Source organism: Bidens hawaiensis, unplaced genomic scaffold (assembly GCF_021521415.1).
Source record: "Bidens hawaiensis isolate Kalapana, Puna unplaced genomic scaffold, B.hawaiensis_p1.1 tig00022701_1, whole genome shotgun sequence".
Lineage (NCBI taxonomy): Eukaryota > Viridiplantae > Streptophyta > Magnoliopsida > Asterales > Asteraceae > Bidens > Bidens hawaiensis.
Window position 1 is genome coordinate 4905 of NW_027493551.1, and position 72089 is coordinate 76993.

At 37.6% G+C, this 72089-nt stretch overlaps 1 protein-coding gene, 1 long non-coding RNA gene and 1 pseudogene across 2 annotated transcripts; all 3 read left to right on the forward strand.

Moving 5' to 3' along the window:
- The first annotated feature begins 8071 nt into the window (after positions 1-8071).
- LOC143566149 (GDSL esterase/lipase At5g33370 pseudogene) lies at positions 8072-8935 on the forward strand (annotated as a pseudogene).
- A 135-nt stretch (positions 8936-9070) lies between these two features.
- On the forward strand, positions 9071-17989 carry LOC143566150 (GDSL esterase/lipase At5g33370-like). The gene is made up of 4 exons (XM_077052920.1): positions 9071-9151; positions 17126-17368; positions 17451-17703; positions 17766-17989. Exons 1-4 carry the CDS (start codon positions 9071-9073, stop codon positions 17987-17989), a joined length of 801 nt encoding a protein of 266 aa, XP_076909035.1.
- A 13000-nt stretch (positions 17990-30989) lies between these two features.
- Positions 30990-31168, forward strand: LOC143566148 (uncharacterized). The gene is made up of 2 exons (XR_013141184.1): positions 30990-31081; positions 31112-31168. It is a non-coding gene; the product is annotated as an uncharacterized LOC143566148 (long non-coding RNA).
- The last annotated feature ends 40921 nt before the right edge of the window (positions 31169-72089 follow it).

The window sequence follows — 72089 nt, forward strand, 5'->3', positions numbered from 1 at the left end:
ATCAATACGAAACTCGACTTGTCGCGGCGGCGGTAACCCGGGCAAATCTTCAGGAAAAACTTCTGGAAATTCGCGCACTACTGGTAAGTCTTCAATTCTTCGCTCATCTCCTTTCTCTACTACATGCGCCAGGAAGGCGTAGCACCCTTTCCTTAGGCACTTACGCGCCTTTAGGCACGAAATCAGTTTCGTCGCAACTCCCCTTCTTTCCCCTTGAATCATCAAAGTTTCTCCGTTCAACAGTGGAATCCGAACCTGCTTCTCATGACAAACAATCTCCGCGAGATTTTCGACCAACCAATCCATACCTACCACAATATCGAAACTTCCCAAATCTATTGGCAACAAGTTAATATTGAACTCATGACCTCCCATGACTAATACACATTGTTCAGTCCTTTCATTCGCGCATAACTGCCTACCATTGGCTAGTTCTATAGTATAAGGTTTGTCTAGCCTACTGGTTGCTAAGCCCAGGGAGTTTTTAAACTCATGGGATATAAAACTTAGGTCAGCGCCAGTATCAAATAAGACAGATGCATAATGACCGTTAAGCAAAAACGTACCGGTTACCACATTTGGCTCTTCCTTTGCTTCACCCGCGCCAATCACAAAAGCTCTCCCGCGAGCTTGGTTTCCTTTCTGTGGGCAATCCCGACTGAAGTGTCCAGGCTTCCCGCATGCGTAGCAGCTGTCGCTCGATCCAGCTTCTCTGATGCGACAATTCATCGCCTTGTGTCCTGGTCTGCCACATTTGGCGCATTCGATTTTTGTGCACTCACCATCGTGGTGGTACTTGCATTTGCTGCACCATGGGCGAGGCCCGCTGTATCCTTTCCTTGATGGTTCCGCGGCTTGAATCGCGTAAACCCTTGTGCTTTCCTGCTTCTTGGGCGGTGGTTGCTTGAAGTCTGATCCTCGGTGGGAGTTCCATTTCCTCTTGGAGTCAGAGGTTCGCTGCTCGTTCAAGCGAGCAGTCAACATACCCGCACGAACCGTATCCCTTGTAAGGGTGATGGCTCGCGCAACCGCCTCGTCAAAGGTCGGAGGTGCGGCGGCGTTGAGCGGGACTCTAACGACAGGAGGTAACCCAAAGATGTACCTCTCGATTTTCTTTTCTTCTGTGTTTGCCATGTCTGGCACCAGCTGGCAAAGCTCGTTGAAACGATTGGTGTAGGCATCGATATCCGTTCCTACCATGGTGTGGTTCCAGAATTCTTGTTGCAAGCTCTGAATTTCTGCGCGAGAGCAGAACTTTCTCATCATCATTTCTTTCAATTCTTCCCAGGTCTTGTGGAGAGCAACTTCTCTCCCCAATGTTTTCACTTGAAGCTTCCACCAAGATGAAGCTGCTTCTTGGAACATACAGGTCGCGTAAAGGACCTTCTGGTTTTCACTACATCCGCTGATGGAGAGAACTGTCTCCATCTTGTCAATCCAATTGTAGAGCCCAATGGCTCCTTCGGTGCCTTTGAACGGCCAAGGCCTACAGGCCATGAATGTTTTATAGGAGCATCCTTTGTCCAAGGCTCCTGATTCGGGTTCTGGGGTCTCGTTCTCTTGGCGACCCTGACTAGATTCGGCCTTGCTGGCCTCATGCGTTGCAATCGCCTGCGCGATTATTTCTGCGAGCTCCTCGGGTGTCATGGTAATTCCCTTGGCTCTGGTTGGAGGCATTCTTTTCATAAAAAGAAAATATAACAAACTTAGCGCATGTACTCAGAGCACATAATGTTCTTATCTCTAGACACTGTGACCCGTGTTCCTAAGTGCGTGTGTGATTTTTCTTTTGAAAATATTCTTTGAAAAATTTTTCATGCGATTCCCCAAAGGTTATAGTCTAGGTTAAAAACTTCTTTTCCTAGTTCGCTATAACCAGTGCTCTGATACCAATCTGTCACACCCGGCCCTGAGCGGCGGAAACAGCCGGGCGCGCGCGAGTGGGGATTGATAATTAAGCACGGGCCATTGCAAACATTCAAAGATTTTCATTGCGTAAGAAATGTTTAATACATTACATTGTTTAAAAGTTACATAAAAACATCCAAGTATAAAACTGAAGATTTCCTCGCCATATCCCCTTGCGCGGCGGGTAACCGTGCGCATCGAGGGGATAAAACCAAAATCTTCCAAAAAGCTTGTTTTAGATGTTCAGCGTGTGGTGCTCTAAGTGTGACTCCATGCGCTACCTAGTTATCTCCTGAAAGACACGTAAAAACATTTGAATCAGTATAAACTGAGTGAGTTCACAAGTTTTAGTAACTTGATAAATCGTATTGCATCATAATCATTCTGAAACATAATTCTGTTAGCCTCATTAAAACACATGCTTGGTAAAACATAGCTCTATCAATATATTCTGGTAAAATCGTTCCGCGGGTTACGCGCGAACATTTCTGGGAACTGTGCTCGTCTATGCAAAGTGGCGCTGCCACTACGAGCTAAACATAAGTAATACCGTCCCGCGGGTTACGCGCGAACGTTTCAGGAAAATGTGCTCGTCCATGCAAAGTGGCGCTGCCACTACGAGCTAAAACAATGTAATATCGTCCCGCGGGTTACGCGCGGACACTTCTGAAAAACCGTGCTCGTCTATGCAAAGTGGCGCTGCCACTACGAGCTAAAATAACATATTACCGTCCCGCGGGTTACGCGCGGACGTTGTGCCGGAAAACAAGGCGCTCGTCCATGCAAAGAGGCGCGACCCCTACGAGCGGGCTCAAACCCATAGTACTGCCCCATGACCATACTAGGCACTCGTCCATGCAAAGAGGTGCGACCCCTACGAGTGGGTGGATCAAACCAGCAGTCCCTACCCTTAGAGTTCCAATGGTAAAGTGATCACTTACTCGAGTTCTAGCGCACATACATCGAAAACCTTAGATAACCATTCGCATTGCTCATCATGAAACATAACTTAAACACAAAATCGCTTGCATAGCTTGTAAGTATACCATGATAAATCATTATTTAAGTACGTGTCCCTCGCCCCGAAAACAGTTTAAAAACAGTGAAAACAGTGAAAATAGGGGCTGTGAGACTCACCTGTGGTTCTTGTTATGGAATTAATCGAGATTCGGGTTTTCTTGGTGTTGGCCTCGGAATCGAAGGTCTAGAATACGATTAAATAACAAATATGTATATTAAGATCAAGATATATGGGTCGGAAAGTAGATCTCAAGGTTATAATCTCGGCTTACCTTGTAACAGGAACGGAATTGAAAATCAAAATAGATGCTTGGGAGATGATTCAGGGCAGATTTGCAGTTTTAAGAGAGAAGTTTGAAGTGTGTTGAGTGATAATTTTAGGTTACATATTTATAGGCAAATTCAATGGAACACAATCCCTTGATTTAGGGGATTGTAATCTTTTCATATCTAGGTGTGATGATGATAAAGTATGGAAAGTATTATTATTTATTCAAAAGTGGAGGAGTGGGTGAAAGATTCTGATTTTTGCAGGACATGCAGGTCTGTGGTTGGTGAAAGTAGGGTGGCTGATAGTTGACTGTTCATGCTACAGTGTGCTTTTGCCAGTGCACAGTAAAAAGTAGAAATTTTCTGAAACACGTTACTGTTTTCTTTTGGGCGGGAACAATTTCCGTAAATCTGAACATTTTGACTAAGTGTTCTGCGCGTATAACTTGGTGCGCATAGCTTTCTGCGTGTAGAACATTTCTTTGCTGCGGGTAGGTGCGTAACCTTCTCGCAGTTAGGGACATTTGAGTTTCATTTGTAGATTCTCCAGGTGGTCTTGGTATTTCAACATAGTGATCAGTCATGTTGAAGTCAATTCCATCCTGGAGCTTCAGACAAACTAGCTCTCAATGTTCCCGCCATGCGGGGAGGTTAGTTCCCTTCCGCACGCGCATAAACGATTTAGGGTGCACCCGCCTTAGCATCATGCGTGACGGTCAACCCATTAGACAACGTTAAGTTACATGAAAACATAAAGCCAAAACATTCACGCATGGCGCATATAACATATGCCCACGCTGGTTCTTAACATGGTGCGCTCGCGCATGGCGCATATAACATGCACGCGCTGACTAACATGGCGCGCTCGCGCAGGGCAAACAAATGCCCGCGCTGATTCTAACATATGCTCGCGCCGGGCGCACATAATGTGCCCGCGCTGATTCTTAACATAGCGCGCTCGCGCAGGGCGCACATAACAAATGCACGCGCTGACTAACATGGCGCGCATAATATTTACAATCACCTAATTATTAGGTTGATTACTTAGTTTAAGGGATTGGGGAATTTACCGGGTGTCACACATTTACTTTAAATGGCACACACCCCACTAAAATAAAAATAAAAAGTGACCTGCTTCACCAAAAAACAAAATAAATGTTACATTCTTGCACACAATCCAAGAGAGAAAAACTTCACCCTTAATTTTTTTATTCCTTTGATGCAATAACAACCATCATCACAAAGGATAAACTTTTGTTCTTTTGGTATTCGAACGATCTGATGCTGGCGTTTCTCAAGGGTTTCGACCAAACCCTAACCTACCAAAATTTGGTCTTTAAAAAAAGAGAACGAGATAAACACTTCTGCGAATTGTCTAAGTGCAAACCATATGTAACAACGAGCCAAAGCTCTGATACCATTTGTTAGAAACAGAGCGGCGATGCAGAAGCGAAACAACACACAAACTAGCACAAACGATATAAACACGTGGTACAGAAAATAATAAACGACATAAGAATTTTAACGTGGTTCGGCCCCAGTGAGGGGCCTACATCCACGGGCTACGACTAGAGTTTCTCATTATTAGCTCAGAACCAAGGATTACAATTACATGACATGATTATATATAAAGATGGACCTAGGATTTTTATCTTGGTGATTAAGAAAACTAAATGAACCCTTAATTAACTTAATAACCCGACTAGAGGTGCACAAATCGGGTATTATGAAAAACCGGGTTCGGGTATGGAACCGGGTTCAGGTATGATCGGGTATTGAAAAATCGGGTATTAACAATAATCGGGTCGGGTTCGGGTCGGGTATTGGCTTGAAAAACCATACCCTGTGTACCGGGTTCGGGTATGGTATTGAACTGGGTCTTTAATACCCGGGTATTTGAAGACCCTATTTTCGGATATTGAAAAAAACCCGTTTTATGGGTTTTGAATACCCTATTTTCCGGGTATTAAAAAAACTCATTTTCTACAGTTTTCTTCTATTAACGGGTCTGCTTCAATTTTTTATCCTAACTCCATTTTTTTGCATACAAACTTCAAAGTTCATTCAAACATACATAAACAACTAAACAATGATACAAAAAACATATATTTTATGTGTTTTCAGTTATTGTTTGATATATCAAAAGGTGTTGCTCTAAACAAGTATTTATATCATATACGTGCTTCAAAAAAGATCCGTTGGAGAACGACAATAGATCTATGGACAGCCGCACAAAAACACGTGCACAAACACTAATATCCTAGCATGCAAAAAATCCGGTTCAGGTATGCAAAAAACCCGAGTTTTGGGTATAGTTTAAACCGGGTTTCGGGTATACCTAGAACCGGGATTCGGGTATTATCAGGTTTAGATCGGGTTCGGGTTTCGACATTGAAAGTCATACCCTATCCGTACCCTACGTGTAGGGTCGGGTTCGGGTTCGGGTATTAAAAACCCGGGTTTTAGAAAAACCGGTTCCGGGTTTTTTTTTCAGGTCCGGTTCCAGGTTCGGGTTTTTTGTGCACCTCTAAACCCGACCATCATTAGTCTTCTAACCAAAAGCCCAATAGCCTAAGACTACAAACCCAACATAGATATGGCACCAAGAGTAATATTAGTTCTATCACTCCATAATTTATTCATTTACTCAAGCATGAAAAACTCTACTAGAGTAAGGATAAATTTTAACTTAAGTGCTTTTAGCATTTGAAAGAATAAAGATTTATAATGAAGCTCATGACCTTCTCCATTTATTAAAGTACTCTTAACAATGAAAACCGTTCAATATTACTATAATATACGTAAACAGATTGAATTAGATTTGATAATTCATTTTTTTTCTTCTTATAATTTGGGAATTTAATTTCACAAAATAATCTAATTAAATATAGAGACAGGTAAGCAAACAACAAACAATTATAGTTGTTTACATTGTTTTCAATAGTTAAATTTTCAGAAGATATATAAGTGACACTAGATTAGATCTCTTGTACTACAAGGGGGTAATAAACAAAAACAACTAAATACATAGTTACATAATATTTAAATAATAACAAAGATTTTCGATTAAATATCAACTATCATAAAATTAGAGACAAATACATTATACATAAATACATAGTTACCTATAACATATTTATTTCTTTTGCCATACTTCAATTTAAGCTGTAAAATTACGACAAAAATTCCACGTTTAGCGTTATCACGTTTCTTGTAAGACGAAGACCTAGTGTTTGTTCTTTTAGACATATCCTGTTATCAGTATTAAGTAATACATGACAAACAAAAATAATACAAGTTAATGATCAATTATATGAATGCTTAAAATATGTTATGTTATTTGAGTAATGAATGATATGTATTTTAGAAAGTGAAATTCATTTTATAAATTTATATGTACTCAATAAACATCAAACAAAGATCATTTGGTATTCATGGTTTAAATCGTATAAAACAATAAACTTTGAAATCAATTAACATCCCAAATAAATATATCCCAATTAAGACAAAGATGAACATTTTGAGAAATTTTACTACTATTAGGATCGCATGCATGTAGATGCATATGATGAAAAAAATAAACCAAAATCATGTTAGTTATACCGGTAAAATAATAGCTGACAAAAAGAAAAAAAACACCAAACTAATAGCAACTATAAGAATGTTTGAATTATCAAAAATCGATATGCAATATATACACAATTAAAAGACGTATACTTACTGAAATGTCGAACACTCGAATGTGGGGCTAGTCGTATGATTGATGATGCAAACTAGGAATATTGCAAGTAGTTTTTTTTTACTTGCAATAAAAGTAGAAGTAGGTGAGGTTGAGAACTAACAGTCTAATATGAAGTATAGTGGCGTATGAGTAGTTGGAAACAATATATAGGGTATATATCGTTGAGTAAATAATTCAATTAAATTTATATTAGTAAGAGAAATAAAAAGAAAAAAAATGTGTGTCCATTTATGTTCATGTTTAATATTCTATTAACAACGATGATTACTTTTATTACTGTCTTTTTAATAATGATAATTACTTTTGTTATCTCTTATATTGTTATATCGAGATTTTAAAAGAATACGCGTAAATTTGCCACATAGGATTAATGATAATTACTATGATAATGATAATTACTTTTAAATGACAGATGATAATGTAAGGGATTATAAATTTGCCACATAGGATTAAGAGGAGCAAGAAAAAACTATGTGACATTAGGAGTTTTCTTTATTATATAAGTAAGATAATATAAGATTCGTACTTTTGTATTAAACTAATTAACCATAAATACATTTGTATTTAAGTTTTGTTTAAAAGTCAAGGTAATTTTTTTATTAATTTATTTAAATTCACTTAAAATAAAAATTAATCATTTTTACCATTTAAAAAATTTCAATGCCGAAGGAATATGACATAATCATCTTACTAGTTACCACTCTATCGCTAATGTGTCGGTTATTATTCTGTCTCTATTTAATCGGCTAGTGAAATAGTCACGGCAATAGGCCAATAGTTGCTTTCCACTGGCCGTATTTCATCATTGAATAGTTAATATTTCGGTAATTCCTTGCTAATATTGCTGACACTTTGTCAAAAATCACGTTACCTGACCTGTTATTTGATGAATTACCGTTGGTTATTGTCACATATAGCGACGGTTTATCTGTCAATGAAAGTCAATCATTTCGTAGTATATGTCGCAAATAGTCACGTGATGTAAACTATTCATTCAATGTCTTCTTTTATATGTTAAAATTGATATAAATTTACTTTTGATTTGTATTGTGACAAAAACATATCAAATCTCTGGTTTTGTGCCATACTCGTAGTTTTCCATTTCACAACTAGCTCGTTGGTGTTTCACAGGTGAACATAATTCGAATGCCATACCAGATACAACTCTTTGAAACATACCAAAAACGTGTCGCTGCTATAATCGGAACTAGGAAAACAGAAAAGCTCGTTAACGAGGCACTCGTTTTGATCACATGTGGAGGCAACGATTTTGTGAACAACTATTTTTTGGTGCGAAACTCTTTACGGTCGTTTCAATATAAGCTCCCCGCCTATGTCCAGTTACTCACCACCGAGTATGAAAAGATTTTAATGGTAATAACTCCTTACACCATAGTTCTAAATTTTTATCTTACAAAATTATAGATTTCAAAGATTAAATATCATATATATGCAGAGACTTTATAATTTGGGAGCACGGAAAGTACTTGTGACTGCCACCGGACCATTAGGCTGTGCACCATCGGTAATAGCATTGCGTACTCGAAAAGGAGAATGTGTAACGGAGTTGCAATATGCCTCATACCTATTCAATCCACATGTGTCAGCGATGATCGGCTTGTTGAACAAGAAATTGGGTAGTCATGTTTTTACTTTCGTCGACGCGCATCATATATTCGAAGATTTCATCTCCAAGCCAAAAGCCTTTGGTAATTTCTATTTCTTTTGATTTTATAAAAATATATACAATTCATCAAGAGGATGTGTGCAGGTTTTGAGGTGACTAACACAGCATGTTGCGGACAAGGGCCATATAATGGGCTCGGCCTTTGCAAGGCGTGGTCAAGCTTGTGTTCTGATAGAAACAAGTATGTGTATTGGGATGGCTACCACCCGACTGAGAAGGCGAATCGGCTTGTGGTGCAAGAAATATTCAACGGCACCAAGTATATGAAACCCATGAACCTAAGTACCATTTTGTCAGTGAAAGCGTAGTTGTTACATTTCTTGCCATCTTATAGTACTTTCACAAATGCATGTGTAGGGTTGGTTACATGTGTTGTTTGATAAAGCAAATAAATATGTCAAAAATATTCTGAAGGTTTTTGATGCTTTTCATGTCGTATAAATATGGGTTATGATACGAGCCAGGCATCACTCGGACCAGCCCAAACCCTAGAAGACGAGGGAAAAGGCCACAAATCCACTCGGGTTAATTAAAAAGCTAGAGTACAAAATGACTTTTTAATTAAGTTGAATACTTATTTACTTTCTAACAAAGTAATTATCATTTAGTTAGTTTTCTTATTAATTTTGTTTTTCTATTTTAATGCAATTATTTTTCCTATAACCATAGTTTGAGAGATAAAATTAAAAAAGTGTCATCTACTCAACGGGATCCTATCAATTTAGTGCTTTCAACAGTCAGTTTATACTGACCATACCAGCCCTATACTTACAGTATTTAAAAAACTTGATCAATTACTCTCCCAAAATACCTCTGCCGCCACACAACACATCATTGCGCAACAGACAGTTGCCGACTAAACTAACACCAACTTTAAGCCGTCAACGCCACATGCAACAACAACTCGAACTCTCCACCCAACTATTTAATCGCCTAAGCCTTGGCCTAGAGCAAGACAATAACAAACATCAACAACCCCTCCCCCTGTCGCACCCCAACCTAACGGCGGAACATTCCAGGGCGCGACATAATTTGTATCATTGCTCAAGGAAATTAAAATAAATATAAAGTGCCGATATCAAATTTATTTCTTCAAATAAGTGTACATGATAGTTTCACAACAAAATAACTTAGAACAATTACATCATACTAAACAAATAATAGTTCTTTATTTTTATAAAACCTATACTCTAGCTATGTCTTGTATCTTCAATCATCCCAAATATCTACATGCGATATGCGTAAATGTAGATATATTTTTGGTCAACACAATGTTAAGAAAGTAATCACAATTTGAGATATATATATATATATATATATATATATATATATATATATATAGGGGATGGTTCATGCGAGAAGTAAGATTATAGTGAGAAGTGCGAGAAGTAAATCTCAACCATTGATTACACAAATCAATGGTTTAAGATACAAGATGACATTTTTGTAAATAGTTTGAATACTTGGAAACATCTTTTATGCTTAAAAGGGCAAAAATGTCAATTATGTGTAGGCTTACAATAAGTAACGTCTGCTATCCCTCGTTTCACTCCCAAACTCCAAACTGCTCAACATAACGCATAGCGCGAAATCAGACTTTGCTAATGAAATTGATACACAAATCGATGATTTTAAACCACGATGATTTTGTTTGTTTGAATATAATAAGCAATCATGCCTCACTGCTTTGTTATGGGAGTGTTTTGAAGAAGAATTGGGGGGTTTCAATCTACTACGATGACCGAACCTTACACAATAGAGCCAAGGTATGTATAAAAAATTGTGGTACTTTTCAAAGTGCCGTACACATAATAATTTTTTCAACAAATGGTGGTGTTGGTTTGAATCTAAGTGCTCTACACTTCGAATATAATTGGTTGTAACTCGTCTTAAAATTGGGGGTTTTGGAACACCACTGCGTAGGATTACAATAGTTTTTGTATTTTGTTGTTTTCGTTAAACATATATTTATAATTTTAAGCAAATAAAGTGAATGTTCTGACATTAGGTTAATGTGTTGCTCAACAAAGATTGAATATATGTAATTGTGTTGTGTAGTTAGTAATATGTTATAGATGATAACTATTTGCGAAAAGGCAGTAACTATGCAGTTGTGTAGGGATTATTATTTGTTGTGTAGGATAGTAACTGTGCAACTGTGTAGGGGATCATTATTTGTTGTGTAAGATAGTGTAGGGTTCATTGTTTGTTGTGTAAGGTAGGGGGGTGTTGATGCGTGACCTAGGAGTGTATGGTGTTCCACATCAAAATCCCCCCTCCCCTAAACGGTTGCCATTTGTCCATTTAATTAAATAATAATTTTCTTTTTACCCAACCGGCGACAAATCTATGTCCCCCCCACCCCATATCGCCGAGGGTAAAGTCGCCCAAAAAAAACTCTCACATGTCGACCCATTACGCATAGATTGTTAGGAACAAAGCGGCGATGCGGAAGCGAAACAACACAAACGATATAAACACGGGGTACAGAAAATAATAAACGACACAAATATTTTAACGTGGTTCGGCCCTAGTGAGGGGCCTGCATCCACGGGCTACAACTAGGGTTTCTCTTTATTAGCTCAGAACCAAATATTACAATTACATGACATGATTATATATAGAGATGGACCTAGGGTTTCTACCTTGGTGACCAAGAAAACTAGATGGACCCTTCATTAACTTAATAACCGGCCCACAATTATCTTCTAACCAAAAGCAAATAACCTAGGACTTCAAACCCAACAATCTCTCGATTGAAGGTCTTGCGATAAACTCCAGCCCACCATTCAAGTAAATTGTCAACCTAGTTATCCAGTAACTCGAGTAATCTTCAATAACAGAAATATGCCAAGCCTCCAGTTCCAATAACAAGCTAAAACTTCAACAACAGAAAGTCTCCAAGCATTCAGTTCCCTAGGATCAAGCTAAGATTTCAACCAATCCACATAGTTTCCGCGAACCTTGCATCAGTTTCCCGAAAGGCCCATTGAAACTCCCAAGGGCTTCAATCCGGTCATAACAGACCTAGTCATGACAAAACCTGCCAATGACTCATCCTCAATCTCAACCGGCTCCCACTGATTCACATTATCAGCTCTAACGACTTCCAGAGGATATAACACTCTCCAAAAAACTACAAGCACACATGATAGATTTTATCATTCGGAATCCCGACCTTAAAACTTAAAGTCACATTGTAACTGTGCCGGAACACCACCCGCATTCCCACTATTTCAAAATCCCCGTCCAGATTTGAACCTCCGAATATGCTCGAGCTGACATCCTTGTGGCTCTAGGATTCATGCTTGTAAAATGAATTCACTTAGCTCTACCTGATTCAGCGAGCCAAGATTTTACTACTCGAAAGTTGTTTCACTCCTTCCAATAAACATGTACCTTCCCAAAGTCTTCAATCATAAGATTCATCAATATTTCACTATAGTGGGTAACATGAAATGAAATATACTAGAATCTTGAACCAAAGAGTTTTCACTGCCTTTCACGAGTTCCAATGCATCACCTCCGGCGCATTCTCAGAAGCAGAATTTCCTATCTTTGGACACCAACTCGTAAGAATGTCCACATCTCCATGCAGCCCCACCAAATTAACTATGATAAGCTCCCATCGTCCATGTTATCCCAACCAATGCCAAACCAACACTCCAAGATATGAATCCCCAATAGTACTTCCCCGACACAAGATCCGAGTCACCTCAAATGTTGTACCACTGATCACCATCGAACAAGATAAAACTTCACATTTTCAAACGAACAAGAAGTAACAATCACATTTCCAGACCAACTAACGGGCAAACAGTTATAACATCAGTAGACCTTTCATGAAAAGCTAGCAGTGCAACAGGTTCTATGACCGGGCCCACGATCAGTTAACGCAGACCATAACCGAAAGGTCATCCAAAAAAGAAATAGCTCACATGACTTGCCAGTGAGCTCATTTTTTCACTTATGTTATCACCATCACACACAGCATGAATATTATAGACACAGATAAATCATCACACATGCTAGACAAAGCCCCATCATGTTATAGACCGTGGTCTCCATGATACTGAAAGCATCATTCCTCATCAAACAATAGTAATCACATCCTTGCTTTCAATTCCAAAGCATTCCAACCCCACCGGTTCCATTTTCACATGTTTATCCCACATCAGTACCACATCCAAGTTCTCTTGACAAACCAACCAACCGAAATCTAAATCGTCGAACACTCCGATCACAACCATCTCGTCTCCAGTTATAACAATAACAAACAAGAAACATAGATCGAAGACAGTGGCTGACACAATAATGGCGCAAGCCTGAACTTGACGGCTGTTCTACTGAGCACCATCAAAATAACCGATCTGTTCATCCGATAACCGATAACTCAAAAACTGTAAAATAACCCATAAACAGTTACCTCTGACTTATGCTCTGCATGCAAATCTGACCTAAAGAAATTGTTAATCACAAAACAAGGTTCCTCAAAACAGGATTGATTCGAACTTGAATACAAAACCTTAACCTTTAACCCGGTCTCAAGGTGATGACTGAATATCAAAGGTGTGGCGACACGTCCACAACATCCAAACACTTATCGACAACAACTTCAATCTAACCAAAAAGAATTATGGCTTCAAGAGTAGCTTTGCTACCCTTCTATCATAACAAACCAAAATATAAGAAAAAATAAAAATTCCCATTTACTTTAAATGGCACACACCCCACTAAAATAAAAATAAAAAGTGACCTGCTTCACCAAAAAACAAAATAAATGTTACATTCTTGCACACAATCCAAGAGAGAAAAACTTCACCCTTAATTTTTTTATTCCTTTGATGCAATAACAACCATCATCACAAAGGATAAACTTTTGTTCTTTTGGTATTCGAACGATCTGATGCTGGCGTTTCTCAAGGGTTTCGACCAAACCCTAACCTACCAAAATTTGGTCTTTAAAAAAAGAGAACGAGATAAACACTTCTGCGAATTGTCTAAGTGCAAACCATATGTAACAACGAGCCAAAGCTCTGATACCATTTGTTAGAAACAGAGCGGCGATGCAGAAGCGAAACAACACACAAACTAGCACAAACGATATAAACACGTGGTACAGAAAATAATAAACGACATAAGAATTTTAACGTGGTTCGGCCCCAGTGAGGGGCCTACATCCACGGGCTACGACTAGAGTTTCTCATTATTAGCTCAGAACCAAGGATTACAATTACATGACATGATTATATATAAAGATGGACCTAGGATTTTTATCTTGGTGATTAAGAAAACTAAATGAACCCTTAATTAACTTAATAACCCGACTAGAGGTGCACAAATCGGGTATTATGAAAAACCGGGTTCGGGTATGGAACCGGGTTCAGGTATGATCGGGTATTGAAAAATCGGGTATTAACAATAATCGGGTCGGGTTCGGGTCGGGTATTGGCTTGAAAAACCATACCCTGTGTACCGGGTTCGGGTAGGGTATTGAACTGGGTCTTTAATACCCGGGTATTTGAAGACCCTATTTTCGGATATTGAAAAAAACCCGTTTTATGGGTTTTGAATACCCTATTTTCCGGGTATTAAAAAAACTCATTTTCTACAGTTTTCTTCTATTAACGGGTCTGCTTCAATTTTTTATCCTAACTCCATTTTTTTGCATACAAACTTCAAAGTTCATTCAAACATACATAAACAACTAAACAATGATACAAAAAACATATATTTTATGTGTTTTCAGTTATTGTTTGATATATCAAAAGGTGTTGCTCTAAACAAGTATTTATATCATATACGTGCTTCAAAAAAGATCCGTTGGAGAACGACAATAGATCTATGGACAGCCGCACAAAAACACGTGCACAAACACTAATATCCTAGCATGCAAAAAATCCGGTTCAGGTATGCAAAAAACCCGAGTTTTGGGTATAGTTTAAACCGGGTTTCGGGTATACCTAGAACCGGGTTTCGGGTATTATCAGGTTTAGATCGGGTTCGGGTTTCGACATTGAAAGTCATACCCTATCCGTACCCTACGTGTAGGGTCGGGTTCGGGTTCGGGTATTAAAAACCCGGGTTTTAGAAAAACCGGTTCCGGGTTATTTTTTCAGGTCCGGTTCCAGGTTCGGGTTTTTTGTGCACCTCTAAACCCGACCATCATTAGTCTTCTAACCAAAAGCCCAATAGCCTAAGACTACAAACCCAACATAGATATGGCACCAAGAGTAATATTAGTTCTATCACTCCATAATTTATTCATTTACTCAAGCATGAAAAACTCTACTAGAGTAAGGATAAATTTTAACTTAAGTGCTTTTAGCATTTGAAATAATAAAGATTTATAATGAAGCTCATGACCTTCTCCATTTATTAAAGTACTCTTAACAATGAAAACCGTTCAATATTACTATAATATACGTAAACAGATTGAATTAGATTTGATAATTCATTTTTTTTCTTCTTATAATTTGGGAATTTAATTTCACAAAATAATCTAATTAAATATAGAGACAGGTAAGCAAACAACAAACAATTATAGTTGTTTACATTGTTTTCAATAGTTAAATTTTCAGAAGATATATAAGTGACACTAGATTAGATCTCTTGTACTACAAGGGGGTAATAAACAAAAACAACTAAATACATAGTTACATAATATTTAAATAATAACAAAGATTTTCGATTAAATATCAACTATCATAAAATTAGAGACAAATACATTATACATAAATACATAGTTACCTATAACATATTTATTTCTTTTGCCATACTTCAATTTAAGCTGTAAAATTACGACAAAAATTCCACGTTTAGCGTTATCACGTTTCTTGTAAGACGAAGACCTAGTGTTTGTTCTTTTAGACATATCCTGTTATCAGTATTAAGTAATACATGACAAACAAAAATAATACAAGTTAATGATCAATTATATGAATGCTTAAAATATGTTATGTTATTTGAGTAATGAATGATATGTATTTTAGAAAGTGAAATTCATTTTATAAATTTATATGTACTCAATAAACATCAAACAAAGATCATTTGGTATTCATGGTTTAAATCGTATAAAACAATAAACTTTGAAATCAATTAACATCCCAAATAAATATATCCCAATTAAGACAAAGATGAACATTTTGAGAAATTTTACTACTATTAGGATCGCATGCATGTAGATGCATATGATGAAAAAAATAAACCAAAATCATGTTAGTTATACCGGTAAAATAATAGCTGACAAAAAGAAAAAAAACACCAAACTAATAGCAACTATAAGAATGTTTGAATTATCAAAAATCGATATGCAATATATACACAATTAAAAGACGTATACTTACTGAAATGTCGAACACTCGAATGTGGGGCTAGTCGTATGATTGATGATGCAAACTAGGAATATTGCAAGTAGTTTTTTTTTACTTGCAATAAAAGTAGAAGTAGGTGAGGTTGAGAACTAACAGTCTAATATGAAGTATAGTGGCGTATGAGTAGTTGGAAACAATATATAGGGTATATATCGTTGAGTAAATAATTCAATTAAATTTATATTAGTAAGAGAAATAAAAAGAAAAAAAATGTGTGTCCATTTATGTTCATGTTTAATATTCTATTAACAACGATGATTACTTTTATTACTGTCTTTTTAATAATGATAATTACTTTTGTTATCTCTTATATTGTTATATCGAGATTTTAAAAGAATACGCGTAAATTTGCCACATAGGATTAATGATAATTACTATGATAATGATAATTACTTTTAAATGACAGATGATAATGTAAGGGATTATAAATTTGCCACATAGGATTAAGAGGAGCAAGAAAAAACTATGTGACATTAGGAGTTTTCTTTATTATATAAGTAAGATAATATAAGATTCGTACTTTTGTATTAAACTAATTAACCATAAATACATTTGTATTTAAGTTTTGTTTAAAAGTCAAGGTAATTTTTTTATTAATTTATTTAAATTCACTTAAAATAAAAATTAATCATTTTTACCATTTAAAAAATTTCAATGCCGAAGGAATATGACATAATCATCTTACTAGTTACCACTCTATCGCTAATGTGTCGGTTATTATTCTGTCTCTATTTAATCGGCTAGTGAAATAGTCACGGCAATAGGCCAATAGTTGCTTTCCACTGGCCGTATTTCATCATTGAATAGTTAATATTTCGGTAATTCCTTGCTAATATTGCTGACACTTTGTCAAAAATCACGTTACCTGACCTGTTATTTGATGAATTACCGTTGGTTATTGTCACATATAGCGACGGTTTATCTGTCAATGAAAGTCAATCATTTCGTAGTATATGTCGCAAATAGTCACGTGATGTAAACTATTCATTCAATGTCTTCTTTTATATGTTAAAATTGATATAAATTTACTTTTGATTTGTATTGTGACAAAAACATATCAAATCTCTGGTTTTGTGCCATACTCGTAGTTTTCCATTTCACAACTAGCTCGTTGGTGTTTCACAGGTGAACATAATTCGAATGCCATACCAGATACAACTCTTTGAAACATACCAAAAACGTGTCGCTGCTATAATCGGAACTAGGAAAACAGAAAAGCTCGTTAACGAGGCACTCGTTTTGATCACATGTGGAGGCAACGATTTTGTGAACAACTATTTTTTGGTGCGAAACTCTTTACGGTCGTTTCAATATAAGCTCCCCGCCTATGTCCAGTTACTCACCACCGAGTATGAAAAGATTTTAATGGTAATAACTCCTTACACCATAGTTCTAAATTTTTATCTTACAAAATTATAGATTTCAAAGATTAAATATCATATATATGCAGAGACTTTATAATTTGGGAGCACGGAAAGTACTTGTGACTGCCACCGGACCATTAGGCTGTGCACCATCGGTAATAGCATTGCGTACTCGAAAAGGAGAATGTGTAACGGAGTTGCAATATGCCTCATACCTATTCAATCCACGGGTGTCAGCGATGATCGGCTTGTTGAACAAGAAATTGGGTAGTCATGTTTTTACTTTCGTCGACGCGCATCATATATTCGAAGATTTCATCTCCAAGCCAAAAGCCTTTGGTAATTTCTATTTCTTTTGATTTTATAAAAATATATACAATTCATCAAGAGGATGTGTGCAGGTTTTGAGGTGACTAACACAGCATGTTGCGGACAAGGGCCATATAATGGGCTCGGCCTTTGCAAGGCGTGGTCAAGCTTGTGTTCTGATAGAAACAAGTATGTGTATTGGGATGGCTACCACCCGACTGAGAAGGCGAATCGGCTTGTGGTGCAAGAAATATTCAACGGCACCAAGTATATGAAACCCATGAACCTAAGTACCATTTTGTCAGTGAAAGCGTAGTTGTTACATTTCTTGCCATCTTATAGTACTTTCACAAATGCATGTGTAGGGTTGGTTACATGTGTTGTTTGATAAAGCAAATAAATATGTCAAAAATATTCTGAAGGTTTTTGATGCTTTTCATGTCGTATAAATATGGGTTATGATACGAGCCAGGCATCACTCGGACCAGCCCAAACCCTAGAAGACGAGGGAAAAGGCCACAAATCCACTCGGGTTAATTAAAAAGCTAGAGTACAAAATGACTTTTTAATTAAGTTGAATACTTATTTACTTTCTAACAAAGTAATTATCATTTAGTTAGTTTTCTTATTAATTTTGTTTTTCTATTTTAATGCAATTATTTTTCCTATAACCATAGTTTGAGAGATAAAATTAAAAAAGTGTCATCTACTCAACGGGATCCTATCAATTTAGTGCTTTCAACAGTCAGTTTATACTGACCATACCAGCCCTATACTTACAGTATTTGAAAAACTTGATCAATTACTCTCCCAAAATACCTCTGCCGCCACACAACACATCATTGCGCAACAGACAGTTGCCGACTAAACTAACACCAACTTTAAGCCGTCAACGCCACATGCAACAACAACTCGAACTCTCCACCCAACTATTTAATCGCCTAAGCCTTGGCCTAGAGCAAGACAATAACAAACATTAACAACCCCTCCCCCTGTCGCACCCCAACCTAACGGCGGAACATTCCAGGGCGCGACATAATTTGTATCATTGCTCAAGGAAATTAAAATAAATATAAAGTGCCGATATCAAATTTATTTCTTCAAATAAGTGTACATGATAGTTTCACAACAAAATAACTTAGAACAATTACATCATACTAAACAAATAATAGTTCTTTATTTTTATAAAACCTATACTCTAGCTATGTCTTGTATCTTCAATCATCCCAAATATCTACATGCAATATGCGTAAATGTAGATATATTTTTGGTCAACACAATGTTAAGAAAGTAATCACAATTTGAGATATATATATATATATATATATATATATATATATATATATATATATAGGGGATGGTTCATGCGAGAAGTAAGATTATAGTGAGAAGTGCGAGAAGTAAATCTCAACCATTGATTACACAAATCAATGGTTTAAGATACAAGATGACATTTTTGTAAATAGTTTGAATACTTGGAAACATCTTTTATGCTTAAAAGGGCAAAAATGTCAATTATGTGTAGGCTTACAATAAGTAACGTCTGCTATCCCTCGTTTCACTCCCAAACTCCAAACTGCTCAACATAACGCATAGCGCGAAATCAGACTTTGCTAATGAAATTGATACACAAATCGATGATTTTAAACCACGATGATTTTGTTTGTTTGAATATAATAAGCAATCATGCCTCACTGCTTTGTTATGGGAGTGTTTTGAAGAAGAATTGGGGGGTTTCAATCTACTACGATGACCGAACCTTACACAATAGAGCCAAGGTATGTATAAAAAATTGTGGTACTTTTCAAAGTGCCGTACACATAATAATTTTTTCAACAAATGGTGGTGTTGGTTTGAATCTAAGTGCCCTACACTTCGAATATAATTGGTTGTAACTCGTCTTAAAATTGGGGGTTTTGGAACACCACTGCGTAGGATTACAATAGTTTTTGTATTTTGTTGTTTTCGTTAAACATATATTTATAATTTTAAGCAAATAAAGTGAATGTTCTGACATTAGGTTAATGTGTTGCTCAACAAAGATTGAATATATGTAATTGTGTTGTGTAGTTAGTAATATGTTATAGATGATAACTATTTGCGAAAAGGCAGTAACTATGCAGTTGTGTAGGGATTATTATTTGTTGTGTAGGATAGTAACTGTGCAACTGTGTAGGGGATCATTATTTGTTGTGTAAGATAGTGTAGGGTTCATTGTTTGTTGTGTAAGGTAGTAACTATGCAGCTGTGTTGGGATCACTATTTGTTGTGTAAGGTAGTAACTATGCAGCTGTGTAGGGTTTATTATTTGTTGTGTAAGGTAGTAACTATGTGGCCGTGTATGGATCATTATTTGTTGTGTAAGATAGTAACTAGGCAACTATGTAGGGATTATTATTTGTGTGTAAGGTAGTAACTATGCGGTTGTGTATGAATTTTTATTTGTTGTGTAAGGTAGTAATTATGATACTGTGTAGGGACTTTTATTTGTTGTGTAAGGTAGTAACTATGCGACTCTGTAGGGATTTGTATTTGTTGTGTAGTAGGGATTTTTATTTGTTGTGTAAGGTAAGTTATTGACTGTGTAGGTATTGTTATTGACTGTGTAGGTAGTAGATATAAATTTGTGCATGAAACGTATATGTGATGTAGGATGTTATATTTGTTGTGAAGAATAAATATAGGTAGATGTGTATAAAGGATGTGATGTTTAAGTATATAAAGAAAAGATTTAGATATTTTTAGAGTGTGTGGTGCATTTATTTTTGGTACATAAAAAGTTATAATGTTATGTAAGTTAAATGGTAAGTTAATGAGCCTACTGTTATGCATATAATATTTTTCAATAATTTTTATAATGAGAAATGCACAATTGCATTTATTTTTGGTTTGTAAACTATTGTGTTAGATATATTTGTATATGTAAATTATCATGTAAATAGAAGTGCGGTGCATTTGATATTTTACAATGAGCGGTGCATTTCTTTTATATCTTGGAAAACCAAGTTTTTTACACATGTTTCTTCATGCAGGTACTTGAAAAAATGTGAAAGAGAGAAATGTTTTGGACAAGAAAATAGTAAGGAGGACAAAGCTTTACTCTCTTTTGGCACAAGATGAAACAGATTTCAAAACTGGGAACAAAACGGGAGTTTTATCGTCTCAATAGTTACTCGAATCATTTACTTGTTTTAGAAAATCTTTAAAGACGTAGAACTTGCCGCGATGGGCGGGGGTGGTTTACTAGTTTTAAATATTAGATCTCCTTATGTATGTTGCCATGTGATTATGTAGTTAGTTTTCACGTGTTTTTTTATATATATTTGTCAGTTTTTAAATAGAATGAGATACCTGTGAATGAGAGGCTTTGATGAAAAACAACGTTAAACAAACACTAAAAGGCGATGGCACAGGAATAACATTCACCGCATCTGATTAAGGCAATATACAATTTCGATGTAGTTTCTATGAATTGTTTATGGATTTGGGCTAAATACAATTTCGGTGAAGCTTCTATGAAGTGTTTTTTTTGTTTAATATGAAGGGTTAGCATTTGCTTCTAGTATATTTTTATTCTTGATTTATGTAGCTTGTGTAGGATTGCGGTTTATAATTAGCTTGCAGCATATTGTAGGTCCTAGTTGGTGTGTATAACCTAAACAAATTCTATGAATAAACTAAATAATAAAATTGATGTTATGACTATATAGAATTTGGCATAAGCGAATTCAATATAACTTGGTTTGGTTAATTATGTGTTTTGAATAAACAAAAAATCAAAATTGAAATCGTAATACGAATATTGAACAAAACAAATATAATGAAGTGATAAAAGCCGGATCTGGGATAATTCAAAAACGTTGAATTTGGTGATTCATATGAATTTGCCATTGTAAACATAATCTTAAATAAAAAAAATGGTGAAAAAGAATTAGTTTAAGTAATGATAAAATCATGAATTCTTTTGTAACTTGCAAATAATAATAATAATAATAATTTTTTGTAACTTGCAAAAGTAATAATTAGATACCATAATAACAAAGTTGGATAATTTACTAATATACCCATATGATTAAATAAAGTGAAAATAAAAAAGAAATTATTTGATTGGTTAAAGTCTCTTCTCGCACTTCTCTCTCTAAAAATATTTCTGAAATGAATCTAAACCTATATATATATATATATATATATATATATAAAACAATAAAATGACAATTCCTTGCGATATCATGCGTTACCTCAACTAGCATAACATAAACAAAATTCGTTTGACTATGATTCATCGAAAACAATCAATGGCTACTAAATAGTAAACATAAATAATGGTCGTTGGCCATGGTCCATAGAACACGATGTATGGCTACTAAGATGGTGTATAATCATACTATGATGATGAGTAGAGGTGCACAAATCGGGTTTTTTAAATACCCGGACTCGGGTATAAAACCGAATTCGGGTATGACCAGGTACGGGTATGATCGGGTATTGGTAATAATCAGGTCGGGTTCGGGTCGGGTATTGTCTCTAAAAACCATACCCTATGCATCGAGTCCGGGTCGGGTATAGAACAAGGTATTCTAAAACTAGGTATTTGAATACTCATTATCGGGTATTGAAAAAACCCTATTTGGTTTTCTCGGGTTTTTTTCCGGGTATTTTTCGGGTATAGATTGGATTTTTTTAATGTTTGCACTTTTTAGGGTATTTTTCGGGTATTTTTAAGGTATTTTTCGGGTATACACTGGGTATTCGAAATACCCAGTTTCGGGTATTGGAAAAACCGGTTCCGAATATGGAACCGGTTCAGGTTTTCGGGTAATACCGGGTACAAATCGGGTCCGGTCCGGGTTCGAGTTTTAGTGCGATAATGCATACCCTATCCGTACCCTGGGTAGGGTCGGGTACGGGTTCGGGTATTAAAAAACCGATTCTGGGTTTTTATTCCGGTTCCGGGTTCGGGTTTTTTGTGCACCTCTAATGATGAGGATGAGATATCAACCCACCATATACACTGTAAACACATAATCGAGTAGCATTTAACAACTAGTCAAGCAATATCACAATATGCGAATAAGGAAATTGAGTTTGGTAATTAATTGAGTGCATAAATAAACTTGGGTTTTGTGTACGCATAAAGTCCCCAAAACAAAAATAGAAAAAAATGGGAGAGTGATTACTCACCTAAGAGAGCTAGGCGAGTTAAATACGATGAGGATGTGAATTAAGCGGCCTGAGCCAACTCAGGGAAATAAACCTGAAATTCTCACATATTAGAATAAAATTAAAAACGAGCATTTAGCAACTGGAATTGCGTTAAAACTTCTTACGATTCTCAAGTTATGATAAAAACAAGATTTAAGCGAGCTGAAATGGATCAGAATCCGAACAGTGAATTCGGGGTCGAGTTCTGGTTCATCACATGCAAAATTTGATAACAAAACCAAAACTCTTCTGTAACGAAAGCTAATTTTAATCGGAAAATGGTGCAATCGAAAATCCCAAATTTTAATTACCTTATTAACCCTAACGAGCCAAAACGAAATTGAGTTATTAAATCTCCTCAATCAATGCTTTTGTTTAAAATACCAAAATGAACATATTTCATGTTCGACACTTACCCGGAAAGTGGTCAGAAATGGCATAACCGAAGAAGTCAAAGTCTTGGACTTTAGAAAAGTCAAATCATTAAGAACACAATCAATGAGCACTAGTAACACTAATTGAAGGTAAACTGCGTTGGGGTAACCATTTAGCATAAGCCAATGCTCATTTATATAGCCTCAATTGGTTTGGAGAAGACGAAATCATTATAATTGGGCATTAAATGAAAATCAAGCAAGTTTGGAAGAAAATCACCAAAAATCACGAAATTTATGCAATTATTGGAGGGAAGTTAGTGTTTAACGTTAAGAAACATGTTTAGGTTCATAACTGATGAAAATATGGTTAATTGGATCGATAATGGCATAAAAAGGAATATACCTGTGAGTTTTAGAAATTCCCGCCGACAACAAACTCCTCCGCGTCGCGCGAAGGACCAAGGCCTTGCTCTACGCCTCGCTAGGTGAACCTAATTTTTTTTTTCACATACTTGGTCCTTGATCTTTGGAATATATGAAATAAAAGGTGTGTTAGGGATTTAAGAAACAATTTTATAAAAACAAAATAAATGCTAGTAAATACTCGGAATAATAAACCCGGGTCGGGTATATAATATAAATACGAATTCGGAAAAACTGAAATGTTACAGCATTCCCTACTTTTAGAAATTTCGTTCCAAAATTAAAGAAAAACTACGATAAACGTTGTTCAAAGAAAATCTTAAAAGTTTATTTTAATAAAAATTTAATTAACATAACATAGAATTTTGTGTGACCTGAAATACGCAGAAAACAAAAATACGGCAAAGACACTTATATAGAGGATGTATTAGCGACGTATTCACCATGCCCTTAGCATACCACATTTGCATCGTTGTGCGAAACACCCTTGATTCTAAGTTATGACACACACTCGTACGTACTACGATTTTTATGTGAGGACTTCGATAATTACTTTCATCCTCGGATGGTCCACATGATCCGTCCCATTGTTTGGGTTATAAAAACAATAGCTATCAATTATTGAAAAATATGTCTTTCCGGAAGAAAAGTTAACCGTTGAACTTTAGTGAACTTAACAGATAATTAGAAAACCAATATTTTCATGTATATATGAATCATTAACAAAAATACAATTTCAAGTTTAAAGTGAAAAGGTTGTTGTTACAGAAGCCGACGAACAATCTTGAAAAAAAATAAATATGTGGAAATTTTAAGAATATATTGAGATAATTAAGTCATTGGGGGTAAACGATGTACGAAACTTTATGTCACACCCCAACCAAAGGCGGCGGAACATGCCGAGGTGTAAAGATTGCCCATAAGCGCATGACACTAATTAAAGCGACAATATTTAACAAACTCATTTCATTTCACAACATCGAAAATGTCACATAACAATATTCAAGAGATAGTCAATACAAAATATAACAAAATATAGCAAATCAAATATTGTTCATTTTTTTGCTAATAACTTAAAGGTCTTGACATTCGTTTTCTCCACAAGCATCGAATCAACCGAGATGCAAACCTGTAACATTTCATAAAATAAAGTTTGTCAACACAAAGGTTGGTGAGCAATTCATAAGTTTGAGCAACAAAAGTATATAGTAAGAAAAGCCACAAACTAGTATACAAAACAATAAATAAGAGCTATAAACTTGGATAAAATAGTTATCGCTAACAAGTTAGCGACACCCAACTATAAGGGGATGCCAAATAGTTTAGGATTTTATAATTATCGTTAATTGCATTACGTTAACGACACCTTGCCATGAGGGGTTGCCAAATGGTCTAGGATTTATAGTTCCACCATCTAAAAGTGATAAACACATAGGCAAATAAGCATAGAACACCAAATCGAGCAATTATTCAACTAAAGTATACAACAATGTTTGTGGTTTAAGACCCAAGTATAAAACATTTAGTTTAGATAAGATGAAATGTCACCCCCAAAACAAAAGATAGAAAACGGGGTATGAAATTACTCACGTTCAAGTAATAAACTTGAAAAGTTGGTAATTTGAAGATTTGCCGAAACGACGAGTTTAACGTATGAAGCCCAAATAAAAGAAAGTCTTGGATTTAGAAAAGTTGTCTTGAATCTCCTAAAATAAATAATTGTTGCAAAAAGTAAACAATTAAAGTTCAAGGTTTAAAATGTAACTATTTAAGAATTTATAACAATAACCCTTTAAAAATGTAAGTTTGCTCGAAACCAGGTTAAAGTATCTAACCTTAATATTTACTTAACCTATGTTAAGTAATAAGGTGAGAAAAATTCTAAATGCAAGTTACTTTGGGACAAAGATACTAAAACGGGTCTTTAACGAGTGTTCGGGTTGTTGGTTCGTGTCTTGATAATTGGTCAAACCCAAAGTCAACTTTCCAAAATAATTAATGTTATGAGATAACTCAATAAAACTTTATAAGACTTAACCAAGTATATAGATATATTGTTTTAGAACTAACAACGTACGTTAAGCGAGTATTCGCTTTTTTCGGTCCAAACTATGTTATGAGATCAAGTTGGATCCAACATTTCCAAGTACTTAAGAAAATAATTAAAATCATTTTGTAAACTATTTTTAGAGAAATATACAAGTCTTGATAGCTAAAAACACACTTATGTGTCTTAAGCGAGTAAAAATCGGATTGGTTTGTTTTCCATCTCACAATATGTTCCTTGATGGTTTCCACATGCCCAAATATCATAGATCTTGTATAATAATTTATAAATGAAAAATATTTAAGTTTTACAACTAAAAGTTAACAAGTATTTTAAGCAAAAGTTTCGGTTTGGTTTGGTTTGGTTTCCATCTCCCAATGAGTTCATAGATGGATTCCACATTCTTAATATCAAAGAACTTGTAAAAATGATTTTTGAAACTCGAATCTAAAATTAAACATGTTTAAACAACTATTTTAGCAAAACTAGTAAGAAAAAGTTCGGTTCACGGTTTGGACTATTTACGGTTAAACCGAGGTTAGTCTCTACAAACCCCACCATGAAACTTCATAAATATGACAAAAAACTAAAACGAGTAGAAGTTACTCATGGTTAGTATGTGCAAACAAGTTATGTGTGTGTGTGTATATCAAGAACACGAAGTCCTCCATGAAGCATTGCCTTACGAGGTCCGAAACTTAATCAACCGGAGTCAGAGAAGTAACTACCAAAGGTAACAAGGGGAGTGTATTATACATATGTTGTACCACCATATTCAAGTGTTAGTAATGTTAGATGAACAAGTTAGAATGAAAGACTATGGTTAGTTTGACTTGAGAAGTCAAACCTTCAAGAATACATAAAAAATAACAACCTTTAATCTATGGAGTTTTGAGAGAGAATATGGAGTAAGAGCAAGTGTAAAAATGAAGGAAATGGGGTAAGAGTCAAGGCTTCTTTACAAGATTCCTTTTATGTTTACATGCAAACAGGTTGGTTAAACAAACAAGCAAAGCACAAAACACAACAAAAAAACGAATATGTGCAGCAGGGGGATGTAGGCGCCGCGCGGCCTCCCCCTTGCCTCTGGTCGCGCGGTTTGGCGTGCCCAGGGGCGCGGGGGGGGGGGGGGGGGGTGGCCCAGCTCGTCTTGTTGTGGTTCGTTTCGCGTCAGGAAGTTTGTTTTTGATGCATTTTAGTCATTTTAAAGCCGTTTCGAATCCGTAAAAGAGGTTTTTCAAATTGAACAAATGGGAATGTTTTGGCAACATGAAAATCCAATATTTTATATATCATAAGTTTCGGTTTAAAAAACGGGCCGGTTTACAACATAAAACAATACAAATATGAATACAAACAAGACCAGAAATTGACGAATGTCACACTTTAGACGAATTGAGTTTGGATAGATGAGAAAATTATGACTTAATAAAATTGAGATAAAAAATAATTTTATAAATACGACTTCTATTAGTTAGCTATGATAAAAAAATATACAAAGCCCTAGTTTTAATAAGCAATAAATGCTTGTGGTAACCAATCATATCCCGCTAGGTTAAGAATAGGCTTAGGGTTGAGTAAAAGATGGATTGACGGTTTGAGCCATAGATGGGTTAAGTGAGGATCGCATGGCTTCACGACAAGGGGTAATGATATGGTCATAATGGCTGTAATTAGAGCATTGCCAGCATGGTATGGTAGTTGGATAACGAGACTTTTAGGTACTATACAAAGGGTACATTCTGGTGAACGGTTTCTTGTTGGGTTAAGTTTTAGGGTTATGGGTAGTGGTTTGAGTTGGTTAAGGCGTAGTTCTTCGTTTCTTGGTGAGAGTGGCGGAAAGTGAGATGGCAACAGAGAGAGTTTGGAGATCACAACTCAAGACGGAGTTTCAAATTCGCGTTGGCGGGCCGGATATGTATCTATTGTTGGTTGATAAGGAGTGTCCAAATGAGGGACTAGAAGGTTTAGATGGAATCGGTTATTGTAGGTGGTGAATTGTTATAAATGGTTGGGTTAACCGTTTGAGGATGATGAGTTGTTGGCATTGATAGATTAGATCTGGGTGAGTAGGTTCCGGATCACGGTGGATATTCCTTTGGCGATGCGGGCGGCCAAGCGATGATATCAGATGGTTGTGATGAAAAGACACCCCTTAGGACAAAAGGAGAAAAAACTTATAAGATGGAGGAAATTTTACGAAAATACATGGAATTGGCTGTTGCGATTGCGGTGACATTAATGGTTTAGAATTAGGTAACGAGGGCATATTACGGGGATAAAATGTGCAAGTTTTATGAAATGCGGGTAAGTTGTGAAACATATGAGATCGTTGGTAAACATGAAAATATATCACAAAATTAATCACCAAAATACTTATAACTGAGATTATGGGAAAACTTGAAAATTGAATAAATCATAAAATAAATCATCAGATTATATTTGAGGTTGTGATTGAAACATTAACTTAATATGGTGCTAAACAAAATTTAAAGAACTATGTTTTGTGAGAAGATTAAATAATTTATTATTAAAATAATTCAAAATTTGGCTTTTGCTTGTAAATTGGGTATTCATGAAAATAATATAAAATATAGGAAATTGAGACCTTCAAGTGTAAAAATAAATAATACAAAATAGGACCAGTTTGAAAATTGATACTTTCATGAGTAACAATGTCAAAATAAAGTTCCATTTGAAAATCGAGGCATTAAAATTCTAACATTAGAGAACTCATTAATGTAACTTGTGCGATTTCGAATTCCTTCATATAGAAGTTAGAAAATATAAAACAATTATGTGATCATATGAGAAATGAGCGAAATGAAATAATTCGTGAAACTTGAGGAGGTAGCTTGTAACATCAATGAAATTATCGCATTGAAATTGTGAACGGGATAGGTATTAAAATAAATGATAAATAATAATTGGAACATTAATGGAAACATGAAAGTTTACGTATTCGAATAAATTGCTAAAAGATTAAATTGGGAAGCGGATATTCTCGAATCACCAGTATAGTCATATTCCAAACAAATATTTAATATTAGATATCCCTGAATTACGAGGGATTTTCATATCTCTACGAAATTGTTATAAATTAGATGAAATAAATAAATTGAATTTTCCATGGTTTATCATAGAAGTTCAATCAAGTAAATTAATAAAGATTTAATTAAATATGAAAATGTATTGTAAAATATAATATAAAATAAAAACAAGGGGTTAGAAATGCATGAACAACCATGATTATTCCAACAAACTAGTGAAGTTATCATTAAAATTTATACATCGAAACATTCATAATTAACAAGAAACACCAAAAATAAAATAGAAATCGAGATAGGACGTTGAGATATCCACACATCACGATGGAATTTTAACTAAATATTGAGATTCGATAAAAGTGGATCTTTGAGATACCCACGAACCACCGTTTTCAACAAAATTCGTGAAAATGTCGCAAAATTAAATGGTAATTGAGTTATTCATGGATCACCATGAAAATTTATTTAAACAATGAAATTTAATTCGATAGTAAAAATGATGAAAGATTTAATTTAATAGTGGAAATTATATATATATATATATATATATATATATATATTAAATAGAGGATTTCATCCTCCTCACATACCTACTATTCATTTTACTATTTAATATTTTAATATTTTATGAATTATTATAACTACTAAATCACTAATCATAATTTCATAAATAAACATAATGATTTTTATTTTCTTTATTTTTTTCAACTTAACAAACTACATTTTTTAACAGAAAATTTTGGCAATTGTCGGCTTTACATGTTTTACTTGTCGGTTAAAAAATTTTCTTATTTTATATAGTCCGTCTTTACAATGACCGAAACTTTTTCATGATTTGAAATATCCCATCGACTCACGGTTTTATATCCGCGTTTCAATGGTTGATACCTCGCATTTATAATATTTTTATTGGCTTACTAATATATGTTTACGAATTTGTGTTGGTAACGCTAATAATAACCGAATTTGTATGGTTTCACAACTGTAATATACCGGTTTTTTTGGTTCTACATATGATAATATGTGGTATTTGGGCGTTAACATGTTTATTTCTTTTGTTTAGTTTCAATGTCGTAACTTGATACAGGCTGACTTCGCGTCGACTTGCAGCGAGTTTATGGTTTAACATTTTTAGTTATGTTTTTTTTGTTCGATTTAACGATCCCGCCGCGAAGCGCGGGGTCCTAAAAACTAGTTAAATTTAAATGATGGAAAATTCAATTTACGTAATTGAATAGTAGAATTCCAATAATGAAATTTTAACAATAAAGATTTATAAAAAAATGAGAATGGATTGCGAAAATTTAAATAAAATTTTAAATGAAAATAGAATAACTTTGAATTTTGAGGATAAGGTTACATAAAAAAAATTACAAATTCCAAATAAATTGTGATATGAATTTATTGAAATTTGAAGGTGAGTCGGATTTTAAGATTAAACTAAAATAGCTGGAAGATTTAAAACACTGTGACTTGTTTGAGAATTATATAATTTGAGGTTTTTGTTATACTCCGGATAATTCAAAAAATAAATGAAATCTATCATAAAAAACTATTGATTTTTATTCAAAAGTTAGAAACTCCACGAATTACCAAGACATTTTCTATACTAATAATTAAATGTGTTACTGGTTTTTAATACTCGCAACCTTTACTTATTGGTAGATAAAACTCTCAACAAACAATTTGTCTCTCACCACTCCCAACTTGTAACTTATTTTTTTCTGTTACTTCCGAACTTAATGGACCATAACACTGTTAACGTTTTTGCTGACGTGACATGTTTTAATGATGTGGCATTCATATGTGGCATTTCTGACATGACATTAAAAAAATACTAAATAAATAAATTAGGCCCAACCAATAAACCATCAACTTCGTCTTCATCCCTTTTCACTCACAAAACCTTAACCCACCACCCACCCCACTACCACCCTAATTTATGATATCATCGACCTTGTTGATTAAATCCCGAAATTGAAGTGAGTTCGTAGAAGCGGAAAAAACCCCCAAATTAAAGCGAGTTCAACGGTAAAATGGTTGTGATATGAGGAAATAAACGAGTTGCCATGGAAATCGTGGTCGTGGGTAGTGCATAGCAAGAGGTTTTTGGAAGTGAGTCGTCATGGATATCGAGGTCAGATGCGTGGAAACCGATGAATCATCCTCGATTTCGTGGTCACATCCATAGAAACTGACTGATCGCTCGTGATAGAGGTGGGTGGTGGTGGTTGTGGAGGTGGTTGCAGGTTGGGTGGTGGTGGTGGTAGGAGGTTAGGGTTTTATGTGGAAGGAGGAAGTAGGCGATGGTGGTGGTAATTAGAGGTTATGGTTGTATGGAGAAGATGTTGAAGTGGAGGAATGGACCCACAACTTTCTTTAAAAAAATGTCACATTAGTTTATACATGCCACGTCAACAAAAAAAAAACTAACAGAGTTAGAGTTCGTTAAGTTCGGGAGTGACAGAAGAAAATAAGTTACAAGTTGAGGGAGGTAGGAGAGAAATTGTTGGTTGGGAGTGTATTTACAAATGAGTTAAAGTTGAGAGTATTAAAAACCAATAACCCTAATTAAATAAAAACATTGAATAAATTTAGTTTTGCTGAGTTGGGCCTCCCATGAGTGTTCCATGACATTTTAAATGGCCCAACTAATTAATGAATCATCGAGATAAGAGAGTTGAACCGCCCATGAGTGTCCCATGACATTTTAATTGGTTCAACTAAATAAAAAATCAATCAGAATCATAATGGGTAGTTGGATCATCTTGTGTATCACCACGGTTAGTGATACTCCAACAAAATAAAATGATTAAAACGGGTTGAAAATGAATAGTTGGAGTATCTATGGATCCCAACTAAACATAAAAAAAGTAATAACATAATAGGAAATACCGAATTTAGCCACAAAATCACAGTGAATTCGGTTTTTTTATTTAGGAGTGTAATAGTTACATTGGTTACGTTGACCACTTAAGGTTTTGAATCACATGACGTATTTTTCACTTTGGCCTATAAGTTCAAACATTATGGTCGGGAATCCCCTAGGAAAGGAATAACATATTTCCTTCGATTCATGAAATTTTTTTGTGAAGGCCAGACACATAATTTTCTCCCCCTTCAAGTTACTACGAAAACTAGTCATGTGTCCAAGCCAACCTTAAGTATAGATGAGTAAAAATAAAAAGTGTGGGAATTCTTAAAGAATTTTCAAAATAAAATAATCTAGGGTTTTGACAATGATTTTGAGAATGAGGCATAGCCTCAAATTGTGTATATCTTGTGTACAATATATAAATAAACAAATAATATTCAAGCTATAACACAAAAATTAAACAAGTAGCGCACAAATATAAACACATATAGGGATCCTAAGCATGCTACTGGGTTGTAAAGTCTAACCACCTATCTTTTAGCTTTCGAATCTGATACCAATCTGTCATACCCCAAGCTAACAACGTAACATGTCTGCGCGTGACTTAATTGGTATCATAGCTCAAAGAACTAAAATAAATATAAAGTGTCACTATCTAATTTATTTATTAAAATCATCATACATGATAGTTTCACAACAAAATAACTTAAAACAATTACATCATACTAAAAAAATAAATTGTTCTTTATTTTAATAAAACCTAAAGTCCAACTAAGTCTGGCATCTTCAATCATCCCAAACAACTACACGCGATGTGCGTAAAATTAGATATATTTTGTCAACATAAAGTTGAATAAGTAATCACAATTTGAGATATATATGTAACAATAAAAATGACAATTCCTTGCGATATTATGCATTACTTCAACTAGCATAACATAAATAAAATTCCTTTGGCTATGATTCATCAAACACAATCAATGGCTACTAAATAAAAATACATATAATGGTGTCGTTTGGCCGTGGTCCATCGAACACGATATATGGCTACTAAGACGATGCATAATCATACTATGAGGATGAGGATGATATATCAACCAACCATAAAAACTATAAACATCAAGTAGCGTTTATCAACTAGTCGAGCAATATCACAATAGGCAGTAATGGATTTGAGTTTGATTATTTTAATTGAGTGTGTATATAAACTTGGGTTTTGTGTACGCATAAAGTCCCCAAAATAAAAATATAAAAAGGGGAGTGTGATTATTCACCTTAGAGAGAGATGCGATTTAAATAAGACGAGGATGTGAAATAAGCAAGCTAAGCCAACTCAAGGAAATAAACCTAAAATTCTCACAGATTATAATAATTAAAAACGAGCATTAGAAACTAGAATTGTGTAACATCCTACTTTTATGCATAAATAATAAAAGACTGTTATTTAGTTAAATGTGTGTTATTATTTAGTTTTGTGAAAAAATAATAAATTGAGTGTGGGCTTGAAAAATAAAAGATGGAATAAGGGATGGTGATGGGCCTTAGGTCCATGAGATTAGGGGTATTTAAACACCCACCCCAAACCCTCATTTCCACATTTGCTTCCACACAATCAAAACATAGACACAAACACTCTCCTTCATCCCGGATCCAGATTTGAACAAGAACGAGGGCGATTTGCAGCTGATTTCAGTAGACAAACAAGAAACACATCTAGTGTGTAAATTCAGACCCAAATCAAGAAACACGTCCAGATATACGTCTAGACCTGAACCCGAACTGAAAATGGTACGTTTTTTTTTATTAAAAGGCTAAGTGTTTGAGGTCGGTTTGCCATGAAACTCAGTAGGATAGTGTTGGTGCATGATGCCAGTAGTTCATTTGTCTCGTGTTTATTTGTGTCTGTAATCGTTACATTGTTCTTGTTTGAACATTTTTTGTTTTGTATGTTAGCGAACTTGTTGGTGAGCGAAGTTAGGACAACTTAGCCTAGTCTGTTAGGCGAAGTTGTCATGCAATATATTAACTAACTTCGGCTCATTCTAAGAAAACTTGGTACGTCTGGCTTTTGGTGACTTGGGGTGTCACGTGTTTGTTCTTTGGTGATTATCATTTGCAATATAACAAGTATTCTCTTATATACTCGTGTGTTTGCTTGTCATTAATATATTTATCGTCTTAGCACTCGTATCGTATACGTAGGGGATTCCGCACCCTCGTGTTACGAGATACTCCTGTGTAGATCCGGCTGGGAACCTACAGATAGTAAATCAGACAGTAGGGTTTAAGAAAAACATAAACATTAAAGTACACGAGTTGTTTGGAACGATTCGAGGTGAATAACTGGCGTTCGAACCGTGTTAATACATGAAAATGAAGTTGTTATGGCCTATACCTCGTTTTATCGGAAAAACAAGCATAAGGGGATGGAAGAAAACAACTAAAAAGGAAAGATATGAAAAACCAGTTTTGAATCGTGTTCTTAAGAAAACTTGATTCGGTTCGTTTGGAAGAAAACTCTATTCGATTCGTTTGTAAATTCGATTCAATTCGTTTGCCTAAATTCGATTTGATTCGATTCGTTTGCCTAAATTCTTTTCTAATGAATTTTTAACAAAGACTTATTAACGAAAATGAAAAATTTAACCCAAGCTAGGGGCTCTGCCCCTTGGACCCTGCTACCAGGGGAGCTGCCCCCCGAACCCTGTTCGTCAGGAGCTTCACTAACGTAAGAATTATGATCTAGTTAGGAGTAATTAATCGCTACTTTTAAATTTTTACTTAGTTAGCCGTGCGCAGTCAAGGACATGTGTTACCTTTAACTCCTAGAGAAACAGGATCCATGTGAGTTTCTAGCTCCTTTCTCTATTATGTTTTTCAGGACTGTGTGCATACTCTATGTGACAGGTTAATACACTTACCTTAAGTGGTAAGTGTATGCGTATGCTATATGAATGTCTATGAATGATATTGAAATAATGAATGAATGTAGAAAGAATTTGAAGTATACAAGTAAAAGTATATGAACATATGTATACCTATTGTATGGTTGTATGGCTATCCGATGCATAACGGAACCAGACCCTAATAATATCCAGGAAGATGTATGGTTGCATGGAAAGAAGGGACCTGGCGCTAATGATATCTGAGAGGATAGGAACCAGACCTTTATAATATCTAAGAGGATAGGGATAAGACCCTTATAATATCTTAGAGGATAGGGACCATATCCTTATTATATCTATGTGGTTATAGGGCGAAAGGCTCTTAAAACAAAGAGATAGTTATGTATGTAATATGTAAGTTCAAGCAAGAACGTATGAAATAATGAATATATGTACTTATGTATGAAAAAAAGGAAAACATGTAAAGTATGTGATATGTATCTTCGGACACGTATATATGTAAGTATGTGAATGTAATGTATGTTGCCTGATTATTTACAACTCACTCAGCGTAGCTGACTTTTAGTATGCACAGACAAATAGGTTAAAAAAGTTGGCTTGAGAGACACACGTGGCACTGGCCTAAAGAGACAGACATTTTGAGAAAATGCTATGATGTTATATCTTGTAATGTTTTTATTTTGCAAGACTAATTTGAATAATGTTAAGACAAGATTTGTAATGTTTTGTAATGAATGGTTGATGTTTTTATGTTCCGCGAAAAAGTTTTAATTCACTTTGATATTCAGAACTGTGTTTATGAGTAAATTCAATGACAATGTAGGGCACCGGGCTCGGGGCCTTACAAATTGCATAAAAACTCTTTACGGTTCTCTCAAATTATGATAAACACAAGATTTAAGGGAGCGGAAATGGGTCAGAATCCGAACAGTGGATTCAGGGTCGAGTTTTAGTCCGTCACATGTAAAATTTGAAAATAAAACCAAAATTCTTTTGAAGCGGAAGCTAGTTTTAATCAGAAAGAGGTGTAATCGAAAATTCTGAATTTTAATTACTTTATTAACCCTAACGAGCCAAAACGAAATTTAGTTATTAAATCGCTTCAATCGATGCTTTTGTTTAAAATACCAAAATGATCATCTTTCATGTTCAACACTTACCCGGAATGTGGTCCAAAATTGCAAAACCGGAGAAGTCAAAATCTTGGACTTTAAAAAAGTCAAACCATTAAGAACACAATCAATGAGCACTAGTAAGACGAATTGAAGGTAAACTGAGCTAGGGTAACCATTTAGCATAAGCCAATGGTCGTTTATATAGCCTCAATTGGTTTGGAGAAAACTAAATTGTTATAATTGGGCATTAATAGAAAATCAAGCAAGTTTGGAAGAAAATCACCAAAAATCACAAAATTGATGCAGTTCTTGGAGGAAAATTTAGTGTTTAGTGTTATGAAATATGTCTAGGTTCAAAACTGATAAAAATTTGGTGAATTGGACCGAAAATGGCATAAAAAGGAATAACCCAACGAGTTTTGGAAAATCCTGCCGACAACAGACTCCTCTACACCGAGCTAGGACCAAGGCCTTACTCTACGCTCCACGTGGCGAACTAATTTTTTTTACATACTTGGTCCTTGAACTTTTGAATAGATGAAATATAAGGCGGGTTAGGGATTAAAGAAATGATTTTATAAAAAGGAAATAAATGCTAGTAAATACCCGGAATAACAAACCCAGGTCGGGTATATATACAATACAAATACGAATACAGAGAAACCAAAATGTTACAACCCCCCCCCCCCCCCCCCCAACAAACCACAATAGCATCATCCTGTCCCTCCAAACATACACCTCCGGATCTTTGAAGCTTCCAACACTCCTGATTGGATCTTTCAAGTCAAAAATTATTTCTTCTGCAATATTGTACCCTACAACCAATGCATTCTTATGGTGCTTTACGCCATCGGGAATCTCTCAGTTTGTACAATTACTTGCCCAACAACAACTTACTCGGTACATGGTTGGAGTTCGCACATGCCCTCGAATTACATTTTCGCCCATTTGAATATGATAACCACCAGGCAACCTTATCTAAACTTCGTCAAACCACGACTGTATAAACATAACAAGCCGAATTTGAAAGACTTAGAAACCGTGTAATATGTTTGCCTGCTACTGCCTCATCAATTGCTTTATCTCCGAAACAAAACACAAGATCTAACCAGAAATCGCTATTCACAAACCCCGAACGTTGCATTGAGCGTATAGGTTGAAAAACACTTATTGGAGACAAACTTGTAGCCTTTCCTAAGCCACACTATAGTCCCTCACCACGATCTGTCTACCCAACACCAACCCCTACCATCAACCTTACCACCCACTTGACCCAAACTTCACAACTCACAACCCACATCATCCCAAAAAAGGCTTTTATGAAGCGACAATGTCTTGTGAGATGGTTATTCAATTAAAACTTCACATGGGGTTGAGAAAATAGCCTTCTTAAAATGGTCACGGGCTTGTAAAATAGTTGTTCTTTGTACAACTGCTTTATAGTGAGTTGCAAACTATTGGTGGCCTTTATTTTGTTAATACTAGTTGCTTGAGAATTTATAAGAGCTGTTATTGGAACTAGGAATGGCTACAATTATTCTTAACTCGTCAGTTGTTTTTGAAACAACTGTTGGTTTAGTTTTGTCAATTGATTTTGTTGCAGATTCCATTTGTAAAATAGATGAGATTTTTTTAAATCCATAAAATACGCTTTTTTAATACGACCAATTTGAAATTTGCTCAGGAGCTTGATTTATCTAATGATTTTCAAGATAGAAATTCATTACTTATAGAACTTTGAGAATACTTGATTTTTTTTTAAATTTTGGTACCAAAATACCCTTTTGTTTTATGTTGGTTCTTCAAACTCCTCAGCACTGTTGTAGGGTATTTTTGGTGTATAATCATTTGGTGCTTTAGGATAGTTATATCTGAAGAAACACTAGTTTAACGCTCATCGGGTTAATCCAATATCTCAACCAGGCTGTTTACTATAATATGATCTTCGTGAGTCAATACCGATCTAGCCTGCAAAAAAGAACACCATGATCTTGTTACGATAGGGGAATTTTTTATGGGGGGTCTTCTCGTAACCACCCTACGGCGTGTCAATCAGTATTGATAGTAAAAGAGTAATTGCTTTGAACAATAGAGTGTGGATCCTTTTACCGTTGATACGGAAGGGGTATTTATAGTCGGAGAGGATGAGAAGAACTGGACCATCATTAAACTTCAATCGAGCCTTCTATTCTTAGGTTGAGCACGTTTAAGGTTTGTGATTGGGTTGACCAGTTGGCGTACGGAGACATGTGTCACTTGATAATACAACGCTAGCGTCCTATGATTGATTTATCATTCCATCGTGATTCTTTTGGGATCTTGGACTATGATTGGCTCATATATTACCTATCATACACTATCGATTTTGTGGGTGATAAGTCTTCCGACAATACATGATGTCTGGCTTATAATATGCTTAGAGTCCTTCTGTGAGCAACTTGTAGTTCAGCCCGTAGATGAATATCTTTGTTTCGCAACTAGCCATCATTTCCTGCTATCCGTTGGTAGCCCTTAAGGTCCCGGGTGGGTCTGTGACCCTACCTCTACAAGCCCCCGGTTCATTGTTTCTTCCGCATTGCTAATTAGTGTGTGGAATTTTGGACTAGATGCTTTTGGGTTTTCTGGTTTTTGGTATGTTCCTTGTAACCTTATCCGCTTCACTCTTGGATGACTTGGTGTGACGATTGTGGTGACATATTTCATTTATGCGTGTTGTAAGTAAATGATGAGAAATCTAACACGACCATGAATAAGTTATCACGTGTGGAGCCGACTTACGCCTGCCACATGAGGGGTGTCGTTGCCCTGGCCTGCGACGCATTTAAAGTCATTACTCCGGTGACCTGTGTCATCTTTTGGTTGGCTTCATTTTTTATGACGCACAACTATCGACTACCTCATTTGGCAGGTATAAATAAACAACTTTGGCTTTCTTTTCCTTGTTCTCTACTAAACTTGCTCATATTGTTTCTCCTTATTCAATGCTTTCTTCCACTTTCTCTGTGTTTTTTCTTATTTTTCTCTGGTTATGCCCTATAGACTATGCAATATATTGTTTGGTAGGGATGTTGGCTGGACTGATATCACTACCTTCTTTGTGATCGTTCGTTTACATGTTTTGGCGATGACCTCAGACTAGGTTTCATTCCAATAAACCATCATTGTTCTTTCTCCATTATTTGTAGCTGAGTTTAAAGAGCTTTGAATGGTTATTTCCCAAGGGGCAAAAATTTCTCCTTGCAGAGCTCATCGACTGCTCTACTTTGATGGTTGGTCTTATGTCTTTATATTTTACCTTTTCCGCAGTGGTAGCATTTGCTACCCTTTCTTTTGTGTGTGTGTATGTATATATATATATATATCTTTCTTTTAAACTTTTCTTACGCATTTTTGTGGAAATAATGTGTGGGATATCAATTGATTCAATTGTAACTGACTTCCTTTTGATATGGAAAGAATCTATAGAACGGTAGAAAAAAGTGAGCTAGTGTCTGATGGTTTAACCTGCTACAGCAGTGAAGACTTTTTACTTTGTGAAGCGCGTTACTAGCACTTTCCCACTTGCTTTTATTTGAAATTACCCCGCCAGACGTGCCACTTTACGATTAGACTTGTGTTCATCTCTCTTTTACACGTCACACTTTTTCCTTAACTGTCGTGGGTATAAATAGTGATAGGATTCACCGCCGTTGCAGTTTTTTCTCTCATGCTCCATTTTTTTTCTTGATATCTTCTGGGATTCTTTCCATCTTCTTCAAAATTCCTTGAAGATTCTCTTTCTTTTATAGATCTTAACTATCGATTCATGGCATACTCTTCTGTACTCGAGAAAAAGGGGTCTTGTATGAAGATGGATACTACTACAATAAAATGAAAGGAGTCAAATTTTTATAAATTGGTTTCAAATTACCATATTTTGCCGAAATTGGAGCCTGAGCTTCCTACTGAAGGCAACACTGTTGGGTTCGTAGGCCTTGTTGGTCCGGTTTATTATTTGAAGTTCAAAGGACAGACGGGTGTAGGGTGGCCAGAACGAAGCCTAACCCGGTTTGGATTTCTTGTTCAATAATTACAAACCCTAGACTAGTCTCTATTTAAATAACGTTATGTACTTGTAATCCTTTGTCACTCAATAAAGAATATCTAGTTGTCACCAGTGGACATAGGTCAATTTAGACCGAACCACGTTAAATCCTCGTGTTCGTTATTGCTTTCACGTGTGTGTTCAGTTTCATGTGTGCGTTTAATCCTAATAAGTGGTATCTAGAGCATAGGTTCGGATCACACGGAGAACACGTTGAACCATTTTGTTCGTCGCCGCCAGTTTGAATTGCAATTTAGAGTTTTGCGACTGTGCAGCCGCCGTCGCTCAACAAGTTTATTGAAGTTAGGGTTTCGCGAAACAGTTAACATGTGTTTGAAAGAAGACCACGGGTGTTGCAAGATCTAGACGTGATCTATTTTGCTGGTTGTAGACCAATTTGAGGCAGAAGTTCTATTCAACCTTTTCTTACCGTATCGTGCTTTGAGGCGAGACGCATGATTCCCTCTTGTGACCAGGGTTTCTCATTATTAAATTCCAGATTCCTTTTCAGTTTACTTGTGGAAAAGTGGAGGAGTAACCTTTTTGTTGCAGTTCGTGAAGAAAGATAAGAGTATTCTTACTTATTTTCTTTTAACCAGAAGTGTGTTTAAATACTTCTTTATATTTTAGCCATATAAACAAAGGGCAAGGCCTATATTGTTTTATTTGAGTGGACCAGAAATATATTGGGCAGCTTAGCTAAGGGAATTACTTGGGTCAAAATCATAATTTTTTGGAAGGAAGATGAACATTTGTTTAATAAGAAGAAGCATTAAAGAAACCAAAAATCAGTGCCAATCGTGTTTGTTAGGTTTTATCGTTTCAGTTTAAACTTTCAGTTTTCTGACTTACAATTCGTCATTCCGCTGCGTTTAAATAGGTTGATTGTTTAACAGAGTTCAGTAGAACAACTGTTAAGTTCAAGCCCGTGCCATTGCTGTGTGTGTCTCTGTTTTTATTCAATTTTTCCTTTAGTCATTGCCATGGCAGAAGACGGAAAGGTTTCGATATAGAAGTTTGACAGACAAAAATTTGGTTGGTGGAAGATGCAGATTGAAACACTACTTTGTCAGAAAGACTTGGATGTAGTGTTTGAGGATGAAAAACAAGAAAAGTTGTCAGAAGCAGATTGGAAGAAGTTAGACAAGAAAGCTAGGGCTTGTATTACTTTGTCGTTATCGGAAGATGTGGTGTTTAACGTCATGAAAGAAACCACAGCTCGTAGTATGATGGAGGCACTCTCCAACATGTATGAGAAGCCTTCGGCAGCGAATAAGGTCTATCTTATAAGAGAGCTAGTGACAACTCGAATGAAAGAGGGTGGGTCAGTTACAACGCATATTAATAATCTTAACTCGAATCTCTCCCGCTTAGTGTCAGTCGACATTAAGTTTGATGATGAAGTTCAAGGTCTTTTGTTGTTATTCTTTGCCCGACAGTTGGTCGCAAACAGTGACAGCGGTTTGTACTTCATATACAAATATTACTTTTGATGGGATTCGGGATTTGATTCTTGGAGAAGTTTCAAGACACAAAAGTTCAGGTGAATCATCTAGTAATATATTAGTCACACAAGTTAGAGGTAGGGGAAAACAACGAGGCAGTGGGAGCAGGAAGAGGAGTCAGTCTAAGACTCGTAAAGATATTGAATGCTGGGGTTGTAAAGAGAAGGGACACTTTAGGAATCAGTGTTCGAATGATAATAATGAAAAGAAAGAAGTCAACACTGCAGAAGAATGCTCAGAGGATGAGTTTTTAGTTCTTAGTGTTAAGGGTAACGTTGATGCTTGGGTGATGGATTCTGGTGCATCGTTTCATTCCACTCACTATAGTGAAACGATGAAGAATCTTAAGGTTGGGGATTTTAGAAAGGTTCGACTTGAGAACGATGATATTCTAGAGGTTACGGGCATGAGAAATGTTGATATGATAACTTCAGCAGGTACTTCTTGAACTTTGAAAGACGGAAGGGTTATTCCAAGTTTAAAGAAACGTTTGATTTCAGTTGGGCAGTTGGATGACCAGGGGCACGATGTAAGTTCGGGAATGGGCAGCGGAAAGTAGTCAAAGGGAATCTCGTGGTTGCTTGTGGCAAGCAAATGGGTTCTTTGTATATGGTCGATATGTCACCGAAAGGACAGGATCCTGTTTTGGTGAATGACAAAGTCCGGTTCACAGAATCTCGTGGGCAGAAGAAGGTTCATTTTGCAGGTAACAAACCAAGAGCCAAAGTGAAGATTCAGGATTAACGAGCTAGGAAGGTCAAATCAGTTGGGGGACATCGTGACAGTGGGAGCACAGGTCGTGTTTCATTTACAGTTCTAGGTCGACAGTGGATTAAAAAAACCAGTATTCCAGCTGTAAAAGTCTCTCCAGTGAATTACTTGCTGAATATGGATAGTGTTAGTTCACAGGATAACTCAGGATCCAGTAGTTCATTACAGTGGGAGCCGGTAGGGACAGAGAACGAGTCAGGGGCTGTTTTAGCCGTGACTGACGTGTTGGCGCTCTAGAGAGCTTCAACGGGCCTTTAGGTTAATTGATGAGAAGGCGGTGGCAACTAGAAGATGTTTAGATTACAGAAGTACGATGAGGAGTGCAGACGAGAGTACTCGAGGCCTCCGAGTGGGAGATTGTTGGGTTCGTAGGCCATGCTGGCCCGATTTATTATTTGAAGTCCAAAGGGCAGAAAGGTGTAGGGTGGCCAGACTGAAGCCCGACCCGGTTTGGATTTCTTGTTCAATAATTTACAAACCCTAGACTAGTCTCTATTTAAACAACGTTATGTACTTGTAATCCTTTGTCACTCAATAAATAATATTTAGTTGTCACTCGTGGACGAAGGTCAGTTTAGAGCGAACCACGTTAAATCCTCGTGCTCGTTATTGCTTTCGCGTGTGTGTTCAGTTTCGTGTGTGCGTTTAATCCTAACAAACACTACCTCCCAGCCATTGGCAGGCAATATTATTCATTATGCTAATTTTTTCGGATATGGGAATTTTCGTTTACCCATTACCAAGTTTATTAGTGACTTGTTGCTAGCCTATGAACTTCATATCACCCAGATTCTACCGATAGCCACAATGCTCGTTCGCCATTATGAATTGAGCTATAAGTCATAAGGTCTCTATATAATCGTTGAAATGTTCAACATTTTCTACAAAATGTATTTGCGAGACAGCTGGTTTAGGTTTTACCTAATAAATAGGTATTGTATGTGGGTGAAGCTCAACGGAGCTTAAATGACTGGAAACAAGTTCTTTTACATCCATTCGGACACTATTCCCATCCCCAGGGTCTTTCGTGATCCATCAACCAAAAATATTGACATGCCTCTGGTTGAGTTCAAGATCAATGCTGGCATAAAACACTCACTACTCATTCAACTCCTCTTTGCTACATTAAAGAGGCTGCTTTAGTTGCCATTAGGATAATTCGTATCTAGCGTAAGGCGGGAAAGGCTCCTATGTTTTGGACTCGATGGTGTTGATATGTGCTAGAAGGATATTTTGTCTCATTTATTATTATTATTATTATTTAAAAAATAAAATGTCATCCTCAATACCTTTCATTGTTTTACTTCATTTTCAAGTTCCATATGATGCTACCTACAAGATGACTAGTCATGACTTGTTAGATGGGGAAACTGCCTTCTGTAACATCCGACCCTTCATACCACAAATATTGTTCGCTTTGTCCACGAAGATCTCACGGATCTTTTTTTGTTACCTAGATCGAGACTTCCGAAAAGGTCACCATCCTATTACTACTTCCACCTGAATACACTTAATTGTGTAGCTCTCATCTCGTCCACTAGCATGAAGCCCAAAATGCGTTTGTGATTTAAGCTGCGATTATTTACTTATGAACCAAGAATCTCTCATGTCCACGACCGACATATGATTCGCCTAGGGTGTTGCATCTTCCTGGATCAAACACGAGAGCAATTTATCTTTCCCTTGGTAGGAGCAGAAAAGAGCAGGCGAGCCCATCCCTAATTCTCGACCTTGGTGTGTTATCGCGTTGGACGGTTTGCATGTGATCCTATCTTCCAGTGAGGAATCTAATGATTCTACACAAGATTCATAGACTTCGCTTCATGACTTGTATTTGATAGTTGAGACTGTTGAAGTGGTGGCGGGGCTTCGTGAAACTTCGGCAATTCCTCTCACCGACGGAAGGCAGTAAGGGTGGGTCGAAGAAGAAGAAGATGGATAACGATGATTATGACTTTGTGTTTTTGAATCTAACCCCTCTGCGAGGGTACAGGCTAAGTTTCCTATTCACCCTGCTTTCTTCAAGGAATCGGTGCAATTCAACATTATAGAGCCGGTGAAAAAGAAGGTCACACTTGGCGAGAAGTTGGCTGAAAATCTGTTACTTCTCATATTCATCTTTTTTTTAAATAGTTGTCGTGTGTGTGTATATATATAGTATTAATTTCTTTTGAGAGCCACTTTTATTTTTAAAAACTCGAAAGAACTCAACACAACAATTGTTTTTTGAATTTTTTTTACAAACATGTAATACGTAAGTTTATGTAACGTAAAAAAAATTACAATATTTTTTTACACACCGAATCAACTTATTACACATGTGTAGCTAACATATAAACTTATGTAATTATCAAAAATCTTTATTCTCTCTCCTGATTAATTACTAAATCGAATTTATTGGGGCTTGAGATGTCTTGTGAGTGACATGCCATGAGGGAAGAGTGGACTCTTATGACCGAGAGGCAACCCGAATTGTGTGAGGAAGCCAAGGGTTTCCGAACCGAAGCTCGTACTGGCCAGTGAGAGCTTGCGGATGTACGGAAAATTCTTTCGGCTACCAATGCTAGCCATGCTGAGGCCTACCGAAGGTGGACGAATTCTTGTTAACGTGAAAACTTGAAGTTGGAAGCCTCTTATGAGCAGGCATGAAAAAATAGTGCCGAGTTTTATACCGATAAGGAGTCTATCACGGCTTTGCAAAAAAAAAGTGCCATCTCATGAAGCTCTACTAAAAGCGCAGGATGCTTTCATATCTTACCTCACTTCCACGGTGATTACTCGTAACGGGGTTATTCATAGTAATTATATTGAATTGCCTGCTTATATGTCGAAATTAAGCGTTTGGAGGCCGATCTTGTGCCAAATATGCGTATATAGCAACGCTTACTCTTGAAAATGTGTTGCTTATATAGAAGGTTGCAAGAAAAAATGAGGATCTTCAACTATTAACCTTACTGTAAGACTCTTTTTGAGGATCAGGCTTGGCTTATGATGGATATTGTTCGCGGCATGAGCGTCTTTTACTGCCCAATTTATTATATACATTTTTTGAACTCCTCCTTATTCTCATATTTATATAATACAATTAAGAAGTTTGGTGTCGAAAAGTCCCGATTGGGCCAATTTGCGGCACCTTATTGGTCCATTTTGGTTTGTTTTGGTTTTGGTCCGTAACAAAGGCAACCGAAACCGACCGAATGTCAATTTTGTTTTTTTTATATGTTTTTTTAGTTTTGTTCTCGTAGCGAATGTGACGGAAACTGACCAAATTTGAGTTGACTCGATGCGTTTAGTTTTTGTTCTAGTACCATAACAAACGTAACGAAAACGACCGAATGCTGGTATTGTTTTAGTTCCGATGCCGATATTCGTAACGAAACCACCAAATTTGTGTAAACTGACTCAACGAACGAGATCGAAAATGGTCGGGTTTTACCAACGCCCGAGTTTTACCGGCCTACGCCACCAAATTGGTCGACCTCAAATTTTATTATTTTTTTTGTTTTTATTTTCGTTTAAGTTCCGGTATAATAACACACGTAACCAAACCGACTGAATTTGCATTGACTTACCGCCTTAACACTTGTGACCGATAACATTCCGGGTTTTACCGACCTACCCGGCGCAACGCGGCGAGTAAAACACTAGTTTGTGTATATTTGAAATTATAGGTAGTTGATCGTGCCAAGGATGGGCCTAAGCTTACTGACTGTGTGATGGATGTGTTATCAGCCGGTAGCCAGGAAAGTCAGAAGGTCGGGTTCTAATAGGCAGCTCAATTGTCCATGACTAATCTTCCCTTCAAAGATTTCGACCTACTTAACGTCGACTATGCTCGCGTCTACGAGGAGCTTAGGGAGAAATATGACAATCTGTCTTTTGGGGTAGTATGTGTTGTCTACAAACTAGCCACTAAGGAGGGTGGAATTGTACTGCTCAATAAGGCTTATTGGGTCAACGACCCTTATATAACCGATACTGATGTTGGCCCCTCCTAGGCAGGCGATCATGGTGATGAAGACGGTGGTGAAGGTGGCAGTGGTGGTGAAGGTGGGAATGATGCAAGGGGCGACGAGGGAAAATAAAAAGAGCCTGTCGATTACTACCAACTTCTTTTCATCTTCCTCCCCATGCTTAAGCCGCCTTATTGTGGACGCAACCTTTTTATTAGCTTCTAGCGTGTTCTTGTGCCTAGGTTTTGTTGAATTTCTCTTTAACGTACTTTGATCATCTTTGTAACCTTTATTCTCTTGTTTTGTCAAGCTTCTTTTGATTTGTTCTATGATTGTCATTTTCAATTGTGGCTGTCCTACTTTGTATGTGTGTGCATTGTAGTTTTCTTGTAGGATTTGCTTGATAATGTGAACTTTATATAATCATCACTCAGATGGTCCTTGGCCTATATAATATAAGACTTCGATATAAAATTTCCGTAAGTGTCGCTATCCACATTCGTAGAACTAGTGTGTTGTCTAGTTTTTTCAGGGTATGGGCCCATTTGCTTAAAACTTGCTTGGCGATGTAAGGCCCTTTCCAATTCGAGGCTAACTTTCCTAGTGCTTCCTCATAGAAGTTCTCAGTTTCGAAACACGCAATCCCATGTGATAAATCTGCACGCCTTTACCCTTCTGTTGCAATATTTTTCGAGTTGGCGCTTGTACCTTTCTTATCTTATGGCGGCCAATTCCATTCTTTCTTCTAGGTGGTCCAGGTTTAACCGCAATTCTGCATCGTTGCAAGCATCAATTGCCGGGTACTCTCGTAGAAGACAACCCGGTCTTCGTGGGTATCATAACCTCTGAACCAAAGTGAGGTTAAAGGAAGTTTCACAATGACTTGACTTCTTTAGGGTTCGGTGAGCCCACAAGACACGTGGGACCTCGACTACCCATCCCGCTCTCTTAGTTCCTATTATGGATTTGATTACATCCAAAATTCTCCGGTTAGCGCTCTCAACTTGGCCTACCTTGTGGATGCGCTACTGATGTGAACCCTTGGTGGACGTGTGATTCTCCGAGCCACTCTTGATGCGTTTGTCGACCAACTGTGTTCCATTGTCACATATGATCGGCAGTGATAAACCGAAGTGACAAATGATGAATTCCCAAATGAGCTTCTTAACAGTAGCGGTAGAGATATAAGCTAATAGTTTGGCTTCCACCCATTTTGTGGAATAACTATTGCTACAATTAAGAATTACACCCATCTTGATGCTTGATGTAGTCGTCCGTGTGATTAAAATATGAAAGATTGAGGTTTAAGCTTTCATACAAAATCGTGTTTTAAATTTATAAAAGTGATTTCTACTAAGACTAAGCGCACACAAAATACGCAAGTGTACCTATCGCATATGTAGATAGTATTGGTAAGAACCAAGTATCGATCTGTGGACACAAATGTTTCTAATAATGAATCTTCGTCTTACTTTAATCGGAGGGTTTACTCATTTTGGGGTTGATTTTCAAACTTTTTATAAAATATAAATACTTATATGTATAATATATAGGTGACAAGAAAAGAAATTCTAAGTGAGTAATTCATTTATATGAAGGTTACCATCTAAGATCAAGAATCCACTCCATTCTTCCTTGATGATTATTATATAAACTTGTGATAAAATTGTCCTAATAATATATGATAGAATAGTCCCTCATTTCTAAGTGAACATATTCTATGTCATAAAATAAAGTAGCATGCATATTTTCAAGTCCATCTTATGCTTAATATCATGCTACCACAAGAATGTCAATTTAAGTAGACAAGTAGTTTGGCATAGTATGTAACGATTCCGGCAAAATCAGGTATACCCTAACCGGTATATACTATTTATGTGTTATTTAATAATGAATATATGAATTATAATGCGTTTATACGAGTATGTATGATTCACAGTACGGATTATACTCGATTATACAGTTAATCGTATTGGAAATACGATTAACCGATTAACGGTTATTGAAGCTCGAACGAATCGAGGATTACTTTATAGACGAGATATATGATATTTAGTGATGTTTACGAAGTATTAAAGCTTCGGGATAAGTGAATTAAAGCACAGAAAAAGAATTTTCGATTTAATGGTACGTCGGTACGTTGAACGAAACCTTTAATACCAAACCGAGCAAGAGACGATCGATCAAGCCGAAAAAGATGCGCAATTATTAATAATATGATGTTTTAAGTTAATAAATGTCACGGTTTAAGTTTTTAAAGTTTTTAAATCGGTTTTATATAAATTTCTTTTTTTAAGCCGAAAACGACCATTTTAGCCTCGTTTTAAGCTGAATTAAACATTTAACCGAAAAACGAACTGAACCAGATTATCCAAAACATTATCCGGATTTCCAAAATCCAAATGAGTGGCTAGAAATGGAAAGGTGGGTCCCACCCCACCTCCCCTTGAGTTCCGATCGGCTTGGGGGTATATCCCCTAGCCTTTTGTTATTTTTTTTAAAAACAAGCATTCAACATTTCCACTTTTCTCTCCACATTATGGACTAAAAACCGAGAATTGTAGCAAGAAAAGCAAGGTAAAGATCGAGTTATTTACGTTTCCATCTTCTTTTCTTGAGTTTATTTGCAAGAAAATGAGGTTTCAATTGAAAAAGGGTGAAAACCCGAGATGAAAACCGATTCTTGCATGATCAAGTGATGTATACGGGTTATACAAGGGATCTTGGTCTAAGAAAGGAGTTAAACGGACCAAAAACGAATTTTTACGGTTCAAATCTTTGTTTTTAAATCATAACCGAACCCATGAAAGAAATGGCTTGATTGTGGGTGTAACTTGCTTGGTGTTGTGTTATTGTGCTTGTAGGTGTTGTATCTAGTTGTTAACAAAGGCTAGAAAGCAAGATCCTTGCGATTTGAAGCTAAAAACACAAGGTAGTTCGATTTTTTATGGTGTATGTGTTTTGGACAGATTGTGGTACATTTAGAGTTAGGCTACGAAATTTCACAGAGATGATCTACACATGAAAATATGAGATCTGTGAAAATTTGGTAATTTTTGGACAAAGGATGAATATTTGGTGAATTTAATGCTCGGTTTTGGCCAAAAATGATGAAAAATATTTAAATATCATGATAAATTCTGGTAAATTGCAGATAAGCTTTTTATAACATGTAAAAGTCACAAACAAAATTTTAGATCAGTTGGAGAAGTCTAAGTAGGCTTTTCGGTTAAACGAGTTCTAGGGTTTTCTAGCTCGGTTTTAGTGAAAATGGCATGTAAAAAGAGATTTTGGTTCTGGAAATGTTACAGGGGACCATGTGGATGGCGGGGGTCATCCAGGGAAAATTTGGGATTTTTCAAAGGTCGTTTGGTATTTACGACATATTTAGTGTTTAAATGGTGTTTAAAAATAGATAAATAAATTTTAAATATAAAAATTAATTCTGGAAATATTTTTATTAAATTCCCCACTGTCAAAAAGTGGTTTTTGCAAAATTTCAAGATCCGAGATTAAACGGATAATTATTTGTGCTAAAACGAAAATAAAAACAAACTTTTAAAGTTTAAAACGCGTAAACCGGTAAAGTTCGCCTAAACGAGCTGACTGGTGTATAAAAACCCTAAAAATGAACTGTTTTCATATAACTGAGTTAAACAGGTAAAAATAAATCATCCGAAAATAATTCGGATGATTTGAGTAATTTTATCCGATTTAACAGTTTCCGGTACACTAAAGACGGAAACGGTTCCCGTGGCCAATCGGGGCGTCTAAACCGAGCTCTAATTTCACAACTTTAATTAAATTATCAGTCAACAACTATTTTCGGGTCGTGTGTGACCAAACTCATTTTTGAAACGTAAAAACGGATAACCGTGCTAGGCACGCAAAACGGGGAAAAACGAACTAATAGTAATTTTAACTATTGAACTCTAAATGATATCAAATCTGAGTCCGGAGAAGTGTTTCTGGGTTAACATTGCCCCCGGAACGGGTACAGTACTGGGTTAACAGTGTCCCCAGATGTACCGGTTAACACGGTTAAAGTTATATTAATAGTAATTGTATAGTAACGAACTTAGGGATCGTATTACAGATCCGGATTAGTAGCTGCGTACTGTGTTACCTACTTGCTTGCGAAAGGTGAGTTTCACGAGCCCCTTTTTCTGAATTGTTTTTAAATATTTTCTCGGGGCGGAAAGCATGTTACTATGAAATGTTTAAGTACATACCGAACGCATGGATTTGCGTGTATTTATATATATTTTATTGTACGGGAATCGTACGGAAATTTACTAAGATGGTAATTGTCTGAGTTGCTAACATTGTAAGGCCCCGTAACACGAGTGATTAGCTAAAAGCCGGTAGAGTGTGAATAGTACTATTGGTCTGACAAACCCAACTGGTCCGGCATGGATTTGCTGATGTTTCCCAGCCAGTTGCACATGTCTATTTTGTTGTTATTTATTTTGCTATGTAATGTTAGGCATAGCGGTTTGGGGCAGGTTCGTGGGCGGAGTATGCCACGGGGTTGTATGTGGATAGTCAGAGGTTTCACTTGTGGGCTCAGCATAATTACATCGTTAATATATGATTATTATAATGATTTGTCACTGTTTATTTAAATTAGTGAAACTCACCAACTATTCGTAGTTGACCCGTTTTCTTTACATGCTTTCTAGGTACCCACAAATTGGAATAATTGCTACATGCTTGACGATGCTTGCTTTTTGTGGAAGCTAAATGATCTTTTTGTATTAAATATGTTAATGTACTGTTGGTAAAACTTATGTGCTAACGCCTAGTCGGTAACTAAACTCGGAACAATGTAATATGGTGTAAATTAATGTAGTGGTGTTTTCTTTATAAGCAATGCTGTTGATATCAGACGTATCTGTTGCATCCCGTTTACGTTTCCGCTGCGGTTACGGGGTGTTACAGAAGTTGGTATCAGAGCCATTGGTTATAAAGAATTAGGATGTTTTTAAAAGATACCTAAAATATAACCAGTAGCTCAAGTATTATAGGATCTGAATATCAACTAATAATTTATGTGACGAGATCTGGATGAACTTGGATGGACAAGTGAGTTATTATGGTCCGGAACATAATAACAGACTTGTCCGCACGAGGGAATTCAGGGGAAGTCACGGGGAACATTAATAGGTAAAATTGGCAACATATGTGTAAGTATATGATAATATTTTATGTGACAAAGTTGTATAAGTATGTGTATATTAATTATGATTTACATTATGGAATGAACTATATGTTTGCTAACTTGTGTACAGGTAAGGATGTCGAGATCACGAAGTCTGTCAGTGGAGGAGGACCCGGAGGAGGCCAGTTCCGGGAACTCTAGGAGCTTACTCCTAGCATCCAGCACTGAGCCTAGTGAGACTAGCCGTAGGAGTACTAGCCTGTCCTCCCCTACTAGGGTTGTCAGATCCCCCACCCCACCCGCACCACAGGCCACCCCTACCCCTCCCAGACCCGGATCCCGCCTCACGGCGCGGATCAGTGTCCCCTATGTCCCACCTACCTCTACCCCACCCAGACCTACCTTCCTCAGGGGCGAGTCCTCCCGCCCCCAGCCCGAGCCTGTGCCTCCACCCGTGTGGGGTACCCCTAGGCTGGAGAGGGATGAGCGTCCCTCCTCCGAGGCTGCATGGCTCCGAGTGCTCACCGAGCAGGTGGTTGAGCACACCATCGCCTTGATGGTGGGGATCCAGAGGAGGAGACACTAGGCGGACTGCGTACTGGACAGCCAGTACGCGATTGGCCAGCTGAGGAGGGAGGGCGCATACTCCCAGTGGATGATTGACCGGATGGAGACACGGATCCGGGGTTTGCTGGCAGTGTTGGTGGTGATGGTGGCAATGTTGGTGTGGTTGGTATACCACCATGCTTAGTTATGTTAGGGTGGTAGTAGTCAGGGTCCGCTTTTTGATACTCTGTGTAAGCAGTTAGTGGCGATGCTAACATAGAGTGAATCTTGGGTAGTTATAGTACAGCCACTAGCCCATAGGGGGTCTCTTTTGGGGATATCATTGTAGATACTTTTGGTTTGTCATTCAAGCACTGACCCATAGCGGGTTATGTCGAAATGATGCCGATGTAGGACTGATGTATGAAAACTTAATCTATGTGATGATGTTTATGTAATATGTACTGATGTTTATTAATGAATGGAATGTGTGTTGTGTATCGAGATTGAAATTTGTATTAATTATATGTATTTTTCTTAATGTTGTGTAGAATGGCACTAAAACGGTCAGCTCGAATGTCAGAAGTGGATGTGGATCGTCTGATTGCTCGACAGTTAGAGGCGGCGATACCGGATATAGTATCGCGCATCGCCGCCAGTATTAACAATACGACCAATCCAGACCCTGCGAGCAATCAAACGACCACCAATAATGATGGGGGAACAAAATGTTAACCCTCCACCGAACGGTAACCCGATTCCGAGTAATGACGCACCGCCTAGGGTAGTCGTTACAGACAGTAATGGCCTATACCTAGTGTAGAAACGAACCGCACTGAACCGACTCCTGCAACAAAGGGATGTTCAATCAAAGATTTTATGTTGTGCAAGCCCCTAGAATTTAGCGGGTCTGAGGGACCAAATGGGTTGGTTAAGTGGATTGAGAAAATAGAGTCTGTTGTGAACATCAGCAACTGCCCTGAGGATTACGTTGTTAAGTATGCTACCTGCACGTTCACGGACCATGCCTTGACATGGTGGAACACAGTAGTGGAAACTCGCGGTCAGGCAGCGACAAACCGCATGACCTGGGCAGAGCTCAAGGCCCTTGTACTGGAACATTTCTGCCCGAAAAACGAACTGCAGAAGTTAGAAAACGAATTGTGGAACCTGGAGATGCAGGGGGCAGACCACTTGGGTTATACGAACCGATTTAATGAATTGTCGCGATTGGTGCCATGGTTGGTCACCCCAAAGTCAAAGAGGGTTGAGCGCTATATATGGGGACTAACTCCAGTAGTAAGGAGTATAGTCAACTCTGGGGGACACAAGACGTTTGAGGGTGCGGTGACGCAAGCTGGTATCGTCACATACGATTTCGTGAGAGGTGGGTCACTGAAGGTGGCAGGAGAGTCCGCTGGGGGAAAGCGAGGTACGTATGACAATAGGATCCAGGAGAAGCAGCAAAATAAACGTGCTAGGCCCGCTGCCCAGAACTACGCCATGACTAGTTCAGGCGGAAGGCAGGAATCGCAGAAAGGGACGTTCCCTAAGTGTGGGAAATGCGGTTACCAGCATGGTGGCGAGTGCAAGGGGGTAGTGTGCCACCGGTGTGGCAGGAATGGGCACTACGCACCGAGTTGTAGGACAAACCTAAACAATCTGAACCGACAACCGCAACCTATCCGTGCGCAGCCACCTAGGACCCAACCAGCCCGACAGCTTGCAAAACCCACAAGGAAACCAAATGATGACCACCAGCCGTGCTTGCTTTGAATGCGGCAGCACAAATCACTTCAAGAGATACTATCCGAAACTGAACCAGGGAGGAAATGGGAGGCAAACCGTGGGTCAGGCATCGTCGTCCAATCCGGCGAGAGGCCGAGCATTTGTGATGGGGGCGAACGAAGCACGCCAGGACCCCAGCGTAGTGACAGGTACATTCCTCGTCTCTGATCATTACGCTTCTGTATTATTTGATACGGGCGCCGATAGAAGTTTTGTCTCCGTTAAGTTCCTATCGATAGCAAACCTTCCGATTAGTGAAACCATAGAACCTTATACCGTAGAAGTCGCTAACGGTAAAACCATGATAGTTAATTAGATAGTTTGGAATTGCCCTTTTATTCTGAACGATCAATCCTTCCTGATTGACTTATTACCGGTAGAACTAGGTAGTTTTGACGTAATAGTGGGAATGGATTGGTTAGCACGTAACAAAGTGGAAATAAACTGTGAAAAGAAAATCTTCAAGATCCGGGTGTCGGATGACGAAGAGGTGTTAGTGCAAGGAGAGAAGTCGGGCACAATGATACCTTTTATATCCCATCTCAAGGTTTTAAAATATATACGCCAGGGATGCGTGGCGTATCTAGCGAGCTTGACGGCCACAGATTCTGAGGAGAAACGGGTGGATGATATCCCGGTGGTACGCGAATTTCCACAAGTTTTCCCAGAAGAACTTCCTGGATTACCGCCAACCCGACTGGTCGAATTCAGAATCGATTTAATACCTCAAGCTGGCCCTGTTGCTAAAGCACCCTACCGACTTGCACCGTCCGAGATGCAAGAATTATCCAATCAGTTGCAAGAATTGTTGGATAAAGGATTTATACGTCCTAGTCATTCCCCGTGGGGTGCACCTGTATTATTCGTGAAAAAGAAGGACGGGAGCCTTAGAATGTGCATTGATTACAGGGAGTTGAACAAGTTAACAATATAAAATAGGTACCCTCTTCCCCGAATTGATGATCTGTTTGACCAGCTGCAAGGTGCGAGCTATTTCTCAAAAATAGATCTTAGATCGGGATACCATCAGGTTAGAATTCAGGAAGAAGATATCCCAAAAACCGCATTCCGGACTCGCTACGGCCATTACGAGTTCTTAGTTATGCCTTTCGGCTAACAAATGCGCCGGCAGTGTTCATGGACCTCATGAATCGAGTCTGTAAACCCTACCTCGACAAATTCGTCATCGTATTTATTGACGATATTTTGATCTATTCGAAAAGTAAAGAAGAGCACGAGCAACACTTAAGAATAATTTTAGAGCTTCTGAATCAGGAGAAGTTGTATGCAAAATTCTCCAAGTGTAACTTCTGGTTACAAGAAGTGCAATTCCTCGGTCACGTCGTAAACCATCAAGGAATACACATTGATCCGAGTAAGGTTGAGGCAATTAAGAATTGGCAAGCGCCTAAATCGCCAAAGGAAATCCGCCAATTCTTAGGCTTAGCTGGATATTATCGTCGATTTATAGAGAACTTTTCCAGCATCGCCCAACCTTTAACTCTCCTGACTCAAAAGGATCGAAAGTATGAATGGGGAGAAGAGCAAGAAACGGCGTTTCAAACGTTAAAGCAAAAATTGTGCCAAGCGTCGATTTTAAGTCTCCCCGATGGAGACGATGGTTTTGTCGCGTATTGTGACGCATCGCGTAGATGGTTAGGATGCGTGTTGATGCAGAATAATAAGGTTATAGCCTATGCTTCCCGACAGTTAAAAGTACACGAGAAAAATTACACTACTCATGACTTAGAACTGGGAGCGGTTATCTTCGCACTTAAAATCTGGAGACATTATCTCTACGGTACGAAGTGCACCATCTTCACCGATCATAAAAGTTTGCAGCACATATTCGATCAGAAAGAACTGAATATGAGGCAACGAAGATGGGTCGAGTTGTTAAGCGATTATGACTGTGACATCCGTTATCACCCCGGCAAGGCTAACGTCGTAGCCGATGCCTTGAATAGGAAAGATCGGGTTAAGCCATTGCGAGTGCGAGCACCGGGGATGATAGTCCAGTCGAATCTTTCGGACCTGATTCGAGTCGCTCAACGTGAGGCGTTGAAAGAGGAACAATTGGAAAAGGAGGGACTTTACGGCGATGAGAAGAATTTCGAACAGCGCGTGGACGAAATTCTCTATTTCAAAAATCGGGTTTGGATCCCGACCCTCCATGACCTTCGTGAATTAATCATGGACGAAGCGCATAGATCGAAATATTCCATACATCCGGGATCGGATAAGATGTACAAGGATGTGAAGGAGTTCTACTGGTGGCCGGGTATGAAAAAGGATATAGCAACGTATGTCGGTAAGTGTGCGACTTGTGCGAGAGTTAAGGCGGAGCACCAGAAACCCTCGGGGATGTTACAACAACCGGAAATTCCCGAGTGGAAGTGGGAGCAAATCACGATGGATTTTGTGACACATCTCCCTAAGACGTCCCGAGGACATGATGCAATTTGGGTAATCGTGGATCGATTAACCAAATCGGCACATTTTATCCCGATTAGGAATAATTATAACACTGAGAGACTTGCGCAGATTTATATAAATGAAATTGTGTCTTGTCATGGGATACCCACCTCAATCATCTCCGATCGGGATAGTCATTTCACCTCCAATCTTTGGCAAGCTGTGCAAGAAGCGCTGGGAACGCGTATTGATCTAAGCACAGCTTACCACCCTCAGACCGATGGTCAGTCTGAGAGGACCATCCAAACCCTGAAGGATTTGCTTCGTGCATGCGTACTGGATTTTAAGGGAAATTGGGATCAACATCTCCCACTCGTTGAATTTTCCTATAATAACAGTTACCATAGCAGTATAAAGGCAGCGCCTTACGAAGCATTGTATGGTCGGAAGTGCCGATCACCACTCTGCTGGACTGAAGTGGGCGACACTCAGGTTATTAGATCAGACCTGGTCCAGGAAACGACGAGCAAAATCCTTGAAATTAGGAACAATCTGAAGGCCGCGCGGGATCGGCAGAAGAGTTATGCCGATACCCGTAGAAAACCGTTGTCGTTTGAGAAAGGTGATAAAGTGTATTTGAAGGTATCACCTTGGAAGGGTGTAGTCAGATTTGGAAAGGCGGGGAAGTTAGCCCCGAGATATATTGGACCATTCAATATTACTGCAAAAATCGGTCCCGTAGCATACCGATTAGAACTACCCGATGAACTGAGTGCAGTTCACAACGTGTTTCACGTATCGAACTTGAAAAGATGTCTGGCGGATGAGACATCGGTGTTACCTTTAGAGGGTGTCCAAATAAGTGATAAGCTCAATTTTGTAGAGGAACCCATAGAAATAGTAGATGGGAAAATCAAGCAACTTAGACACAATAAGATTTCGTTGGTCAAAGTTAGATAGAATTCGCAACGAGGCTCAGAATATACATGGGAACGAAAGGACGAATTTCGGAAGAAATACCCCTACCTATTTCCTCAAAAGGAAGTAATTGACGCGTAAAATTTCGAGGACGAAATTTTCTTTACGGGGGGAGAATGTAACGATTCCGGCAAAATCAGGTATACCCTAACCGGTATATACTATTTATGTGTTATTTAATAATGAATATATGAATTATAATGCGTTTATACGAGTATGTATGATTCACAGTACGGATTATACTCGATTATACAGTTAATCGTATTGGAAATACGATTAACCGATTAACGGTTATTGAATCCCTAACGAATCGAGGATTACTTTATAGACGAGATATATGATATTTAGTGATGTTTACGAAGTATTAAAGCTTCGGGATAAGTGAATTAAAGCACAGAAAAAGAATTTTCGATTTAATGGTACGTCGGTACGTTGAACGAAACCTTTAATACCAAACCGAGCAAGAGACGATCAATCAAACCGAAAAAGATGCGCAATTATTAATAATATGATGTTTTAAGTTAATAAATGTCACGGTTTAAGTTTTTAAAGTTTTTAAATCGGTTTTATATAAATTTCTTTTTTTAAGCCGAAAACTACCATTTTAGCCTCGTTTTAAGCTGAATTAAACATTTAACCGAAAAACGAACTGAACCAGATTATCCAAAACATTATCCGGATTTCCAAAATCCAAATGAGTGGCTAGAAATGGAAAGGTGGGTCCCACCCCACCTCCCCTTGAGTTCCGATCGGCTTGGGGGTATATCCCCTAGCCTTTTGTTATTTTTTTTAAAAACAAGCATTCAACATTTCCACTTTTCTCTCCACATTATGGACTAAAAACCGAGAATTGTAGCAAGAAAAGCAAGGTAAAGATCGAGTTATTTACGTTTCCATCTTCTTTTCTTGAGTTTATTTGCAAGAAAATGAGGTTTCAAGTGAAAAAGGGTGAAAACCCGAGATGAAAACCGATTCTTGCATGATCAAGTGATGTATACGGGTTATACAAGGGATCTTGGTCCAAGAAAGGAGTTAAACGGACCAAAAACGAATTTTTACGGTTCAAATCTTTGTTTTTAAATCATAACCGAACCCATGAAAGAAATGGCTTGATTGTGGGTGTAACTTCCTTGGTGTGGTGTTATTGTGCTTGTAGGTGTTGTATCTAGTTGTTAACAAAGGCTAGAAAGCAAGATCCTTGCGATTTGAAGCTAAAAACACAAGGTAGTTCGATTTTTTATGGTGTATGTGTTTTGGACAGATTGTGGTACATTTAGAGTTAGGCTACGACATTTCACAGAGATGATCTACACATGAAAATATGAGATCTGTGAAAATTTGGTAATTTTTGGACAAAGGATGAATATTTGGTGAATTTAATGCTCACTTTTGGCCAAAAATGATGAAAAATATTTAAATATCATGATAAATTCTGGAAACTTGCAGATAAGCTTTTTATAACATGTAAAAGTCACACACAAAATTTTAGGTCAGTTGGAGAAGTCTAAGTAGGCTTTTCGGTTAAACGAGTTCTAGGGTTTTCTAGCTCGGTTTTAGTGAAAATGGCATGTAATAAACGATTTTGGTTCTGGAAAAATTACAGGGGACCATGTGGATGGCGGGGATCATCCAGGAAAAATTTGGGATTTTTCTAAGGTCGTTTGGTATTTACGACATATTTAGTGTTTAAATGATGTTTAAAAATAGATAAATAAATTTTAAATATAAAAATTAATTCTGGAAATATTTTTATAAAATTCCCCACTGTCAAAAAGTGGTTTTTGCAAAATTTCAAGATCCGAGATTAAACGGATAATTATTTGTGCTAAAACGAAAATAAAAACAAACTTTTAAAGTTTAAAACGCGTAAACCGGTAAAGTTCGCCTAAACGAGCTGACTGGTGTATAAAAACCCTAAAAATGAACTGTTTTCATATAACTGAGTTAAACAGGTAAAAATAAATCATCCGAAAATAATTCGGATGATTTGAGTAATTTTATTCGATTTAACAGTTTCCGGTACACTAAATACGGAAACGGGTCCCGCGGCCAATCGGGGCGTCTAAACCGAGCTCTAATTTCACAACTTTAGTTAAATTATCAGTCAACAACTATTTTCGGGTCGTGTGTGACCAAACTCATTTTTGAAACGTAAAAACGGATAACCGTGCTAGGCACGCAAAACGGGGAAAAACGAACTAATAGTAATTTTAACTATTGAACTCTAAATGATATCAAATCTGAGTCCGGAGAAGTGTTTCTGGGTTAACATTGCCCCCGGAACGGGTACAGTACTGGGTTAACAGTGTCCCCAGATGTACCGGTTAACACGGTTAAAGTTATATTAATAGTAATTGTATAGTAACGAACTTAGGGATCGTATTACAGATCCGGATTAGTAGCTGCGTACTGTGTTACCTACTTGCTTGCGAAAGGTGAGTTTCACGAGCCCCTTTTTCTGAATTGTTTTTAAATATTTTCTCGGGGCGGAAAGCATGTTACTATGAAATGTTTAAGTACATACCGAACGCATGGATTTGCGTGTATTTATATATATTTTATTGTACGGGAATCGTACGGAAATGTACTAAGATGGTAATTGTCTGAGTTGCTAACATTGTAAGGCCCCGTAACACGAGTGATTAGCTAAAAGCCGGTAGAGTGTGAATAGTACTATTGGTCTGACAAACCCAACTGGTCCGGCATGGATTTGCTGATGTTTCCCAGCCAGTTGCACATGTCTATTTTGTTGTTATTTATTTTGCTATGTAATGTTAGGCATAGCAGTTTGGGGCAGGTTCGTGGGCGGAGTATGCCACGGGGTTGTATGTGGATAGTCAGAGGTTTCACTTGTGGGCTCAACATAATTACATCGTTAATATATGATTATTATAATGATTTGTCCCTGTTTATTTAAATTAGTGAAACTCACCAACTATTCGTAGTTGACCCGTTTTCTTTACATACTTTCTAGGTACCCACAAATTGGAATAATTGCTACATGCTTGACGATGCGTGCTTTTTGTGGAAGCTTAATGATTTCTTTTTTGTATTAAATATGTTAATGTACTGTTGGTAAAACTTATGTGCTAACGCCTAGACGGTAACTAAACTCGGAACAATGTAATATGATGTAAATTAATGTAGTGGTGTTTTCTTTATAAGCAATGCTTTTGATATCAGACGTGTCTGTTGCATCCCGTTTACGTTTCCGCTGCGGTTACGGGGTGTTACATAGTATAACGATTAGGATTGACTTCGATTTCTCAAATACCAATCCTAACAACTTTGAGTGGTTGTAGTTAACTCAAACAACCTCCCACGGGTTGATTTAATTAGGTTATAGTTACACATTCCATTAACATATGATTTCTTTAACTAGCATGATAACCTAAGCAATTGTGTTAACAATGTTATTTTAGAGTTATCAAAAACTAGAGAAATCGATCATAACTTATATCTCATCATTTCTAAGTTCAACATAAGGATCCATGTTTTATCTTGAATAAGTTATCAAAGTATTCTTTTTACCATTTCTAGTTTCCAAGAACATGAGTGAACATGAATGATTGTTAATCGTCAACCTTGATGTATTGAGTTAAAGTGATAAAACATTTCTTCATCAAAGGATAATTGCAAAATAAAAATTTACTATACCAAACTAAACCACATGTTTCACATAATCATCAAGTAAAACAAAGATTCTTCATAGATTTTAGATGGTAAATGGAGTTTAGCTCATAATGAGCATTCCTATGAACATTAAAAGAGATGATGATAACAAACACATGATTAAACTAGAACAATCAAACCAAATGTGGATGAATCCTCCTTCTAAATGATGATGATGACGATGATGATGATGATGATGATGATGATAATGATGATGATGATGGATAACAATGGTAACCTCCAATACATCAAACTCTCCACAAGATCTTCAATATGGGTGTAATGTGGGTGTTTTTATAAGATAAACCCGTATAGAGATTTTCTTCAAGCACACTTGATCAATGCAACATGCTCCTCTATTTATAGGAATTCTGGAGAGGCAGACACGACCTCGTGCTTATTGAGGCATGCCCCCGTGTCCAGGTGTCTAGTTGCATTACATGCTATGTCAGATCGTACATGATGACTCACCAAGGGGGCGTGATTTCTGAGGCACGAACCCGTGCTTTTTTGTGACATGTGATTATTCTTTTTGTGTCTTCTGAAAGGTGACCACGGCCCCATGGTTGCTAAGGCACGCCCCTCGTGCTTCTTTGTCCAGCATTTGTCTTTTCCTGCAGATTTTTGTCTTTTCTTGTGTTCAGAAGCATGGGGGCGTGTCTAACAGGGCACGGGGGCGTGGTTGGGGGTTTTCTTGGTTTTTCTTCGTCTTTTCGCTTGTTTCTTCGTTTAAAGCTTTTGATTGCCTGAAATTGCATTTTAATGTGATAAGTAGCCTTCTGAGTTATGTTATTTGATAGAAGTTGCAGTTTTTAGAGGTTATTTGATGCTAAAAAGATGTATAATTTTATATACATCAAACATTCCCACACTTGAACCTTGCTTGTCCTCAAGCAAGTTATTTATCAATATTATCTAAAAATAGCAAGTTAGGACCAAAGCTGAAGCATCCCCAAGAGAGTTTAAAAAAATGGGAACAAAATAACCAACCTTAGATCATGGGAATATATGTTGTGATACATAAAAAGTTGATTTGTTTTTATGAGATCCCGTTTATGCAAAATGTCACGTTCTCACAATGTTCACTCACACTCGGTTGTTATATCTGATCATACTTGTGATTTATGTATGTGAATACTCTTAGCCAATATGTAACCTATGATAAATAAGCTTGTAACAAGTTTAAATCTCCACCTTTGTGAAGGGTTGCACAGACCGGCATGTAATATGGGTTGGTTTTGTTTGAATAGGGATTTGGTATTTTGTGGTGGTTCAAGGGTTTAGGTTGATGAAGATGGGGATGGTAAATATAACTTCTACTGATTGTCGGGAATCTTAGGATGTCTTCGATGGTTAGCTTCTTTTCTCCCGATTTTTTTTCACTAACCTAGTGACTCTTTTAAGGTCAGATCGTCAAGACCAGTTTTGTCGAGGATGTAGATCAGTTCTTCCTCATTTCTGCTCTGAATATAACTCCCAACTCTAATGGATCATTCGACTTTGAGCCTAATAGCCTCCACCCTATTAGTTCGGTATATTCATGTTGAGACTGAGTTTGACTATTTCTACATCTTCCTTCGTGGGACCAGTTTTCGCATCCTAAGCATCGTTCGTATCTTTATGCTCTTCTTTTCATTGCGCTTTTGGAAACACCACAGAGTGGTGGCCTTTGTTCGTCTTGGCGCCACTTTTTCCTCACCTCATTGCTAAAGAGAAAGATTCTCTCCCTAAGTTCTAGAGGCAACCTAGGTTTTGCGAAATGTATGCAGCAAAGGAAATTGAGATCGAAAGAATGCATTTCCAATTCTTTAGGGTCTGCCGGTAAAAGACCAGTGATGTATTTTACCGGTGAGATGGATAAAGTGGTAAGGTTTTCGGGTTTTGTAATTTGGAGAATGGTTTGAGAGGATTGTGACAATATTACCTTCTTCTTTATACAACGCTTCGTGCGGTCTTGAAATGAAAAATTGCGACAATTTCTAAATCACATGAAACATATGACTCACTCAAAGATTCCGAAAAAGTATTTATATGGCATGAGGTTTATCTCACAGTAACAGAGGAATTGGGTATAAACACCATATTTTGCATAAATTTATTCTGAATATTACAAAACTTCTTTTTCACTTTTTTGTTATAATAGATTTCTACTTGGTTATTTGCAAAAAAAATTCTTAGATTTTCTTTTGGTTTGGTTATAAAAATATTCTTTATTTGCTACAAAAATTTTGTTATTAAAGAATCTTATATTTAGTTGAGCAAGCAATTGGTCAAGTAATTCCCCTCCCCACACTTGAATCTCACATTGTCCTCAATGTGAAAAGATTCACAAAAGATTAAGATTCGAATGAAGTATGGTGGGTAAAATGGAAAGGAACTTCCCTACGGGTTAACGAAATTTCGACAGAGCATCCCCTGTTTTTCGTCCTTTTTCCTGTTTTGTACATGGAAAATAAAAACTGCAAACAACCACAAACAACCAAGCATAATACTACTAAAAATTGGGTATGAAATCATCCACACCCTGCCCTCACGGGCTAAATAAGTACCTAGTAAAATGTCTTGGCACCCATGACAATAATAAGTATCCTGTAACATCCTAAAATTTATAATGTTAAATAAAGAAAGTTACGTTTAGTGATTTAGCGTTAATAATTAATTAATATCGAGTAAAGAACGGATCATGGACTTAGATTAATTGAGATGGGTTAAATGAGAATGGGCCTTCGGTCCATGGGCTTTAAGGGATATAAATATCCCCTAAACCCTAAACCATCATTCATTTCCATCTTATTCTCTAACACACTCCAAAACACACACACACCACACACACACCACACACCGCCATATACGGCCAACGGCCGAGGGAGAGAAACGAGCAAGATCCGAGAGAGAGTAAACGATTAGTTGTGATTAAACAAGTTAAACGAGATCCAAACGAGCACAAAAAGGTATGTTCTTGACCTTTAAAGTTTAAAGATCCAAGCTTTATAGTATATACGGGGTATATATATACGACCGAAATGGTTAGGGAACGTTAGTGGGTGATGTCGAACCATAACAAGGGTATTAAAATCGCCAAAATGCGTGATAAAAACCAAACCCGTAGCGAACTGGGCAACTTCGCCTGCGAACTGGGCAACTTCGCCTTCAAAACGATAACTTCTCCTTCAAAGCTTAACTTCGCCTACGGCCAAGTTCGCCTAACTGGTAACTTCGCCTAAGGCCAAGTTCGCCTAATTGGTAACTTCGCCTAAGGCCAAGTTCGCCTAATTGATAACTTCGCCTACGGCCAAGTTCGCCTAACTGATAACTTCGCCTAAAGCTAAGTTCGCCTAAGGTTTAACTTCGCCTAAAGTCAAGTTCGATTAGAAAATAAATTAAAAACCTAATGAAAAATATGTTAAGACAGTTAATGTTAATAAAATTTTTCCAAGCTGACCTGGCAGCTCGACCCCAGCCAGGGGCTCTGCCCCTTGGACCCTGCTAGGGGCTGCCGCCCCTAGACCCCGTTGCCAGGGGCGCTGCCCCCGGACCCCCGTTCGTTGTGGGTAGTAATTAAGATTAGAAAGATGATATAAGTAGTGATAGTTAATTGATATGTATACTTGTTATACAGTCAGCCGTGCACAAACTAAGGAAAGGGATTACGATTAACGGTGAACGTAACCGTGTTCAGGTGAGTTTCTAGCCCCACTTCTGTGTTATGTTTTCGGGGCTGTGTGCATACTCGATATGTTTGTTAATACACTTATCCTAAGTGATAAGTGTATGCCTTATATGAATGATGTGAAATGTATGAATGATTGCTTGTCAGTACGTGAACGATCTTCGGATATTGCACGTACTGTCAGGTTGTAGTGTTACGTATAAGGTGAGTATAATGTATTTGCTCATATGTATGAATGCGATAAAGTTAATAAACAAAGGAAAGGCACGGTTGTATGGTAACGAAGAGGGACCAGACCCTTATAATATATGTGATGTTAGGGACCAGACCCTTATAATATCTGTGATGTTAGGGACCAGACCCTTATAATATCTGTGATGTTAGGGACCAGACCCTTATAATATCTGTGATGTTAGGGACCAGACCCTTATAATATCTGTGAGGTTATAGGGCGAAAGGCTCTTTAAAACGTATGATTATGTATGTAAAGAAAGTATGAAGGTAAGAATGAAAGTATATGCAATTATGTGTGTATGAAAGAAAGTTAAGAGGTTAAGTATGAAATGTAAGAAGGTATTGTATGATTATGTGATTAACTAGAAATCACTCAGCGTAGCTGACTTTTAGTATGCACGCAGGTGAGTAGGATGAGGCAGTTCGCTTGAGGAGACACGTGGCACCGAATAAGAGGCTGGCATCGGAAGACTCAAGACGTTTAAGTTTAATGTTTCGTTAATTTTGAAAGACAAAATGATGTTTTAAGACAAGACGTGTTTTGTTATGAAATGTTTTTTGAAAGCTTTTATATTCCGCGAATGTTTTAATTAACTCTGATATTTAGAACTGCGTTTATGAGTAAATCCAACACGAAAGTAGGGCTACCGGTAACGGGGCCTTACATATCCAAGAAAACAAACAAACAAACAACGGAATGTAAATTGTTTAGACAAACATGATAATAATGTTATGAAAGTACTACCACCCATACCTATGCCCATGCCAGACCTACCAGTGCCGCTGCTCGTCAGTTACATGTGTTCGGGTCGAACGGTCCCCACTGCCTGTCCATGAGGTCAATCTCTAGCCTCGTCTCTGCGTATTCTGCTACTCGCTGTGTGTCGGAGCCAGCAATTTGTCCTGTTAACCTGTCAAAAGAGGCAGTAGTGTGAGTCTGGAACTGGTCAATGAGCTCGTATAGGCCCTCAAAAAAGTAGTGTCTGTGGTATGACGAGCTGGGGTCGGCCCTTGATGATGATGGGCTGCCCTGCTAAGAGTAAGTGCGGCGGCGGGTCTGTCGTTATGGTGACCCCCCTCTCCTCTCGGGTACATCCTAGATCATCATATCAGCCGGGTCTTCAGGATCCCAAATCTGGTTCAGGGTTTCTGCTGATTTATTGGACCATTTGCATGTTGATACGTAAACTGAGGTCAAGAGAAATCAGGTTTAGGCTTCGGGATCCCTTTGGGTCTGCACGGTAAGCTTTGTAAAGCTTGTAGATCCACGGACCACCAAAGTTCGGGGTATTTAGGCTTTTTACATTTGCATTGGTTCTGAATAGATGATAGAACAAATAAGTGATGTTGCAAGGTGTGCCATTCTTGATGCAATAAAGGGCCCATAAATCCCTCAAGGTCACAATCCCCTCACTCTGACCACGTGCGGTTACTGTGTGGCTCAGTAGTCGGTGAATGTACTCATCAGTGGGTCGCGTAGGGCGGTGTGTTTTGTGCTGCTCGCACAGTAGGTTTCATCACCGTAACTCAGTTGTTCCCATGCTTTTAACCTGGTGGAACCTACCGCTGCTATGTCGTCAGCATCTTCATCTGCAAATGTAATCATGGAGTCGTACCAGATGGGTCTGTCGGTTTCATCACTCGTGTAAATACCCAAATCGATCCCGAGCTGGGTGACCGATGTTGTGAACCACTCTCTCCCACATCTAAAATCAACGACATCTTCGTCCCACATAGACAAGTTTCTCTTCTTGAAAGAGAATGAAACTAAAACTCCATGGTCAACTCAGTAACTGCTTTGCCCTTTTGGTTTAGAACACGCATCCACTGCCCTTTCACAAAATTCTTGTATCTTCCCCATTGGTTTACTTGCCTTAATGTTTCCTTGCAAGTATAGAAATTTGGTTCTGGTTCACGAATTTTAAGGTAGCCCATTCGTTGCCGGGTCCATTCATCTCTTTTGGTATCATCATGGAAGATCAAGAAAGCATGTTCGTCCTCTCCGTACTCAGCCATCTGCAATTTTATAGCAAGATCAGTTTAATTAAAAAAAATATATTGCTGAAAACCTGGAATAGAAGGAAAAACCACGGTGCCGTGCTTCTATAGGCACGACCCCATGCTGGGCAAAAGCACGGTACCGTGCTTTTAGAAGCACGACCCCATGCTGCGGGTGTTTGGTTGTTTGACCAGTTTCTGATTTTGACTTTTGTTGACCCGTGGTCGTCCACGGGTCGTGTTTTGCAAAGCACAGCCTGTGTTTTTAATCCTAATTTTACAGTTATCAAGACTCGAACTTGCGATTCCAACCGGTTCTATATATCATCCGGGTTTGATTTGTTATATGGATCATCCAAGATCAGGTCCCGAATGATTTTTCTCAACAAAAATTAAGTGCGAATTTATCTAATAAATCAATATCCTTGATTTAAACAATTAACCCATCTAATTTCCCGGTTTAGACCCAATTTTATCAATTGGTAAGAATTGGGGTTTATTTTAGACCTAGAACGATGAATTTGAACAATAGATTTACTAAATTAACATACCTTTGGTTGGAAAGATTTGAGTAATAGGCAAAGAGGTGTCAGTTATCGGCTTTGGACGAAGTGGTTTTAGGGTTAAGTGAGTGGGAATTGTTATTTTATTAAAAAAACGTAACTGCACTATAGACTGGGGCACGGCCCCGTGCTTTTGGAAGCACGGTACCGTGTTGCATGTATCAGTTAGGTGTTTTTCGTTTTTTGTTGTTTATTTATCGTGCTGGTCTAATTTTAATTATTTTCTTTGAAGATTATTGTTAAAAACAAAACGAAAAGTCCTAGGAATTCATTAACTTCTTAAACATTATAAGGAAAGTGAAAACAACATGAACCGAGAAACACAAAATTAGCCTAAACGAGAACAAATCCTAACAACACAAGACAAGGTCCGAACTACTAACGACCACCATTCTCGAACAAGTCTTGAATGTGTGGCGGGGATCTTTTGGCTTCCAAGAGCTCGAAAAGCTTTTTGTCGAGCTTTGCGATCTCTCGGTTAAGATAGTTGAGCTTGAAAGCCACATCTATGTTGTGGCTATCAACAACGTGGAAATTCCTGAACCTTAGCAGTTTGACTTTGTTGGTTAGATCGATTAAGCGAGCTTCGGTTTGGATGTTACTCTTGACTTGGTCCCTTACGATGCTTTGGAGCCTAATGATTTCTTCTTCAAGTTGTGAGGAAGAATCACCGTTGTTGCTCTTTCTCACTGGTCTCCATTCAACTCTTTTGTTTTCCATTTCAGTAAGTTCTTGTTTGGTATGAAAGGAACACTGAGTTTTGCATGCATTTTATAGAGACTGGAACGTTGAGCACGGCCCCGTGCTTAGTGAAGTACGACCCCGTGCTGTAAGGGAAATAAATGTTTCTGATTCAGAGAATTGTACGGACTCAGCGCATATCATGCTGAAGATTCTAGGGTGACCACGGCCCCGTGCTTCAATAAGCACGGCCCCATGCTTTTTGTCACTGAATTGTTTCTTTTAATTTTTCAGCAAATGCGAGAATAAGAATTCTTGGGATTATGTTTAAGATGTTAATTGAACAGTTTTGACTATCCTAAAAATTACTTTTCATTAAATTAAAGGTCCTAAAAACAAATATGGGATAATCATGGTTTTCCTAAAACATAGATCTTGATCGGGTTAAGCCCGATAGTCCTAAACTTTGTGCTTATTGAACTTGATTACACATGAAAACGTGATAATTAATGTCTCCAGATCCTACTGAAAGGTTCTCCTCCGTCGAATGGTACGGGTGGACGGAAGTACGTGAAACAGAGTACTTGTAACTGGAGTTGTTCGTTGATGTCTTGAAGCTCCTATTTCATGCTCTCCACTAATTCAATGAGTTGGATGAGATGCATCTCCACAAGGAGATTCATCTCGGTGAGTTCCTTAACTAGTTCTTGAAGTTTCATTAGAAGCTCGGTTTAGGAAACGTGTCGGGTTTCGTTCCTCGGTTGATAAAGAACAGAAATTCCTTCGTTTATCTCAGTGGGCATTTTGTGATCTCAGGGGAAAGTGTTTGTGTTTTGTTTGGTGAAAGAAATGCATTGGCAAGGGGTGCCATTTAAAACCAACCAGTTGTCAGGCACGACCCCGTGCTTGGAGAAGCATGACCCAGTATTTTTGGCCTGGCAATTCTGTTACAAACCAGTCTGACTAAGATTTTTGCAGCGAAGATTCCGGCCCACACTTTGTGGCACGGGACCGTGCTTCTAGGAACCCGCCCCCGTGTTTTTTTGAGACATTGAATTTTTTTTTCAAGTAAAACAAAGAGAACATATATAAGGCCTGGTTTAATTGAGGGTCTTGGCCAGACCCTACTTCCAGTATGTTCATTGGTTTTGACGGAGGATTATTACCTCCGAAGCATCTTCGAATAGCCCATCGATGCACGGTTTTAATCGATGTCCATTAACTTTGAACTTGTGGCCGTCAGAATTTGAAATCTCGATTGTCCCATAGTCAAAAACTGATTCAACTATGTATGGACCCGTCCAACGAGATTTCAATTTTCCTGGGTAGAGACGTAAACGTGTGTTATATAACAGTACTCGATCGCCAACTTGAAACTTTTTGTTTCCTATTAAATGGGGGTCGTGTAAACTTTTAGTCTTTTCTTTCTAAGACCAAGAGTTTTCATAGGCCAGTGCTCTTAGTTCTTCTAACTTGTGAATTTGATCTTCCTGGTTTTATTGGCAGATGTTAGATCAAAATTCACTGCTCTAAGAGCCTACTAAGCTTTGTGTTTTAGTTCTACTGGTAGATGACATGCTTTCCCATAAAAAAAGTTTGAAAGGTGTTGTTCCTATGGGGGGTTTTGTAGGCTGTCCAAAGGGCCCACAAAGCGTCATCTAACTCTTCTGCCCAATTTTTGCGATTCATTCCTATAGTCCTTTCGATGATCCTTTTAATTCCTCGATTCGAGACTTCTACTTGCCCCTAGTCTGAGGATGATATGGTGTTGCCAGTCGGTCACTACATATCGTGCTAAGACTTTTCCAATTAGCGATTTGCAGAAGTGAGTACCCCTGTTGCTAATTAGGGCTTTCGGAGTATCGAAACGTGAAAATTGTCTTTTCAGAAATTGTACAACTACTTGAGCATCATTAGTGGGAAGAGCTTGTGTTTCCACCCATTTATACATGTAGTCGACTACTACAAGGATGTACTTATTCCCGAATGAGTTAGGAAATGGGCCCATGAAGTCTATCCCCCATACATCAAAGACTTCACATATTTAAATGCCTTTTTGAGCCATCTCATTTTTGGCTGAGATGTTCCGGCTCTTTGACAAGCATCGCATGCTTGGATCAAAGCATGTGTGTCCTTATATAAGATGGGCCAAAAAAATCCAACATCAAACACTTTTTTGACCGTGGTGGCCGTACTTTGGTATCCACCAATAGGTCCTTCATGGCAGTGTTTGAGAATATCTAAGGCTTCCTTTCCTGATACACACCTACGAACAACCTGATCGGCATCTATTCTAAACAAGTATGGATCTTCCTAGAAATAGAACTTAAGGTCGGAGAAGAATTTATTCCGCTGTTGATGAATTAGCCCCTTCCTTAGGATTCTATAAGCTAAATAGTTCGCGAAATTGGCAAACCAAGGACTTTCATCTTCCTCCTGCATGACTGCTTAGATGTGCATGAGAACTTCATGTGATAAATTATCATCAATAATTTCCTCGTGATGTTCTTTTGAAGCTGGGCGTTCTAAGCGTGAGAGATGGTCTGCGGCTACATTCTCGGATCCTTTCTTGTCTTTGACTTCTATGTCAAACTCTTAGAGTAATAGAATCAATCGAATAAGTCTTGGTTTGGCATCTTGCTTGTTAAAGAGATATCGTATGGCGGCATGGTCAGTGTAAACTATGATTTTGGAAAGAACTAGGTTGAATCTAAATTTTTCAAAGGCAAAAACTACTGCTAATAACTGTTTTTCTGTTGTGGTGTAATTTTCTTGTGCATCATTAAGAGTTTTACTAGCATAGTAAATTGGGTGAAAATGTTTCTCTTTGCGTTGTCCGAGTACGGATCCAACTGCAAAGTCACTTGCATCGTACATGATTTCAAATGGAAGGGTCCAATCGGGTGTAGTTATGATTGGTGCGTTGACAAGTTTGTCTTTCAATAAGTTGAATGATTCAACACATTCTTCAGAGAAGACGAATGGTGCGTCATTCTCCAGAAGTTTGGTCATAGGTCTAGCATTTTTTGAAAAGTCTTTTATGAAGCTACGATAGAATCCTGTGTGACCTCGAAAACTTCTAATGGCTTTGACTGAAGTTGGTGGCGGAAGTTTGGATATGGTTTCGATCTTTGCTCTATCAACTTCTAGTCCTGCTTGGGATATTTTGTGACCGAGAACAATGCCCTGTTTGACCATAAAGTGGCATTTTCCCAGTTTAGTACTAAATTTACTTCTTCACAGCTGGCCAACATTTTGTCTAGGTTTCTTAAGCAATGATTGAAGGAATCTCCAAATACTGAGAAGTCATCCTTGAAAACTCCCATAGAGTGTTTGATCATCTCATTAAAGATGGCCACCATGCAACGTTGGAAGGTGGCCGGAGCATTAGATAGTCTAAATGGCATTCGTCGATAGGCGAAGGTACCATACAAACATGTAAATATGGTTTTCTCCTGATCTTCAGGAGGAATGGGAATTTGAAAGTATCCGGAGAATCAATCAAGAAAACTGTAGAACATTTTTCCTGATAAACGTTCAAGCATTTGATCGATAAAAGGAAGTGGAAAATGATCTTTTCTTGTGGCGTCATTAAGCTTCCGGTAGTCAATGTAAACTCGCCAGCCCATGATGGTCCTCATTGGTATCAGCTCGTTCTTCTCGTTCATCACAACTGTCATTCCTCCTTTCTTGGGTACTACTTGAACTGGACTAACCCAAGGTGAATATGAGATTAGGTAGATTAAGCTAGCATCAAGGAGTTTGATTACTTCCTTCTTCACCACATCTTGCATGTTGGGATTGAGACGTCTTTGATGTCGGACCATGGGTTTGTATTCTTCCTCCGTGAGGATTTTGTGAGTACAAAAGGAAGGACTGGTGCCCTTTATATCCATGATCTTCCATGCGATAGCCTTCTTATGATTTTTGAGAACCTTAAGAAGTTCGTCTTTCTCTTCTTTAGAAAGGTGAGTTGAAATAATTACTAGAAGTTGAGAGTCTTTTTCTAGAAAAGCGTATTCGAGATGATTTGGGAGTTCTTTTAATTATAAGGCCGGTGGTTCTTCGATTGATGGTTTCGATTTTTCCTTATGTTCGATGATTTCAAATACTACTTCTGATGTTTCCAGATAGTTATTGATAGTATTGAGATTATCGTTTTCTACAACAGGTTTGGTAATAGTGTCAGCTAAGATGTGTGTTTCTAGTGGGGTGTTAAGAGAATATTTCCCGACATAGAAACTCACAATTGAATCGATGATGTCAACACAATATAATGTGTCATCGTGATGCTGCGGATGTTGCATAGATTTTTATATGTCGAAAGTGATAGCCTCGTCATTGACCCTGAGAGTGAGCTTGCCGGTGCAAACATCAATGATAGTCTTTGTAGTGGTTACAAAGG

Bases quoted from the DNA above. Each gene is read 5' to 3' on its own strand.
- LOC143566150 (XM_077052920.1), top strand. From the start codon at position 9,071: ATGGGTTATGATACGAGCCAGGCATCACTCGGACCAGCCCAAACCCTA. The intron at 9,152-17,125 runs GTTAATTAAAAA...GGTGTTTCACAG, and splicing joins AAGGCCACAAATCCACTCGG to GTGAACATAATTCGAATGCC. The intron at 17,704-17,765 runs GTAATTTCTATT...GGATGTGTGCAG, and splicing joins CTCCAAGCCAAAAGCCTTTG to GTTTTGAGGTGACTAACACA.